This window comes from Quercus suber, unplaced genomic scaffold (genome assembly GCF_002906115.3).
Source record: "Quercus suber isolate HL8 unplaced genomic scaffold, Cork oak 2.0 scaffold_76, whole genome shotgun sequence".
In the NCBI taxonomy this organism is placed as follows: Eukaryota; Viridiplantae; Streptophyta; class Magnoliopsida; order Fagales; family Fagaceae; genus Quercus; species Quercus suber.
This window is the reverse complement of record NW_027069541.1, coordinates 1,267,122-1,339,210: the sequence shown is the minus strand read 5'-3', so window position 1 is coordinate 1,339,210 and position 72,089 is coordinate 1,267,122. Positions and strand designations below refer to the sequence as shown.

Below are 72,089 nucleotides of genomic sequence, written 5' to 3'. Positions count from 1 at the left end.
TACCCAATTCACCCACCATTTTGGGCCTCACCTCTCGAACGGGCCAACAGAAATGGGCCCCACAAGCCCCACACAAAAGAAAGCTTGAGAAAAAGCGGCCATCATAAAATAACATTGAATTCCAATTGAGATAATCTGGACCGTCCATTGTCTTCAACCTTTATTATCTAACGGGGTTGAATGGTCCATCACTATAAGCCACCATGGCCCACAAACATATGGGGTTCCATACTGGTGGTGGGTTGGGCCCTACATTCCCCATTGATGTTGTGAATGGTGATAAGCATCTCAACATCGATGGTCAGCTAAAAAGGAACAGTTCCACGCGCCACAATTGGGTGCAACCAGCACTCTCTCACATTATGGTACTTTCGAAGAACCTTTTTATCCGTACGGTTCACATGGAAAATAACACCTTAAAGAGAAAATGCATTAGATAAATATATATATATATATATACACACTATATGGCCAAATTGAACTTAATTATCAAAGTTGGGGCGTTTAAATTTTACACCTTAAAATATTAGAATTTAAATTTTACTCCCTAAAGTATTATTTTGTTTGCATCTGAAGCTTATCTATCTATATTTTTCGAAAATGTCATGTAAGTTTGCCACGAGTGTTTAGTTCATATACTAAAATGATGTCACGTTACTTTTATTATGTCATGTCATTTTTAATTTTTTTTTAAGCTACAAAAATGATCATGTTGCATTATTTTATTGGATAAACTAAACATGTGTGACAAGTTTATATGTCACTTAATTGAAAATATGGATGAAGAGACTGCTGATGCAAACAAAATCGAACTTTAAGGGGGTAAAATCTAAATTTTAAAATTTCATGGTGTAAAATCTGAACTCTCCCAAACTTTAAGAATATAGTTTGTAATTTATATTTTTATTTTTAACCTACCACTAAAAGATATGCTTTTCAACTTTTTGTTCATTTGGTGGAGGGACATACCTTGGAGGAGGGATGGGAAAGAAATTAATCCACTTTAAAAATGGGTTTATTGGAGCTAGCATGTAGTTTGACTTTTTTCTTTTCTTTTTTGAAAGAGAATTTCAACTTATGGCGTCTACTCCTAATAGTATCTCTTTATCATCAGACCAAGACACCAATCAGTTTTTGGTGTAGTTAGGGATTGAACCTCAGATCTCTTATACAATTATCAAAAACTTTACCAATTAAGCTAATCAGATTGAACATGTAAATTTTAGTTAAACTAATCAGATTGCTAGTATAATGTGAGTGCTTTTATAATGATCATTGACAAGGATGTAATTTGCTTTTACTTATAAGTGCTTTTAGTGTTACTAATGGTATTTGCTTTTACTTATAAGCTCTGAGGGTAATTACTATTTAGTAAGTTTTTTTCAAACATGAGAATATGAGTAATTATAAGAATGGACAAAAATCTTCATTCTTGTATTTATTTATTTTTTTTAATACAAGATAGAATTCTACTATGGCATAATCTAAGTGTATATGTATGTGAAACTCCCTCCTGAAAACTTGAATCTCGACCCTTGTCCCACACAAGCATTTATACTCATGAAGTGACCATCGCACCAAAGGTGTGCGATGGTCATTCTTGTAATTTGAAATCGTTTATATTTATTCTTACAACTAAAAATAATAATTAAAAAAAAGAAAGAAAAAAAGAAAGAGCATTATATTAGATGTGACTAAGTGTGCATTTGCGCAGCGATCAGTGTGTGTTTCCAGCGTTTTCGTTTTTGGCTGGGTTTCACAGCACTGTTCACGACCAAGCCAAAAACACAAAAATGCGCATATCAATGTATTTTTGAGTCCCATGCACTATTTATATTTTTAAAAATTATTTTGCTACAGTGTTTTCAGCAATAAATTTTTAGTTTTTAATAAATAAACGGTATCTAAACACACCCTAAAATTAAAAATCAAGACAGATATATTTTTGTACGTGTAAAAACACTAGGGAATAGTAAGGCACATACATTGTCGAGACTAACTAAAGAACTAAAGGGTACAAAAATATGGACCGATTTATTACCTGTTGTAAAAGAAGTATAGAATGTATTATGGCTTCTGATATAGCCATGATTGAGTAATAAAATATCTATTCTTATTCTTTAAAAAAAAAAAAAAAGATAAATTACATTTACTTAAATTTTAAAAGCTAAGAACAACACTAGCCATTAACTAAATTAATAAGCCTGTCAAAATCAATTACTATAAGTAACTATTGTTTCTAAAAAACATACAACAAGTTATTATTGACTTTAGCAGAAGAGTATTATTTTTTATTATTTTCTAGATTCAAGGAGCAAAAGAATAAAAATATCACAAAGCATGAATATGATATAAGAAGAAAAATGATTTACATTGTTTTACTTTATGTACTCAAACTCCTTCCCTAGGCTTCTTCCTCACAAAGAAAAAACTATTGATAAGTCCTTGTATTAATAAGCCTTGGGTCAGTTGGGTGTCCATTTTTAAAGATCACGATTATCTCCATTTCAAAAGAAAAAACATTCTGTTTAAACGACGTCTTATTATTATTATTTTTTCTTTCCTTTTTTGATTTATAGTTTCTATACTATACCTTTTGGAATCTTATGGTTGCCCTAGTGGTCCTTGTACTGTAAATGCGCATCATATCGCAATTCCTTGGTCTATAAATAGTTTTTTCAATGGCATGAATGCCACCTAATTATTCACCTCAATTCTCTTAAATGTATTACCCCAGAAAAATCAATTCATAAATTCTAAATATTTGTTTTATAATCAATTAAACTTAAAATTTTTCATTTTTTTATACAATTACGTTATTCACGTACCACTCACTATTATCAATTAAGATATGATAAATTATTATTTTGTCAATTGTCATAATATAAGAATTAAAAAACTCATAAACAATGATTTACAGTCCAACCGAAATGTTTAGATTCAAATCCTCTCACTCTCTCTTCTTCTGAAAAAAGAAAATTTCCTCTCTCTTTCTTGGTAGCTATACAATTATAAGTTAAAATGAAAAACAAAAAATTGGCAGTCCAACACGCGCCAATGAGTAAGGTGGGAATAGTACAAATACCTTTTTAGTTGTAGGGTAAAATAAATACAATAACGGCTATTAAATTAAATTAAATAGGCATTGCGTAAGAAAAATTTTGGAGGTGGGGCCGACCAATCCATCGCATTGATAACAAGAACCAAACCTCAACATGAACCGTACACGTGGACCACCTATCCAGGCTGGCTAACTAGCTATAGGTGTTGTGTGTGGACCCATCTTTTTACTGGGGTCGTTTGGCCACCACAACTTGGATGCACACTTTAGGCATCGGATCTGATCTGATCTGATTTCATCGTCCACACTTGTCCCCACATAGCCTCTACCTATGAGGTTTTGAGTTTAGAGTTTCCATCTTTTTACTGGGGTCGTTTGGCCACCACAACTTGGATGCACACTTTAGGCATCGGATCTGATCTGATCTGATTTCATCGTCCACACTTGTCCCCACATAGCCTCTACCTATGAGGTTTTGAGTTTAGAGTTTAGAATTTGGACCCCCCACCTTAAATATTACTATTTTTCACTAGTTTATTTAGATTATATTAAGAGTAAGTCTAGTGTTACAATTTATGTCACAATTCGGTCATGTAACGAGTTGTAATTGATAGAAAGGTGTCTTCATATGAATCTATTATCACTTTTCCACCAACCATAACTCGCTCATGAATGAGTTGCGGTACAAATTATGTCATAAATTGTATCCCTAAACTTATTCTTATCTTAAAGTTAAAACTACAAAAAGGGTTTGGTGTTTGATTCCATTATGGTTATTGCCCAACACGTGTTCCAATGGGTCCGCCATTGTCGGTGGCTATTGCCTATATGACCAATTTTCAGCTCCCAAAGTGGCTGGGCCACTTTAAAACACACACAACCCCTGGCCCTGCATTTACTTTCTCCTACTGTATAAACCGTTTTGTAGAGATTGGCGAAACTGGGGTAGGCCGATCGGGTTAGAGTCACACTCACACCTATACTTTTGTTATAAATATATATAAAATTTTATTTTATTTTTTTTTTAAATTAAAAAATTAATAATTTAAATACATAACTGGATGAATACAAATTCTAACAGGTTTAAAATTTTGATATCTACTTCACTCCAAATTCATTGATAAAAAGTTTATCAAATTTTCTTTATTAGAGGTGAGTGAAAAATGAGGCACCTATGCTTAGCGGAAGCATGAAAAAGAGTACATACAAAGATTTACGTGGTTTAACCAAACAGCCTACGTCTACAATAAAAAAACCTTTGACGACTACATATATTATATTAAACACTTATGTTACAATGAACCCAATATAGAGTTTATATACTAGAAAATACTTAACTAACCCTAAACTAATCATAAACTAACCTGAGGTTAATATGCTTGTTCTACAAGTACATAGGCCTACAATTGAATTGAGCCACTTGGGCAATAATATAATAACACTTACTAAAACCAACTCATTGCAAGCTATGTTGGAATCTTTTTTTATACATGTGTGTGTGATTGTTTGAGACTTGAGAGAATGCGACAACATTTAACAATTATGATTCAATTAGTGAAATGAAAACTTTGTGAATTTTTTTTTTTCTGTTTTTAGGTTCTCCATTATTCTTTTATTAATTATTAATTTTCATGCTACTATTCTAAAATTCTTTGACATTCTAAGCCATTGGCAATAATTAGTAAACAAAGCATAATCAGAAAAGTATTAGAACATTTTGTAATATTCTTATTCACCAAAAAATATATTCCTTTTTATTCCATAAGACCGTTACGTTTTTTTTTTTTTTTTTTTTTTTTTAAGGTGGTAAATCACTATGTTGAATCTTTATCTCAAGTTTTTGTGACTAGTTAGGATTCTTATCCACAAATTACACCAAACTTTTCTTATTAAATTTAGAATGTCGTGCATATTTGACACTAATAAATTCCATATTTGAGTAATAAATTAACGTCCTTTAATAGAGAAAGGTATACTTCATTTTAGCCGTGCAAGTGTAACCTTATACGATTATATCACATTTCTGTAACAAAAATTCATAAGCGAATGAAATAAAGAAGCTCTACGATATACTCCTATAATATATAATAAAAATTTCCATTACGCTATGCATTGCATTGCATTGCTCCCAATGTGTTATTAACTGAAAATGAGAAATTAATTGCAGTGAGTAATTAATTAACAAAAATCACAATTCACAATTCACAATTCAATTTTCGTACGCAACATGCACATCTATATATATATATATATATATGGAAGAACGCATCTGATTCTGAATTTGATACCCACCACCACCATCATCATCACGCTTTGCTTAGCAAACGCAATCAAAAGGCCCATACATTATACTTGGGGTTGGGCCCTCCTCCCCCCACCCCAATTAAATAAAAAAAAAAAAAAGGGACCCCACGTGCTCCAAGAGGCATAGGGTACCCCACCCCCTGTACTACGAAGTGAGTGACACGTGTCCAATTTTCCAATCTTTTTCAATACTTTACCCCACTCGTCTCGATCGGACCAACAAACCCACCCCCAGTAAGAGAGTAGGGACCACCAGCAACCGCGAAGGCCGCAACGCAACATAGATTACAGTGCGAAGACGGTACCGTTTTTTGGCCCCCACCCCTCACTCCCCACCTTTTTTGGGGGCCCACATCTTTTGAGTTTTTGAGTATCAACCCCACCACACACGTGCCTCCCTACTTTTTTTTTTTAAAACACTTCCCTGGCCTCACGTGCGCACGTGCTCCCCCTTTCATGAAATTCCAAAAACATAAACACGGAAAACACAGAAAACACTTTCAGTTTCAGACTTTCTCTCAGTAGCGGCTTCTTTTTGTTTCGATGGGTTTTTTTCAGTGTTTCGAAGACCGAGACATGAACTGAAGCTCCTGTTTATCGTAAATCTCTAACGAAAAGTCTCTCAGCTTCTGAGTGGTTGAACTTGAAATAGTCGCAGTGGGAGCACTAACTGTACCAATTGTTGGTGTACTTGTTGTAATAGCTGTAGCAGAGCTTGAACACGAAGCTGCTGAGCTGGCTTGGATTTGAACTGGCGGGGCTATATTATTAGCCATGGAGGACACAAACGACGATATGGGTCGGCCCGAAATGTTAATCAAAGGCGTTGCTGTGGCCGGGAATGTGAATATGTGGGCCGGGTTCGGAGCTCCGGGAATTGACGTCATCGGAGGGACCATAATGAACGCGCCCGGAACGACGGCGTTTGATGGTATAGCCCACATGGGAACCAAAGCTTGAGGCACCGCTTGTATTTGAGGCATGGGGATTGTTGCTGTTGCTGTTGATATTGGAGCGAGCCCAGAGGAGACCGAAACGCCGTCGTTTATGTCTATGTATTCGCTGTTGGCGGGCCGTTTGCGTTTCTTCTTGACGGGTGGGTCACCGGGTTTCGGGTCGGACGTTGGAGCGGGCGTGGTTGGGATTTTGAGAGTCCCATTAACAGACATGGCGATGGCGGGGACGGTACCGGTTCCGGTGGCGGCGATGATGGCGGGCTCGGCGTGCTCGAGCAGCCACCGGATGGTTTCGCCGTCGGACTTGTGGCCGAGTTCTCGGGTCAGCTGAAAGATCCGAGCGGCGCACGTGGCGGGCATTCGGATCCTCCGGCCGCGACCCTCCACTTTGGTGTGGCGGTCCTTGGTGGAGCCCCTCTTCGCAACCGCTTTGGTCATGGGAATTCCCGAAGGCACGTGCATAGCCACTGGCATGACTTGCATCGCACGTGACGTGTCGTCCTCCTCCTCCTCCTCCTCCGAGTCCGGCTCTTCCTTCGGCTTAGGCGGCATCGTGGGTCGCGCTTCTTGTGCACCGCTGATTTCGTTGATTCTGAGATCAACGGCTCTCGTGGCGCCTCTGTATTCTTCTTCAAGCTCTTGTTTTTGAAACATAGCCATGAGAGTAACAACAACTAACAACTAGTATGACCCAAAAGTCCAAAACCTAGCAAATGAAAGAGAAGTAGAATTCCACGTAAACTCCGAGAAAAATATGGAATGTTTTTCTGGGAAAAAATAGCGAAGTTTCTCGGGAAAGTTAAGGGAAGAATAGTTTTACTTTTATGTGTGTTTTCTCTTCTTAGCTTACGCATTAGAGTGAGAAACCAGAGAGAGAGAGAGAGTAGCTGGGGAATGAAAATGGAGAGAAACGAAGCCTATAACACGTTGAGATGGAGAAAGCACCGTTCGTAATATATAACGTGGAAATGAAGTGTAGTTTGATTGATATGTTTGGCCTAGTATTTTCTTTTTTTTTTCTTTTTTTCCAAGGCCTAATAAATCTACGGTTGTCTATTAGTCACAAAACTCGGTTGACCCACTTGATGACGACACGTGGTGGCTCCCATTTCACTGGATTTATCTGTTGGGTTTTCGGTCAAAGGTGGTGATGACTCCAATGAGCCACACAACAAATTCTCCGATTTTTTTTTTTTTTTTTTTTATAAGAACAAATATTATTTTTGGTGTTTGAGTTTAAAAATTATAAGATGAATATTGTTTTGGTTGAATATTCGTGTGAACAATGTAAGCCTCCCACTATTTCTCCATAGTAACGTTTTTATGTTTTCATGTTTTGGATTGAAATCATGTTCAAAGATAGGCATTTTCATGAGGTCAGTCTATGAGTCTAATATTAGGCTTGAATTTTTGAAACTTAGCCCATACTTTCATGTTTGTCATGAATCGTGTAGTAGCGGGCAACATGAAATGAAAGATTTGCATTTACATATCTCTTTATATATAGACTCTTGTAAATGTGGTACTTTTGAATAGGAATGTTCAGAGTTGTGATTTTAACATTTAATTCAAACTTTTTTTTTAAAAAAAAATAGTGTAATAATGATTGTGTTTAATTCTATGTTAAATCTAATAAGATTCATGAGGATCATATCTCTGTACAAAAATGTAATATTAATACAATTAAACTCTATAATAATGCTAATACAATATTTAATAAGAATATAATATGCTTGACCTTCTCTTGTCCAATATTCATGACTCTTGTTGGGATCGGTTTAAGCCTTAGACCGAAGACCAAACTAAATAATAATAATAAAATAATAAATAATAAAAATACATAATAAAAAAAAAAAAAAAAAAAAAAAAAAAAAGGCCAAACAATAAATAATAAATAATAAAAATACATAATAAAAAAAAAAAAAAAAAAAAAAAAAAGAAGGCCAAACTATATAGTCATCATGATCAACCTATGGCCTTGAGTTGGTCAGGACTAAAGCTGGGTGTTTGTTAGTTGTCACCTTTCAAGGACTCATCACTTTTTGGTCCTTTTGTTGTAGTTCCATCTCTTTTCTAAAATTTTACTCACTCACTCACACTCACTAATCCAATCAAAGCCAATAAGTCTTGGAGCTAAACTTAAGGGTAAAATGTAAAATGGTTTTTTACCTTAGAAGAGTTTCATTACTACTGGTTTTGTAACTCATTTTCGATAATACATCAATATTCTAGCATTCTCAAATTTCAGCTTTTGTTACATAAGAAAAAGGCAAGAGTTGGGTTCAATACTTCAATGTACATAAGAAAAGGGCAATTATTTGAACTTGTCCAAATTTCAACAGATTCAGTGTACAGGATTACTAGACCCAAACCTGGTTCTTAAGAAATTTGTTAAATAGATGCTAATGATATGTGTGTATCAATGAGTTTATTTTATGGATACTTATCTAAGCAAAGTGGAAATTCATTTAATATTATTCTAGCATTGATTATTTGATTCCTAATTTGTAATCTCATGACCTGTTATGGTGAAAAAATTTAGCAATATATTTTGTAATTTCAGTAAAAATATAATAACTATACTATGTGGATATTTATCTAGTAATTATTAATGTAATCTGGAACCAGTAGATATTATACCTCTAATCCTAATCCTAATACACTAATACAAATGTTTTTTTTTTTTTTTTTCTTAAAATACTAAGTATTTTTAAAACACACACACATGGGGAGGGGAGAGAGAAGGTCTTAAAGAAACTTACAGTGGTGTATATCAAAGAATTAGGCCTTTTTGAATATACACCACTGTAAATTTCTTTAAAATATTCTTTCTTCTCCCCGTGTGTGTGTTAAAAATACTTTAGTATTTCAAAAGAAAAATAGTGGGTTGACTTTTTTTTTTAGTTAATAAAAAAGATACAGACGTGGTCATAAATTTTATACAAACAGAAGGAAACTAATGGCCTGTTTGGAAGTTTAGAGAGGGGGGAGAGTAGAGGGAAGTAGAGGGGAGGAGAGTAGAGGGGAATGGTTATTCTCCACCTTGTTTGGATGTTTTTAAAATTAGTAATAGGAAAATGAGTAATTAGCCCTTCCTCTTGTTTGGATGTTTTAAAAACTAGGATGGAAAGAAAAGCAAATTATTTAAATAGACAAATTTACTCTTATTTGAAAATGGACTTGCAACATTAGTCTATGATTAATTTGTTAGATTAAATAATTATGACTATAGCATGCAATATTTTTTTTTTTGATAATTTTTTTTTTCTAATATGAATTAAATAATCAACATTGGTCTATGATTAAATATTTTTTCTACTTTTTTATTATAATAAAAAAAAACATCCTTAATTGATAATAATTAATGTGGGGGGAGAAGGCCCAATCTAACATAATGGGCCTAAAGCCCCATGTGAGGATTACTGCGCGTCCGAAGAGAAGAAGATGGTAAGGACAAGGCCTATCTGGAAAAATGATCCCTAGAAAAAAGATAGTTGCAGTCTGAGAAGACCGTCATCCGTCCGAGGAGATTTTATTCCTCAGACGCGAATAGTACGTATCAATTGAACAGGTAAAATGTCAGAATGATCTTCCGAGCACTCCTCCTGATCAAGATAAGCTCTGAGTATACTTGGAGACGATAAGCATGAAGAAATATCTAAAGGAAAAGCTGCTACCATCGTATTTAAGGCTTTGCAGCAAACTTTCTGACCGCATTTATGTGGAGAAGACCTCTGAACAGTGTAACCTCACCTACCGCCACTCACACAGAGCTAAAAGAGATGCTTGACGTAACATATACTCAAGTAGGCTCACAGATGAAGTACAAGTGGACGATAGAGATAATGGGAAAAGATGATATATAAAGGAAGGAGACTCCTAAGAAAAGGGAGGGAGAACGAGAGAGAAGAGAAAAAAGGCTTTACTGTAACCCTAAGATCTGTATTCACCACATAATCAATAATATGCCTCTTCGGACACCAATTCTTTACGTGTAAATTCATGCTGGTTTATGCTTGGGGGTTGTAATTAATTGTTGTCGATTCCATAATCAACCTAGCTCTTTCACCCATTCTCTACAAATTCATTGTTTTGGGCTTGGGCCACAAATCCTAACCCTATAATTAAAATAAGAAAAAAATATATATTTGGTTTGTTTGTTTACTGAAAAAAATCAACAAAATATTGAATTTTGAATTTTGACTTTTAGTACATGATCCTTATAATTACTTTCCAAGTATTTAACCTTGTTGACAATAAACTATAAGGTGACAAAATTGACAATTATTCAAAACAGGAAATAGGGGTTAACTATATCTTTCTATAACTATTGTCAAATATATGACTTATAAGAAATTACAGATTTCCAGTTTGGTATTCTTATTCTGTGATCAGTGAGAATGAATATTGCAAGCCGCACAGAAAAATAATAGGTTGAAAAGGCTTCAAAATCTTCAGTCCTTTTTTCTTTAACCACTGTACTGAAGGTGCAATATCAGAGGACAAAATCCAAGACATACGAAAAGATAAAAACTGTTAGGTCGCTTTAATTTGCCTGTGATTTTGTTCATTATGTCAGTGATGTGCTAGTCCTACTAATGCGTAAATGCTATCTGGAATTAATCGTGTGTAATTTTGTTCATTTGTAATTTTGTTAATTTAGAAAGGGTAAATTGGAGAATTTATTTTGTCAATAATTTATCTATTCTACTCTCCTTCCAAATCTCTTCAATTTGGGGAATTAAAAATGAGGGGTTGAAGATAGTTAAAACCCCTCTAAACCCCTTCCTCTCCCTACTTAAAAAACTTTCAAATAAGGTAATTAAATTACTCTCCCTCCCTCTAGGGACAAAACCAGGATTTGAACTTGGGAGGGCCAGAGCTTAAAACAAATTTTTTTTTTGTTATTTTTATGAAAATTAAAACTAACACTTATTTCATATTCAACAAAATACTACATATAAAATAAGTGCCGCAAGTTTGTTGAATTTTGGAAGAAAGATGATTTACATAGCCGCATGCCTTCGAGTTGTGAACAATGTGATGCTCGTGAATTCAGCAAGCATCTCTCAGATTACATGTTCTATCTTTTATATTAGCAACAAGGTATGATATTCAAAGTGTCAGGAATTTCAAAACTAAGGTTCAAGGACACCAGCTCGGAAGCGTCACGATAAGGATTTTGTTTCCACCGAGCTAAAACATTTTTTTTTTTTTTTGGGGTGGGCGGCAATGCCCCCCCCCCTACCCCACTGTAGGTCCGTCCCTACCTCCCTCTACTCTACTCCCATCCTTTTTTAAACATTCAAACATGCCATAAAAGAGAGAAAAAGAAATTAGTAGAAAATTAAAAGGATCTTTTTCTTTTTTTGAATCCGAAAATTAAAGGGATCTTAAAGCATAGCTCGCCCTATAAACTAAGAATTCTTTGGAATAACTATTTTAATTTTAAAAAGTGTTGTTCGAGAAAAAAAGTATGGCTTCAATTGTCACTAAAGCAGTTGGTAAACCTGTGGACTGGAGAACAGTTGTTTTTATTAGTCAAGCATTTGGCCGATATTAGTATAGAAGCGTTGCTTCACAAGTAAGTTATGAAAAAAAAAATAATAATTAATTTCCAATAAAATTCTCTCTCTCTCTCTCTTTATAATAAGAATGATAATGTATCCTAAAAAAAAATTATTATTATTACTAACCTCTGAGCACGGGCTCACGTGCGTACTCAGAATCTCTTTTATTTTTTTGGATAAATGTTAATAATTTGCATTTATTATAATTTAGAAATATATATTTTTAAATTTCAAATACATAAAAAAAGATAAATTTTAGAGATAAGCAGTTAATTTCTTTTTTGAACGTGAAGAGAAAAAAAATCCTAAATTTTAAGAATTCCCTTTTTGAATTCAAAATGAAATTTGTTATTTAACATTTATGACTCTATTTTTAAATGAAGTTTCCTTTCATTAATAAGGGTATTTTTGAACCACATAAAAGTTTAGTTGAAAGAGGGGAATTCTTTTGTATATAGTATAGATAGATTATAACTATTCATATTTCCTATTATTATTATTATCAAAATACAAACATTAACTTTATAATCGTTTTAAATTACCTAAGGAAAATTTTCGTATAATTATAATTATCAAATATTAATTAAGTTTCCCTTAAAAAAAAATCAAAGGTTCTAAATTAATATTAACACATCCAAAAAAAACTTTTTAACATCAGGAATTGATGTCATAGATTGAAACTCTCTTAAAAAAAATATTTAACACATCAATTTGATAAAAACAAAGTCAAGATTAAAAGTCGCCAATTGTGTCCCAAAAAAGTTGCAAATTAGATTTTCCAAATTAATCAAGATTTAAACTATTTCAAACCCAAAAATAGGCTACCAGTTTTCAATTCAAGACATCAATTTCGTATTAAAAGCTTGAATTCAAGGAAGGAAAAAGGTTTCTATGCAACTTGGATAGCATGAATTTTTATCCAACTTATGACGTGGTACAGTGTCCATATAAAATTCCCCATATCAAGGTTAAAGTCAATTATAGCCTTTTATAGGTCCAAATTTTTAATTAAGTAAAAATACTGAAAAATGAATGAAATTAATATTAAAAAAAAAAAAAAAAAGCTTGACTAACTTCATTCCAATTTCTAATTGAAAAATGAATGAAATTAATATTAAAAAAAAAAAAAAAAAAAAAGCTTGACTAACTTCATTCCAATTTCTAAGGGACCATGGATTTGAACCTTAATGTCTTAAAAACACTAAAATATGCAAATTAATTAAATTACAAGGCTCTTGTTAATTATGCTTAATTAATAGGGAAAAAAAGTCACATATATATATATATTTTTTTTTTTGAGGAAGAAAAAAGTCACATATATTGTTGTATATATTCCAACATTCCATGCATCTGCACTATACCATAGAGTAAAAACTCAAACAAGACAATGTCATTTTTACCCACAAAATAAGATATAAAATATTCACTCTATGCATGTTGCTATCAATCATTTTCACATTCTATATCTAAAAAGATATATTAGGTAGGCATCTCAAATGTGGCAATAGTCATTTATATGGAGTTAAAATAATTGTAATTTTAAATAATACTTTAATCACAACATAAATACATAATGGAGAAACAATCAAAAGATAGTAGAGTTACGATGTTCTAAATACTTTGCAACAATTATTTAACTTAATGGGGTATAATATTTCATAATAAATGTAACAAAAACATTATGAAAAACATTATGGTTTATTTTCATTGAAATACGACAATACTTGACATGATATTTTTTGTCTCTCTTGTTGTTGTGTTTCAACTTTTAAACAGTCTCCTAAAAAAAGTTAAATTAAATTAAAACACACAAACGATCAAACTAATCAAATTAACAATGAAGAGTAATGGAGATTACCTATAAAACAAATACGAGTATTTTTTTAAGAGAAAAAAACAAATAGGAGTATTAAGTGCAGGTATTTGTATTGCTTAAACTTTGTGGTATATTTTAATTGTTTTTAAAAGTGAGGTCCGTGTGAGATCAATTTTGACAAGTGAGGATTGAAAAAAATTGTTGTGTACAGGAAAAGTGTGAGTTTAATAAGATATGCCTTATAAATCAAATAATTAAGCTTAGTTTTAAACCATGCCAAACGCACACTTATGTTTATAATGTGAATATATAATGTTAAACAGAATAAGAAACTTTTATGAAACTAAATTCAAATATAAACTGAAACCTTACCTGATAAAGATCTAAATAATCTAATCCAAAAATTTTGTCTCAAATATTATACAACAAAATATATAATCATATATATATATATATATATTTAATAAATAGGGCATGCATAATATTTATTGACTTTGCTGTCGTTTTGTGTTTAAAAAACAAACAATCAGGATATTATGTAGTAGGTTTATATAATTGCATGTGAATATATATAGGGCTAAACAGAGTGAGTACGTAATGAAATTAAAGTTGATTAGATTTTGTTTTGAGATACCAAAACATATGAATAAAAAAATTTCGAAAATTCATGAGAAGATCAAACAATATTTTATTGAAGACCAAACCTAATTGTTTAGAGAAAACAAACATAATTTACTAAAAATTTATTTATTATTGGAATTTTTTTGTATAAATTAAATTTCAACAGATCTTGTGAAAAAATGAATTCTAAAATTCTAATTGATTAATGTCCAGAAAATAATTTAGTTATGTTTATTACACTAAGCATGTCATTAAACCCCAATAAGATTTAATCCGATTTTAAGAGTTGGGTTACTGGGTCACTAGTTCAAGCAATGAAACATCAGAGTCACAAGATAAAAATTATATATATATATATATATAAAACAAAAGTTATTGAGAAATCATAAAATCAATATGTAAGTTAAAAAAAACTAAGCATGTCTAAATTCCTAATTAAAATTAAGTCTAAAAAACTAGTCACCTAATATAATTGAAAATCAAGGTTCTACAAGTAACAACACCAAAAAAACATTAAATTAAAAGATTTTTCAGTCATGTCTTTGCTAAATAAAATCCTATTACATGTTTTTAAAAAAATATACTTATTTAATTTCTAGATTGACAAATAACTAGATGAATATCTTCTCAAATAAATAGACATGTAATAGATGAAAATCCTATTACATGTCTTTGCTAAACAAATAAATAGATTGACAAATAAGTTGTTAACTATAGCAAATTACCAAATTGTCTCATTTTGAATGGTAGAGAAGTAGAGAATGGTACTACAATGGACATATAAAGAGTAATTGTATTCGAAATAACAAAACTGGTTGATGAAAACAACTTATTTAAGTTGCAAAGAGCCTGTTGAGTTTTACTGGTTCAATTGTGTAAGTTATCCTATTAAATTTTAGCTCGGTTTTTGTTTGAAATTATTTAATGTGTGTGGGGTGTGAGGATTACGTACACCCAATAAAATAAACATATTATTGAATTGCTCCACGTTAAAGAGAAAAAAGAAGGGTAATTTTTTTTTTTTTTTGGAGAAGAAAGAAAAAGGGTAATGTGAAAGTGAAATCAACAATTATTTGCACAACACTATAAGCATTTTTCAGTTTTGTCCTTTTCTTGTTTTCTTAAGGTGGTTCAGAGTTATTTTTATCTAATTGGCTAGTATGAGATGTGAATGCGTATGTATACGTGTATGTGTGACCCAGCCACTCTAAATAAGCCGTGGCTTTGTTGTTGTATGGGGCCGCAAGACTATGCCCACAATGGCGAGGAACTAAAAACATGCGGTGATGGGCTAGTTAGGTACCTTACGCGTGCATGAATTGTGAGACGCTGTGAGACCCACTTCTTCATCTTCATCTTGGTCTTGGGGATTCCGCTGAAATGTAAAGGCTGCACACGCAGCTTGTTGTGTACGGCAACAAATAGACCGGTGGGGTCCAATCCCCTTCTGCCAATCTAACGGCTCAACTCTTCTATGGTGGTCCCCATTGTGATGGCATCTAGGTTCTACATGGTAGATTCTACTAACTATATAGATACACAGATATGAGTATAGGTATGAATATGGATATTGTATAAAAACACGAACAATTTTTTATATTAATATGATACAAGTACAATATTTTAAATGAAGTGTTTATATTTTTTTAAAAATAAATTGTAAGATCTAATCTCCTTCCGTTAATCTAACGGCTCAACTCTCGCCTGGTGGAGGCCCCATTGTGGTGGCATTTAGGTTCTACTTCTAGATTCTACAACTGTAGGTGCACTTTGTGGTGTGGTGTGGTCCGTATGGACCATACAACTGGGGGTGGGATCCACCATTATTACCGGTCCCTTGTTCACTCAGTCGCAGCCACAGCCACATCCACATTTACATCTATGACTATGGGGGGTGAGGACCCACCATAACCATTTCCAGTAGGCCACTACAGGTACCTACTTGCACAAAAGTGGTCCATATTTAGTTTTCTAGATGGGGACCCTCTTATTGGCTTGGACCCTCCATTTTAGTTTTTTGGTACATGGGATGGGACCCCCACAATTTTTTTGTTTTAATAAATCCTGCACTAACTTGTCCACCACCAACTCTTCGTGGCACGTATGCACTGTTTTGTTTTTCCTTTTTTGTTTGTTGAAAACTTGAAAGTATTAATCTCACCTTTTTTTTTTCTTTCTGGTGGGGGGCACGGCTCATTCATGGGACCAGATTTTTAATTGAAAATTAAATCAGACCATTATTGAACTTTTGAAAAGCTGTAGTTTTTTTTTTGAACCGTAAGCCTTGGTTTGTTTTTGAAAAATTATGTAAAATAATTCAAAGCAACTGGTATCTTAAGCTTTTTTTTTTTTTTTGGAAGTTAATTGAGAGCTTATGTCTAGGTCTAGCTAAAGATTACACTCGATAATTTTATTGTTTTTGCACACCACAGTTTTCATATGGAATTGGCAAGTGTCCCCATGTCATTCCATATTGATTTTGAAAAAAAAAAAAATGGAAGAACCTTATATGCATTTTAATTTACTGCGAATTCCTTGTATAGTTAATAGATGTAATGGTATGTCTTTGGTGGAGTTAGCAGTATCATTTGCACACAGTTTGTTTACAATATTGTTCAAGTTTATTTCTACTACTGCTAACGAATTCCTATTTTGCTGTGCTGTATGTAATCTCTCTCTCTCTCTCATTTGTACTTTTAAAAAAAATGTAAGCTAATCAGCCAAACCTGCACTCACTTTTATAGTGCTGATTTTTTGAATAATAATAATAATAGTAAACAATGACATACTCACCCAACCAACCAATGGATAGGGTTAAGTTAGGATTTAACTATGACTTGAGCAAATAAAAATAAAAAACCAAAACAGAAGAAATGAACATTTAATTTATGAAAAATGTTAACAGGCATAATAAGGTATCTGTTAAGAATTATTTATTGTGAGGTCTTTTTAATAAAAAAAAATTGGTATAAATTAATAAATTAATTAAAAATATAACTGAAGTAATAAATAAAACTCAAAAAATTAACTTTATTAGCTCTGCGCTTCATAAAATTAGTCAAAAATCTAACATAAGGTACAATGAAAGTAATTTCTTAATGTACACTACCTTTCCAGTGAACAGCATTTGTACATCTTTTTGCTTATCAAATAACGATTCAATCTGTTAAGGGCCATATAGTTCAAATAGCATTGTCTTTTCCTTGATAGGAGAACCAAGATTCTTTGAAAGGACCTTCCCAATTATTGTAACTATTGAATTATATATATATATATATATCTATACACTCAACCTGATACTGATAATCTTCAAAAGAATATCCTTTGTTATAGCAGATGCTTTCTTCAATCAAAGGAATATCCAGCTGGATCAAGAGAGGCATGATTTACAACAGTTTACAAATTATACGTCACATGTCAAGAAGACCAACGCTGGCATAACGAGTAGCAATGCTTTTTGTGCAAGACAAAAAAGGTTGCAACTTGACCGTGGAACAAAGAATTTTTCAGAAAAATAGATAATATGATTATAAAGAAAAAAAAGAAAAAAAATCTTATCAAACAGAATATATGCAAGAAAAGATATTCGAAAACCAATTGTACTAAACTATTGAGAAGTAAGAAAAGTAACGAATGATGTCATGTTGAATTACGACATCCAAAACCAAGGTACCTCCTCCATCCAGACTTGTACAATGGATTTTCCAGACTCATAATAAACATACTGTCCAAATTGACAGTGGATCAAGAAAACTTTACCCCCTAAAATAAAAAAACCAACTTATGTTCTGGCCTGAAAATAAAATAACAATAAAAAATAAGGAACTCACAAGAAAACATCTGTGAGGATCTAAGCTATCACCAGTGGCCAAATCAGAGGGGACAAAATTTTGAACCAAAGCAAGAGTGTGAGACACCAAAGCTCACCCTGGTGCTTTTCATATTGTATTTTGGAGGATTTACTTCATCCAAAAATTGTTCTTTTGTTGCTTTTGTTCCTTCTGGGTAATAGGTCCTAAAAATATAGGACTGTAAGAAGGGTAACTAGTTGGTGCTTCCGTCTTATGATCCCGACATGTAAGTGTATCGCGTTTGGGCTCCAGTAATAAGATCAACTATTTTCTCTGCAAATGAAGAAATACATAAAGAAAATGAGAAAGATGCGAGCATGCTATTAATGTAGCACACTTGCTTACATAAAAAAGAATTTGAAAGTGAAAAACTATATGAAAAGCACCTGAAAGAAATCCAATGATAGGTACAGGTTCCAAGACATTCCTGGTGCTTTCAAGTTTTTGCCTGAGATATCAAAACCATATATATGACAATTATGGTCTTGTTTCTTATAATTTCTCCCCTTTAGAAACGTCATACACAAATAAACCGTGTAGATTAAGAATGAAATACTGAAATAGATCAGTACCTAGTATACTTGCTAAAGAAAGGATCTCTCATAAGGTAAAGCGCCAATAACATCTTCCTTCTTTTAACCTATATCAAAAAACACTTCAGCATTGACTCTACTCATGAAGGACTAAACAATAAAACCAAAAAGTCAGTTCCAAAGAATACATATTGCTAGATTCATGCAGAAGACCAATGAGCAGGATGCACCCAAAATGTCTATAAAGTCTACATGGTAAGATTCAGAGAGACTCAAACCTCATTCTTTTCAGAGATTGAAAGATGAAACTGTTGCTCTTTTCTAAGACTGCTCGACTCTGTAACTTTTGAGAGAATGCCCATCCCAACGAAGTCCACAGTCAGAGAAAGCAACCAAGGAATCCATGACCTGATTCCATACTTCCGGATAAATAAAACATAAATTAGTGGTCTTGTGATAAATAGCATTTCCCCTGCTAGAAATAAAGCCCCATGAAGACCCTTTTCAGACAATATGGTGGAAATGGTTGGCCTCTGAACCACTGATCCTGTAACAACAGAATATTATTTTTGCAACATATTCTACGAATGAAACACATCATCTTAACCAATCACTTAATTTAATTTTATATGAATAGTTACTTGGAGGCTCCATTATAGCATGTTGTTGTTGAACCCTGCGCAACCATACTGGCTCTGAAACCATCCTAGCATTTTCTCCGAACCTGTTTAATGCAGACAGTGCTCTTCCTTCTAGATTCTGTGCATGATTGTTCATTAAGTAATCTGACTCACTCTGCCCTCCAGGCTTTGTGAAACCACCATTTTCATGTTGAGAACTGAAGGCATCTGGCTGCTTGTCGACGTTTGGTGTCTCCCCTCCATGCAGAAGCATCTTATATCCACTGTTCCAAAACAAGGCTAACCTAACAAGCACCCTGAGATTCATTGAATACCCAATGATAAGTCAAATAGACAAATGCTCTCATAAAATAAACGCCTAACTGGAGATGATAACTAGTGGCAGACTGAAGACAGCTTTTTTTGGGGGTGGGGGGGGGGGGGGTGCTGGAAGCTGCTTACTTGGAAGCCTCTGTAACAGCAATGAAATTCCATTTCTTATCATCTCCATAGTAATGTTGTGCCACAACTTCAGTTAATGTTTCCAAGTCCTTCAGTGCAGATATACATAATGGATAAGGAAATGAATAAGGCTCCGCAGAGCCTCTGTGCATTGGAGTAGGAGCCGTATCAATGATATGTTGATTGATAGCAGTGATTATGCCCAAAGTAGTGGTTACTGCAGAAGATCACCAAATTGTTTAAAAAAGCACCAATCAGTATATAGCACAAAGAAAACAGGGTTCAATAACAATTAAGTCCCTTTAAGTTTTACATGAGTTGTCAATTTAGCCCTTTATGTGAATTCCTGCCAATTAGGGTCTTCAAGTGATTTAAGCCCTTCCTTTAGTGTCCATGACACCCCTTTTAATATAAATTTTGAATTTAAAGAATCATTTTTTTCCAGGCTTATTAAGAGGAAAAGCATTTGCAGCATAAAACGACGCAGTTTCCCCTTCTTCAAAAAATCAGAAAATCATTCTCTCCTTTTCCCTTTCCTTGGCCTCTCAGGACCAGGCTGACCGGCGATGAAATGGATTTGTGTAAAGTTCGCAACTGTGAAGTGGTTTGGTGAATATTGATAGTGGCTGTCGGTGGCATGTTTGGGTGTGGGTTTGGCTGGAATTAAGAAGAAGATTCAGGTAATGTATGGCGGTTAATGTGATATGTGGTGGCTTGGATGATTTTGAATGGGGCTACGTGTGGTTGAAATTTTAACAAAACTGTCATTGGGACTAGTGCTTCAACCCAGGAAGAGTACAAAGCAAAATACTTTCCAAGCTAATCTCTCTCAGGCCAAGAGGAATAGAAGATGCACATGTGGTCAAGCACAATGAGAGTCTCCGAGTGCTTCTCATCACCTTTGTCAAAAACTTCTTCCTCAAACGCCAACCAATCACTACCCACATACAATCCCCTTCCCCACGTTGCCAACAAAGAAAGGTCTAGTCTCGAATTTGCCAAGTTCATAATCCACATCATCACTCTCATTCTTAGTGCCATCATCTTCTGGTTTTTCCCATCCTGGTAACGATAAAGAAATTGCACCTCCTCATTGACCCATTTGCTTTATCCTCATTACGTCACTTAAAAAATATGTTTTTTATGGACTTGTTGAAATTGAAGAGGATGTAAATCATTAGATGAGAGCAGGTGGATAGAGTGGAAAAACACATCAAGAGTATTATATGATCATAGAATACCTTTTTTTTTTTTTTGGATAAGTAACAAAAAGATTTTATTAAAAAAAAAACAGCCCAGTACATAGGACACAGCCCAGTACATAGGAAATGTACTAAAGGGGCAAAAACATCAAGAAACCAAATTACAATGATCAAGCAAAACAAGAGGGGAAAGACAAGAAAAAGATGATAAAACTAAACACCATTTGAGAAAAGTAAAAAAGACAAAAGACTTAAACTCAAGAATGAACCGTTCACATCCCTCAAAGCTTCTAACATTCCATTCCCGCTAGATACACCACATCAAACAGTGCAGCACAATCCTTCATATATCTATATTGCGATGTTGCCTGCAATTGCATGACCAAGAATCCAACAAATCCACTACCCATTGTGGCATCACCCAACAAATACCAAACAAGCAAAAGACCATACTCTACATCTCATATGCTATAGGACAATGAAGGAGGAGATGATCTACAGATTCCCCACACCTTTTTGCAAAGATAACACCACTCAAGTACAACAATATGCCTCTTCCAAAGATTATCCGTAGTTAGAATCTTGACTTAAGAAGCAGTCCAAGAGAAAAAAGCTACCTGAGGAGTAGGACTGATATCAGGTCGGGTCGGGTCAGTTTTACTGCCACTCGCAACCCGACCCAATGACAATTGTTATCAAGTTTATCAGGGAGAAACCTGACCCAACCTGAAAAGTACGGGTCTCGGGTTGGGTCGGGTATTGGGTTGGGTCTGTCCTTTTTTTTCCCCAAAAAAACGCACCATTTCTACCATCAAATTCTCTCTTTCTCTCTCTCTCTCTCTCTTTCTCTCTCTCTCTCCTATGGTGGCTGAAAGGTAAAACCCTAGACGATGAACAAGGCTGAGTCTCCAACGAAAAAATTCTTTCAACAACAACAACAACAACAATAGCAACAGCAACAGCAACAGCAACAGCTACAGCTACAGCTACAGCTACAGCTACGACCATTCACCACCTGCGCACGTTAGCACGTACCACTCCTTTTAAGATTCTCATTCTCATTCTCTCACTCACGACACCGCCATGTCTAGGTCCATCTCTCTCTCTCTCTCTCTCTCTCTAGCTCGAGATTTTAGGGTTTATTTTCTCAAATTTCGGATTTTTTTGTTCGGAGTTCGCTGTACTTTGCTGACTTGTTCCTCCATTTTTCTTGGAATCTTGCAAAACTCGGTGCAAATATCAGTCTTTGTTTTTGAAACTCGTTGCACAGTTTTCCCATTCCACAATGTTGAGGGATTGACTAAATTTTTTATATGAATGTAATTTTTTTTTTCTGGGTTCTTAGAGTGTTTGATTTATGGTTTATCTTTGCTATTTTAATGCAATATTAGCTGATTTCCTTTGTGTTAATTCAAAATATTTTAGTGTTTTACTTTTCGATTATGGTGAATCTTAATGTATTTTAGTTTATTTGAAATAGTTCATAATGGGGTATTGGATCGGTTTCGCTTATCTGATACATTAGTTGTGTGTGTGTGTGTGTGTGTGTGTGTGTTTTTTTTAAATCAGTCGGGTCGGGTTGGACCCGAAACCGAACCGAACCCAAGGCAGACCCGAATATTGGACCCGAACCCGACCCAAGCATCCATTCAACCCGCCCAAGACCCTTCGGGTCAGTCAGGTGGGCCAGGTTGGCTGGGTCTATGCTCAGCCAGTGAGGAGAAACCTTCAATTGCCACACCATTTTCCATTTTCCACAGGAAATATACGACAATAGAAGGGGAGGAGAATGATAATACCCACTCACCTCGAAACCACAACCGCTTTTGGATAAGTAAAAGAAAACCGATTAAGCTAAAGTGAAATTTTTTATAAGATTGCTACAAGACCATCTATGCTTTTGCTTTTACATGAAATCTTGTTAAGAAGCAACATATTCATAGAATAGGAAGAAAAATGGGTGGAAATACAAGGAAAGATAGTATTCAAAATGAGGAAATTTGCATAGAATGTTAAGATGGATGAGTGGAAATATAAGGAAAGATGGGATTCAAAGTGAGGAAATTTACTTAGAGATAAGGGTGGCCCTTATAGATGAAAATATGTAGGATAGTCCCTTGAGATGGTTTGATCATGTTCAAAGTAGAGCGATTAATGCACTAGTAAGAAAAAGTGAGTTAATTGGTAATTTTAGATGAAGACCAAAAATAACATTGATAGAAGTAGTAAAAAATGAAATTTTATTTAAGTAACAAAAAGTATGACTTTTAGATAGGATACAATAGAATGGGGGGAAAAAAAAAATATATATATATATATATATGTGGCCGACCTTGACTAGTCTATTGATGATCCATAGTTGACCCCAAAATTTGGGGGCTAAAGCTTGGGTTGTTGTTGTTGTTGTAGTAAAAACTTGTTGAAAATCAAGTTTTAGTCCAAAATGGTTCCATCTTATATATTTAACAATAAACGTGTACACCAGCTAGCAAAATGACTTGATTGACCATGCTTGCCAATGTGAGGGGCCAGATTGACAACTTGTATGAAGTGTAAATTTTGGGGGACTAAATTTTCTTTTAGACTTGAAATACACAAAATTATACTGTAAAAGAATATAAAATAAAATGGATAGACAAACCAACTGGTCCAAAAGATAGGAAAAACAAATAACAATTCTATAACTTTCCATTACATGCAGACTGAAGAAATATATATATATATATATACAGGCCAGCTTAAATTATCTTTTTCCAAGAAATTTACTTTTGTTTCTATCCCTTCATTTTCTCAAAAAGACATCAACCAAAATAGGAGAAACACTCTTTTCAATAGTTAAGCTAATAAGAGAAGCTAAAGGTTACCAAAATTTCACAAAACCTGCTTCTGGTCCTATCTCTGAATCAGAAAACCGTTCAGGAAGAAGCCATGTCATTCCCTGCAAAAGATTTTCAACACCTAAATAAGATAACAAAGCTCCAACAGCTAAATAAAGATCGGGATCAGTTATGTTTTCAACATTCATGAGCAAGCACGGATGATATGATAATTACAGAACATGTCAAGAGAATCAAATTAATTCAATTGGGGGAAAGTATAGGTCAATTAGCAATATATCAGATTATGCAATGAGTTTGCATGTAGTTTATATGGCTTATTAACCAGCAACTCACAAAAATGAACATGACTTTATCCTTGTATTTTGAGGTAAATAATGAGTTGAAATATAGTGAAGATCCTTAATCACAGGCCCTCAACCTCATTGAGTATCCATCTTTTTTCTCTTTCTTTTTTTCACCTGAGCTACAATCCTCCATTCCTGAATCAGCTCCCTGCTCCTAAGCACTTCCTCTATTGCTAGAAGCTAGTAGCTACTAAAACTTATTTTTAGCCTCATGCCAACATTTTTCTTTTCTTTATTTTTGACTCTCTTTTCACTGCCCCAAGGACATCCCATCATCCGTTATAGGCTATGAATACCCTGCCATACTTACTAAATCAATTTCCTTAGGACTCTGTTGCTGCTTGGTTTAGGGAGCTTAAGGCTAGTAGTAGCATCACCAAGACCAAATTCCTCAAATATCTTACAAATTGATCCTGTTATCATGAAATCTACATAGGTTGGGCTTCTGGCTACAACACCTATCCATGCCTATTCTTTCTCTTGGGGCAGACAGTGAACAATAATCTTCCCTCCACCTAAGGTTTCTCGCTCAAAACCTGAGCTGGCCACAAAATCAGGCTTAAGGTTGAGTAGACTAATTGGGATGGTGACTGACTTAACTCCCTCTTCTTCTCAGTTTATAATAGGTTACATGGCTTCCAGATGTATGGCTTCAATTGAGAAACCAAGGACCTTTTTTGAAGCCATATGCTTAGCCTCAGCCCTCAGCAGAATCAACCACATCAAAAAATTCCACTAAACAAAGCTTCGGACTCTTCACTATGGTTTTCACTAACCCACGAATTTCAATAGTCAGGTAAGAAACAAAATATGATCATATGAAAACAGTTTATGATAAACCCTTTTCTGCACTTTCTTTTTACCACCTTGGAGCTACAAAAACATATAAGGACAACCCACAAACTGCATAAGATTAGATATTGATCAATTAAATTTATAATCTAACACAACAGATAATATAATTATCATTAACTGATAGGACGCACATTGGCCTAGATGAGATAACATCACCTTGATACCCAAACACAATTACTTCTTTCAATTCCATGTCCAAAAACAGTTTAAAGATTACTTTTTTTTCATTGTCCCATATGAGATAATTCATAATTTCAAAATATTCAAACGCAATAAAATTTTACATTTTTTCTCGAAATTTCTCACATATCAAGCTACCATGGATATCAAAAGCAATAATAACGAAAACCCACAAAGCCAAACACAACAAACAATCCAATACCCAATTAAATATGAAAACTTTGTCCATAAATTTGTAACAACTGACAAAGTACCAAAACAAAAAAACAACGAAATTACAAGGAATTGAGAGGGGCTCACATTGGCTAGAGACTCCAACGAGTGCACATACTCCTTGTTCCGCCTAACCCACCTCTTATAAGCCTCCATATCAGAAACAAAGAAATTCACAGCACTGATTGCAAACTCAACCCCTGGCTCACTAAGCTAACGCCACCACCACCACAACCACCACCTTGGTCTTATTCACCATTTGGGCCCTGACCCAGAAAGCCAAATAAACTAAAGTGAAACCTTGTTTTTGGTCTAGGATTAGATTTTGAGGAGCCCGATAATTGAGAACTTGAAAACTGAGCAATGACCATGAATATAATAAGAGAGACAGAGAGAGTGAAGGTTGTGGTGAGCTGTAAACTTATGTCATTTGCTAATTTAAGGTTGTTAGATCTGTCCGTTCATTGGATACGATCGTCCGATACTGTGATGTGTTTTAATGATGACATGATTTAGCAATTGTAGTGGTTGTTATGTACAATGATTCTACACTTGCTGCTGTAGATCCCGACTGTATGGGATCCACACCACGGCCAGCCGAGTGTCTTTGGTTTTTTCTTGTTTATCTTTGGATAGAAATAATAAGATAAGTGTTCTATCCTTGTATTCACAATATTTTTACAACAAAATTTAGGTCACAAGTTGTTACTAGTTCTAATTTGAGTTTACTACTTAAATTACTATTTTACTCACCAATATCAGCATTTTCTCAACTAATATTTATTAAAAATCATATTGTTGGGAAATTGTTTTGTGAAAATTGTCTTTTTTAAATTTGGTAAAAAAAAAAAACCAAATTTTGTTATTTTAAGTTTTTAACTAACTCATTTGTAGTTTAATATATCTCCCATTTCTTTTTGAAAAATACTATGTCCACAACATTTTTATAATAAATCCTAAGTGACAGATTGTTACTAACTATTATGGTGGATAAAAATGTAATTTAAGTTTTTAATTCATATTATAACCAATAATAACTTACCATATAGGATTTGTTAGAAAAGTATTGTGAAATTATTGTAGACGTAGCATTTCTCTTTCATTTTACAAGTCTTTAAATTTTATTACTCACCAAAAAGAAATTACAATTTGTACCTCTTTGAGATTAAGTGTCAATAATACTCAAGATATCTTATTTCGATCCATAATATCATTTTATTTTTGCTTAATACAAGTTGTAAAGGGTCTGAGGACCGAAGATAATTATAATATGAAAGTGTCTCGCACAATCCCACCCGTATAAGGGTATCCACCCCAAAGACATCACTAACCCAAGGATGTGAGGGAGTGCAAAATGGTGCTACGTAAGAACTTATGGAAAAGAGGAAGTATCATAAGGTGGGCAAAGACGGTGGGAGGAAGCTTCCTAGAAAAGCATACCTTCCCCCTCCGCATTGAATACCCTGCAACAATCTTATCAGCTGCATTAATGAGGAAATGACACCTAAACAGTGACTTCATAGCTAGCTGCTCATTCTACCACCTTCAGTAGAACTTTGATAGGATAAGTATCTTGAAAAAAGCCTTGAAGTATACAGGTGGAGGGTTGGCATGCAAGGAGGAAAGATATATAAGGAAGGGGAACCTCTAGATTAAGAGGTTAAACATTTTCTCATGGGATAAGAGAAAAAGAAAAGGTGATAATGGATAAGATAGGGCAAAACTTGGAATGTTTGTGCATAAGTAACCAATCCTCTGACAAACCTAAGGAGAGTATCATTTGTAATAGCTACTTAAGAGAAAATTCTATAACACTTTGAATTCTTCGGCCACAAGCTAAAACTTGATCCTGAACCACTATTGAACTGTCTTCCCACTCTCTTTAGAGATTCTATTGTTTGGGTTTGATTTGAAGGCCAAGGCATCACTGTTCTAAGTGGGATTGGACTATTACTTTCTGAGTACTTGCATAAGTAATGTAAATTTAAATTTTGAAAAAGTAATATATTTATTATTATTATTTACAAACGAGAGTATACAAAGCTATTCAAATGGGTGCGTGTTGTTTACTCATCCCACACACACACTATTTTATAGCAGGGAGGAAACTGTTGAAGTGACGCTAAAACGATTATTAGTAGTTTCAAACCTAAGAACTCAAGAACTACTACGTCAACCTCTTAGATTTTAAATAATATAAATTGATTACATGCACAATATAATTTTGTTTCCTTAACGTATGTGTCCATAGTCTTTTTAACGCCTTTTGTTGAGAGACATATTTGGGGTGTGGAGAGTAAGGGTTTGAATAATAGGTATTGGATTTAGCCAAAAAAAAACATATAGATATCGGGAAACGCAAATAGTGTCACTACCATTGAAATATCAATTGAACCCTAAGCACTTTTAATTACAAAAGAGTATTTCTTTAGTAAGGACTTCAAGATACTAGATCTGACTTTTTCTAATTTTGTATGTCATTATTTTAATCTTGATGATAGGATTAAAGCTATGCATTCACTTTAGTTAGCTCAATTGATAAGTCTTTTTTCTTTTTTCTTTTTTTTTCTTTTTACTTAATAAGTTTTTTGTCATTAAATAAGATATATATATATATATATATAATGTGAAACTTTTTTTTATAGGATATATTATGTGGAACTTTAAATAATGTTACACAACTCAATAATTTTGATTGAATTAATATTATTAAAACCACTGTAAGACAAGAAAAAGGTAGATTGACAATGTATTAATGTGTTTTTTGGAAATCACATCACATGGAGAGAGATAGAGAATATGATATATTATATGAAACTCTAAGTGATGTTACACGATTCAATAATTTTGATTGAATTAATATTATTAAAACCATTGTAAGACAAGAAAAGGTAGATTGACAATGTATTTAAAAAAAAATCACATCACATGGAGAGAGAGAGATAGAGAGAGAGAGATATTATGTGAAACTTTAAATAATGTTACGCGATTCAATAATTTTGATTGAATTAATATTATTAAAACCATTGTAAGACAAGAAAAGGTAGATTGACAATGTTTCTTTTTTTTTTTTTTTTTTTTAAATCACATCACATGGAGAGAGAGAGGGAGAGAATGATATATTATGTGAAACTTTAAATAATGCTACACGGTTCAATAATTTTGATTGAATTAATATTATTAAAACCATTGTAAGACAAGAAAATGTAGATTGACAATGTATTTAAAAAAAAAAAATCACATGAGAGAGAGAGAGAGAGAGAGAGAGAGAGAGAGAGAAGGATATATTATGTGAAACTAGCATGTAATCTGATGACACACAAGAATCAGTAGGCTAAAATATTTCAGACTATGACAATGGCTGTAAATCCTATAAAGGAAGAAGGAAGCGTCAAAAGTGATCGGTGTGACCCGGCCAAGGACTCTTTGACGATTAAGTCAGTTTTGTCCCTAGGATACAAGAACAGAAAAATAATGGATGATTAGAACTTACCTTTGGTAGACGGGACCTACTCCTTTTATAGAGAGTTTGACATGGGTCTACTTGTTTGGGACCTATCATCATTGTGGGTGATATTGGTGATTAATGAAGCAAATGGAGTATGTGGAATGAAGTGTATGGAATTCCTTCCACATATTAAGCAACGTGTTGTGTTTTGCTTATGTAGAACTCTTGGAGAATTTGTTGTAAATTTACTAAGTACAATTCGGTCGTCCATGGGTATGGTCGTCTATGACATGGTCGTCCATGGACAAGTTCTTTTTGGCAGATCTCATTATTATTAATGAAGGGTCTTGTTCATGCATTTTGTCATTCCATTGTGATTTTTCCTTAGATGTGATCAAGTCCATGGATGACAACCAAGGACGGGTTATACTTGATTGATCCCCATCATAATCCATGCAAACGCATGGATGTATTTAAAATTATACACAATTTTTATTATAAAAATATATAATTTAGTCAATTTTTTTTAATAGCATGTAACACGTGTATATGTATGAATACATTTAAAATTAAACACAATTTATATCATAAGAATATAAATAATTAGTCATTTTTTTAAAAAGTAAACTAATTAGTCATATATTAAAATTATTACCCAAAATTAATACTACTTATGATCATTTTTTTTTCCTTCTAATTTTTAATAAGATTGAATGCGTGGTGATCTTTGATGTATGATGATTTGTATTGAGTATATGCGATTATTTATTTTAAATTTATGGTTCATTAATATTAGATTCTTAGTATTTTGCATTCATTAACTCACTTGGAATAAAGATTAAAAAACTTAAGCAGATAATTATGGTGTGACTCTTATAACATAAATTTAGACACATAGCGTAAAGTTGGATTTTAATTTCAAATTCTAATTGAACTTTCTCTGAGTTTTACCTATTAATATATATGTATATATAGACTAAGTAATATTACATGACTCAATAATTTTTATTGAATTAATATTATTATAAAACCATTTGTAAGAAAAAAAGAAGAAGATAGATTGACAATGTATTTTTTTTTAAGGCTGTGTTTGTTTTGACTTCAAACTACTTCCGGAAAACCATTTCCGTAAAATTTGGGTGTTTGGTTGATTAGGAAAATTCGGTCAACTGAAAATAATTTCACCTTTGACCATAAAATACCCCTCCCCAGGCGGAAACCAATTTACAATCTTATTTTACCTTCAAAGCATTTCCAGAAAAATACACCCGAAGAGAGAGAGTGAGAGAGAGCCCAAGCACACTCCACCTGAAGCACGTCCTCGCTGGTCAGATCGCCATCCTCGTCGCCGTCGCCTCCTTCGTCCTTGATCTCGTCGCCTCCTTTGTCTCCGATCTCGTCGCCTCCTTCGTCACCGATTGCGCCAAGATCGCGCCGCCCTCTCGATCGCACCAAGATCGCGATCACGGCGCCAAGTTCGTGCCTGCGAGATCGCGCCGTCCTTCTCTAGGTCAGATCATCATCTTCGATCTCATCGTCGTCTCGATCGCGCCGCCCTCTCGATCTCGTCGTCCTCCTCTGATTTTTTTTTTTCGTTGCGGTGGTGTGGACGGTGGATTTTTTGTGGGTTTTGTGTTGCTGTTTTTTTTTTTTTTTTGATGAACTGATTGTTGTTGTTGTTGTTGTTGTGGTGTTGTTGTTGCTGGAATTTGCTGCTATTGTTGTTGCCGGAAATTGTGAAAAAATGGTAGGAAAATAGCATTTTCCTAATAGAACCAAACACATGAAAATATTTTCCACAACAATTTTCATAATACAACCAAACACTTCAAATATTTTCCTTTTCCGAAATATAGCATTTCCGAAAATTACTTATTTTCTGAAAATATTTTACGAGAACTAAACGGACCCTAAATCACATAACGTGAAGAGAGAGAGAGAGAGAGAGGGAGGTACGTCGGGTCGTATTAGGTTGGCATTAAACCCAAATAGAGCAAGTGAACTTAGTTTGGAACAGGGTCGAGAAACGACGCCGTCTTATCTGACTAGATCCTACACTACAACAAGGGCGCGCGTCCATACAAAAAAAATCATTCTCTCTAGGGTTTCCAATTTTTGCAACACAGGAGAAAATTCAAAAAAATGCAACTCACTCTCGAATTCGGGTAATTGCTCCTTTTGTTTTGTAATCTTACATCAAAACCTGGGCATATGACTTTAATAACAACTGCTTCTCTCTCTCTCTCTCTCTCTCTCTCTCTCTCTCTCTCTTTTTGGTTTCAATCTGCTTATAAGTTTGAGAGTTTTAAGGTTAACATGAATTTGTCAAGATGAATCCTTTTTTGTTTAGTGTTCAATAAAAATTTGGTCTTTAATCTGTTTTTCACTCTCTCAGTCAAGTGTTTATTGATTACTGATAAAAGATTGCATAATAAACGAAATCCACTTGTTTATTCTCCAAATTTTCAATATATGTAATCTCAAAAAAAAAAAAAAAATTGATGGGTATTTTGTTTTGTAAGATTTGGGATTTTGCAAGTACTGTAGCAGTGCAGTGTGTTCAGTTAAAAGGTTCATATGGGCATGTCTTAGGTTCTTTTATGACATCAATTTACTTATCATGTTCCAATTTTTAACTTTGTACATGATTGCTTTTAATCTTTGTCTACACTTTATGTCTCATTGGAATGGATGCAATGTTAATTTTATTGGCAGTGGGGGATTAGAGCTTCTCTGTGACTCTGTAAAGGTCCATAATGTCAATGTTGATATGGCAAAGGGTGCAGAAAAGGTAAATTTGTAGTTTTGACAGATGCTTTCCTACAAGCTTAAAGTGTGAGATAATTGAGCAAACACAATGTGTTTATCTTTGCACTTGGCAGTTAATAATGAAAGATTTGCTCGGTTGGGTTCATACCAATTTGATCAAGGAGAGGCCTGAAATGTTCATGAAAGGAGATACTGTGTAAGTTTAAATTTGCTTCTAAATTTCAATCTTGAAGGTGGGCGTGTGCACATACACTCCAAAACTATGAAATTGTAGTTATGAATGAAATGGGAGAGTCACTTGAGAGGCGGAAAAGAATACATGTTGCTGATCTTGAGTAGTCTGTTGAGGATCCGTAGTTTACCCCAGAATTTTGCTATGAAATAGATATGGGTAATAACACTTTTAGGGTGATGAATATTAGTGATGTGAAAAAGGGGAGTACCTGGAGAAAGGAGAGGATTATAAGATAATTAATGCAATCTATCATCATAAACATCCTTATTAAACACGTAGAGGTTTTGTTTGTCTTGCAGGAGACCTGGTGTTCTTGTCCTTGTGAATGATTGTGATTGGGAGCTAAGTGGGCAGCTCGATACAACCCTAGAAGAGAAGGATGTGGTGGTTTTCATCTCAACCTTGCATGGTGGATAGTATCTAGATGAGATGATTGTGTTGTGTACTAGATGATAATGTAATTGTTATTATGAGATTATTAAGAGCTTTGGCATCCTAGCCTTGTTTGTGTACTTTGCTGATATTCATTACTGAAGCATTCAGGAAAGTGACCCCCCCAAGTCCCCCCACAAGTTATTAGAGGTTTTGTTTGTTTTGTTGGTTTTACTGCCCATTTTCTTTTCCATTTTCTCTTGTTGACAAGTAGATTTGTTGAAATGATCTGTTTTTCATTTCCATTTTATCTCTGTAAACTTAAGAATTCGAAAGAGATCAAATGCCTATAATTTAAGAATATTATAGACTTTCTGTTTGGAGTTTCGGAGTTAGATTTTTTAAGGCGGCAGTGAATCTAGATTCTAGTGCAAATTGGGTCCACTTTTAATGTAAAGCATTCACATCAAATCTATTAAAAAATTTAGCTTTTAGCAACTTAAAAATATACTTTATTTATTTTAACATTTCACGTTACAACTTACAATATACCTAATATACTTAATATTCTTTCTTTTACCACTCTAGTCTCTCTCTCTCTCTCTCTCTCTCTCTCTCTCTCACATTTAAATAATGTTTTTTGTGTTTACCATCTAGCAACAATAGTGAGTTTTTTAGTACTTTTGGCGCGAATAGCATTTTAGCTATTTTGGCACTTGATGTGAATGTTCTTTAAGTTAAGAGGTTAAGGGGGGATAAAGCAGAATCTAAATATGGGTTCTACTCTATTTTGTTGAGATGCAAGGTTTGGCTTGCTAATGGAAAAACAAGGACCAAATAATAGAGAGGGTAATGTATCAGTGTTGTGTTGTGACTTCTAAATCGTCAAAGAGTTTAAAAAAGATTTCTTCTGTTCTTGATTGCAGTATTTTCACTATTTTGCAATCCAACCTGATTAACCATGCAGAATACTAAACTCTTTAGAAAGAGGATTATCAAGATAACAAATTACTACCAAGTCATTTTAGAAGTTTTTAAAATGTAAAATTGTTCCTCCAGGAATAATAATAGATGGGATTCGAATTACAAAAAAAAGAAAAGGAATTGTTGAGAGTGGGATTTGAACCCACGCCCTTTCGGACCAGAACCTTAATCTGGCGCCTTAGACCAACTCGGCCATCTCAACAATGCTTGACTTATGTCTCCAAATTTGGATATTATTCTTTATTTTAGCATTCTTATAGCGACCAATCGTTTCCACATCTTTCTTCTAATAAATCGTCATCCAGTTCGACGTGGAGTTGGAGTCGGGAATTATTAGGATATGCTGTTGCAAAATTTTTTTTTTTTTTTTTCAGAGGAAGCAAAATGGAGCACAAATTTTATTAAAAGGAACATAAACTCGTTGGTTTCTCTCATTCATACCTATATTTTATTTTGTTCCATAAAATATGACAAGTTGTCCTAGTTCTTTTCCTAAACAATTGATTCTTAATCAAAGATAGAAAGGCAGATGCATGAGTAAGCTTTGGAGTTGTAACTTATGCTACAAGGATTATGCTAATGGATATCCATCTTGGTTGCTTTTGCTCTTTCAAGCCGCAAAATTTCCAAGCCTCTCTTTCTCGATGAAATTTTTAACATTTTTTTTCAACTCACAACTCACAAGCGATCCTCTTTCTATTTACCTAGAAGGGTTAAGAGAGAAATATAAGAGCATTCCTGATGCTTTCTTTTTTTTAAGTATAGCATAACCCTCACCATTAATTTGCTTTTATTTATTTTTATTTTATTTTTTAAGGCTATACTACATTACTTACGTAACAGAAAACAATTGCCTTCAAAGATTCCTTCCTACCACTTTGACAAAACAGAACAAGCGTGGGAGGAGCACATTTTTTTATGTAGCTTCAAAACTTGAAATTATTGTTTTTTTAAAGTGTCTTGGTCTCAGCTCCGTAAATGATGAAAGAAATGGGATGAGTTCTCTTATTAAAATCCTAAAAAAGATACAAATAGGAGAGAAACAAAATGCCACAGAAAAATGTGTTTCCAATGAAGACGTTGAATGTTCAAATACCACCACTCCCGACCATGGAATTATCACCACAAAAAAAGAAAAAAAAGAAAAGGAATTTACCATTGTAGAGATAGTTCTTGATAAGATAAGAAAATCATAAACGAACCATACTTCCAAAATCATTGATCACATCGATCACATGATTGATACGTCACATTGTCACTGGGTGTAACACACAAAGAAAGTAAAATATACCATTTATTATATCTGAAAGGTTCATGTAAAAAATTATAAATCAGTTAAGCTACAGAAAACATTAACCAAAACTAAAGCAGAAGACGAACTTCTCTTGGCAGCATAAAGCGGGGTATGGTGCCACCTGATTGTCGCTTGAAAAGAATGAAGAAAGGAAAATGCAACAGAGGCCATACTTTGACCAGAGCATCATCAGACCTTTTGTTTTCCCTTTCTCAGTTTTTCTAGTTCTGCTTCTGCATTTTGCAGCTGCTGCCTTAGTGTGGATACCCTTCTCTCCAACGCTTCCACTGTGCTGGTGGAAGGTTGATATGGTGACAGAAAATGACATGAAAATGCTTTCAGAGCTTCAACGCCAGTAACCTACAAATCAAAAAATGTCAAAAGGGCCAATAATAATAAGTAAAAATAATTATTTTACACCCCATCTAGAATTACTAAATTTCAGATTTAGGTTCTCAGTTTGGTATGATGATCGACTAAGAATTCACAAGCCAGGAGGATACCTCCTGAAGAAACAAGCAAGAAATTTAAGGAAAATATAATAAATTCAGCAATTAGCATTGGTAATAATTTGGAGAAAAGATGTGTAAGAATGACATGAGTTCAACTTAGAGCAATGAATGTTGGAAAAAATAGAAACATCATGTCTTTCCACAAGTTCGATCTAAAATCATTTGGAATTGATCATCAATAGTCTTGAAAATTAACGACCTGTTAGACCATACGTCTACACCTGATAAGATTGTTTAATGTATGACAAGTGAAAAGATGATTTCAAAATAATATATTTTCTTTTTAAAGATTTATAATTTTTTGGCATTGTAAATTACCTCTTCTGGCAGCAATGGGAGCTTGGTGATGTTAAAGTCATCATACAACACATAGAACTGGTCAAGGTACTTTTGTTGCATCCGCATTCTAGCTTTGAGTAACTTGGATTCTACGTCTACAATTAGGAAAGAGCCCAATAGATCTATAACTCTTGTTATAATAAAAAAATTATTCCAAAGGTAAAATGAAGTATGAGAACATGTAAACTCACCATCTTCATCATAAAGTACTTGGTTAATGATAATATTGTGTGTATCTATCTCAAACTTGGCGAGTTCCTGGACCAGTCTCTCTGTTTCATAAAGAGAGAGGAACTCTGGAATGCAAACACAGACAAAGGTTGTCAAGTCCTGCCAACAGGGAAATACAAGTGCATTAAGAAATAACTACAAAACAATCAGTCATTCAATATAATTTTGAGTCATAATTAACAAGGAACGTCAGATCAAGTGCTTCAGAAATAACTATAAAACAGTCAGAAACTAAATGCAAATTTGATTGATTAAGTTTTGGCAAGTCAAATAAAATTACAATAAACCTCACAGGTCCTGGTGCTTTTAACTCCTCTAGATTTAAGAAGGAAAACATAAGGGAGAACCATGTCTAGCATACATTAGATAAAGTAGAAACAACATATATATATTTTTGATAAGTAAGGTAGCAACAACATATTTTTATACTTTTTCCTTTAATAAAGCTCTTCACTTGCTGATCCCAAAAAAAAAAAATCATTTATCCAGAAATCATATCAATAAAGAACCAAAAACTTGAAAAAAAGTTAAAAAAAAGAAAAAGAAAAAAAAAGCATCTTTTACATTTATATAGTGTATTAGCTTGTAATGACTAATGACTATTTGAACCTTAAATCTTGATGCTTTGAGCAATTCGCAAGCTAGTGATCATTAGGTTCAAATGTCTCATTGAATTTAAGGGCTTGTTTGGATCACCATGATTTTGAGTGATATCACTCAGTTTTCATCACTGAGTTTCCAAAACACGTGGGTCCCACTGAAAAAATATTGTTTGGCTTGGTTTTTGGACGATGTTTGAGTGATGGATGATGGAAACTAAAAATAGAATTTTGGTGTTTTCAGTTTCTGAAATATGAGTTATGGTGGCAAAAAGTGAGTTATGTGACCAAACAATAATTTTGGAGTTTCTGAGATAAGGAGAGGTTTGGGTTATGAGTTATGGGTTTTGAGTTTGAGTTATGAGTATTGACTTATGAAAACTAAGTTATGACCAAACTAAACGAGCCCTAAGTCTCCTCAAAATGACTGAGTAAAAGGTCAATTTTGATGTCATTAAAACACCTTAACTTCCTAAACATAGCAATTACTACAAAGGAGAAAGTAGCCACAGGATAAAATATCAGCAAAAATGCCAAAGTAATTCACACCCATAGTTAATGCAACTGCTTGCAGGCACCAGAGGGGTGCAAATCATGCTTCAATAGAATTGCAAATCATGCTTCGTTGTTACTGCAAGAAGCCTTGAGTCAAAAAACACCCTTTTTTTTATAAGTAATAAATAGCTGTATTGATTATATAAAAAGGGCACACCAAATCATGGAAACAGTTTTTGTATAGTGGATATCTACAACAGCGTTGTGCTTCCAATAGTTTATTTCTCCAAGAGTTTCAATTTCCCTCTTGTAAAGATTATCAGATTATTATTGATGAAAGAATGTAATGATGGTTAAATTAGTTAATAAATTCCCATTAATATCAACAATGAGTAATACATCACTTGACCTATAGTAATGCTCATAAAAACAATAATGATAATTGATTCTGAGATCACGTAGATCTTTAAAGAGAAAAAGAAAAAAATCTGAGATGGGGAAGGAGGTAATTTATCTATGCAGCTGATGTAACTATCCAAAGTTTATTTATTTATCCATTTTAAGTTTATATTTGGCCTAGGAACTTTGTAGTTCATGAACAACAATTTTTTTTATGGGTAGATAGTTGGGGAGGGGGAGGTGGGGTTTGAATGACATACATGGGACACCACAAAGGATGCCATTACCACTAGACTCTCACTTGAACCCTGAAGCTCATGAACAATAATAACAAAAGCTTCCTAAGCACTTTATACAAATTTCTCATTAGACTTCCTATTCCGCCTAATAATCTTCCAGCCCTCCATACCCATTCTCAAAACTATAGCTCACACATCCCTCTTGATGAATTTAGAACCCTAGCTTTAAAAACCTTAAGCATTTAGAGTCTGGCTTCAACTTTTATAAAATTTCACAACATACATGATTCAACAGAAATAATTGGAAATCTGCAAAAAAGAATAATGAAATGATCATCATTTAGCATAGAGAAGAGTAAATGAAATATGAATAAGGTGATCTTACTGGGTCTTTGAATTGCTTATTAACTTGTTCAATCACATCTTTCATGCCTTCAAGCCTTCCCAGAATTGCATCCTCGCCAAATTCTTCTTCAACACCAAAAAGGCGGGACATCTGCCATGAATAATTTTAAAGCTTACTATTTACATCATTAACATCACCAACAAAGATATATCAATACTATAAACTGAACCATTTCTAGCTTACAAGCAAAATAAATATTTAAAGTAATGAATCCAAATTCACATCTACTAGAAGTTTACACATAATGGATGGTGCAAGTAAGGAGTTTGCTTAAATGAAATATGAATAAGGTGATCTTACTGGGTCTTTGAATTGCTTATTAACTTGTTCAATCACATCTTTCATGCCTTCAAGCCTTCCCAGAATTGCATCCTCGCCAAATTCTTCTTCAACACCAAAAAGGCGGGACATCTGCCATGAATAATTTTAAAGCTTACTATTTACATCATTAACATCACCAACAAAGATATATCAATACTATAAACTGAACCATTTCTAGCTTACAAGCAAAATAAATATTTAAAGTAATGAATCCAAATTCACATCTACTAGAAGTTTACACATAAGGGATGGTGCAAGTAAGGAGTTTGCGTCGTTCCAACCCTAACAATTAACAATAGAAACTGCAAAAGCGACCTGACCTACTTCTACTCTTCCATTATTGCAGCAGAAATGGTTAAAGATGCCCAGCAAAGGGGTCTGGTTTTAGAGATGATTTCAGAACAATTGTATCTAACACAACAAGGAGAATACATAAAATTCAGGTTGCCAAATCCAATGATTTCTGTGCCATACACACCACAAATAGTTCCAAATTCATTGAGAGAGTAGGATTATGCTCTATCATACAAAGAACATACCTGACTGATTACGCCACCAAATTTATTTTTCAAGGACATCATTTTCGTGAGACCCTTTTCTAAGGTTGATGGAAATTGCAACAGCCGCAGTGTATGGCCAGTTGGGGCAGTGTCAAATACTATAACAGAATAATCCATTGTTTGCACCAATCTGCAAGAAGTTAGTCCACGCAGGTAAATCAGAAAAATATATGTAAATAAATTAAGTAGGTTAACAGCATTTAAAAGAAGTCCACAAAGAAAGAGCACAAATTTCTGGGTGATTGTTTCAAAAAAGAAGAGATGCATAAGCATCAATAGGCCACTCAAAATTGATGCAGGCTGTTACCTGCTGGGTACTCTAGCAAATAATGTATCACATAAATATGCTTAATGTCTTCATTTTCATTTTAGTTTATATGCTACAAAATGTTATATACACTTGGATATGGTTAACAGAAGTTACCCTCAAGGTCTCTTGCAAACAACCTGAATAAAATATTAAATTAAATTTCTCCTTTACAACCTAAAAATTGTCTAAGACTCCAATTCTATGAAGATAGCTTTAATTCATAAAGTGAGAAAAGGATCAATATCATGGTAATGTAACCCAAGTTTTAAAGCAAACTTTTAAAATTTGTATCATTGCATTCACCCCCTCAATAGATCAACCAACCAATAAAATGTTGACTAAATGGCAGAAGAGCCACTTCCTCAGGAGACCTTATCTTTGAAATGGTTAGCCTATTCAACTCTAACAAATGCACAAAAATATTTGCACTAGCAGCGAACTGCTGATGAATGCCTATAATTGGTACAAATGAAAAGCCTATTTGCAGACATTAGTCCTCCAAGACCCCCAATCACCTACTTATCTCAATCAAAATTGGAGTCCACCAAGACCTCGACATTACTCAAGTACAAGCTATAGTGAACATAAAAATTCTCAGTTACACTTGAAACTGAAGTGAGGCACAATGACCTGATGAATTTGGAAGGTCCAATATAATCAAATAAAAGGAAACAAGACTCTTACTTTAGCATCTCTGCAAAGCTCATAGCTTCATCAATTCCAGGAATTGCATTTGCTAGTTCAGAAAACAAGCTATCCATTCCATCAGAACTGCCCACATCCTCACTTTCAACATTAGGATCCACCTCCTACAAAGGACCATACCTAAAGAATGAGATCACATAATCTATACACGCAACATCCAAACATTAACTCACTAAAAAGACAACATGAACAATAGATAAAAATGCAAGTACATTGCTATTTTGTAAAGATATATAAACCCAAATATGGTGGTTCAGGTATATCCTTATTTTTTTTTAGAATAAGGATAAAACTTAGATACAGTTACTTAAGTGTTGTATCTTAGGTTCCCTAATTAAATTCAACCATTTGGTTGCATTGACCAATGAGCCACGTGATTGAAAAGTTAATTGTCATTAGGAAAAAAAAAAAAAAAAAAAAATCTATTTTCACGCACTAGTCAATACAATCAATTGGGGAACTGAAGGACCTAAGGGGCTGTACTTAAGTTTTACCCTTAGAGTAAAGCCCAAATAACTCAGATGGCAATTATCAAACCAGCAGTCTTCATCATTGCATAGAAACACTCTATAAGAGAATTTATCCTACATAATCAAAAGAGGAAAAAAATCTAAATTTTCTACAAGTAGTTCATAAAGCTATAGAAAAGCAGAACAGGATATTACCAAATCCATCAAATAGAACCACATTCTAGTCAAATCAAGATGAAATTCAACCAAATAAAGTTAATTTGAAATCTGGGTATCTCTCAAATTCATCAAAAACTCGACATTTAAAGACCCACCCAAAAAAAAAAAAAACCCAGAAACCCCAATAAATAAAACTGAAGTAGAAGTGGAAAAAGAGTACCATAGCGTAGAGATTGGAGAAGCCATTGACCAAAGTGGGGGTCTTAGTGAAACGTTGCTGAAAGGCATCGCTGAGATTGTGAGCAGGGTCGGTGGAGATAATCAAAACAGAGGAGCGAACCCTAGAGAGAAGGATAGAGAGGATGGAGCTACAGGTGGTCTTGCCACACCACCTTTGCCTCCCACGAATACCCATTTCAGAGACTCTTGCTCCATTATGTTCTGTAACGTTCCTTCTGGTATTTCTGTACCCATTGTTTTTTTTTTTTGCTTGTTCTCTCCAAAAAAAAAAAAACCCAGAAATTGATAGAGAGAGAGAGAGATATATATATATATATATATAAAGTATTGGATTAGGGGGTTTCAAGTTTTGGATATAAATAAAAAAGGAAAAGAAGAAGTTTAAGAATTTGTTAATATAGAAAGAAAGAAAGAAGGGAGAGGAACAACAGAGTACTAATCGAAGTCGAGGAAGTTGGAACGCAGAAGTTCCCTTTGATTCTAGTTAGACTTTGTTTTAGTTTAGATTTTAGATTTTAGATTTTAGAATAGCATGGACTTGTGAATGCGGCGCACTATAAGGGGCGTGTGCTAATGTGCACTGGGAATGGACAGACTACAATTGTATTTATACACTTTAGAACATTCATATCAGTACGTGTATTTTACACATCTATTTTTATACTAAAAACCTACTTTTTATATTTTACACATTCACTTTTACAAAATACCCACATCAGTTCATCTATTTTACAAGATATTTCAATAAAATATTCATTATACTCTATTTTTTTATTATTTATCTCTAACTACCTCTCTTAAATACGCGCTCTCTCTCTCTCTTTTTACCCATTTTTTGATTTCTTGCTCTCTCTCTCTCTCTCTACACCCATCTCTCTGGCCTTCCTCTTCCAAATCACAAAACCCATCCGCATCCGATCCACTACCAAATCTCAGCCGATCTCCGAGCTCCGATCCACCACGCTGAAACCGATCTCCGAGTACTGCTCCGATCCAATCTCCCAGCTGATCTACGCCACCAAACGCCATAGCTCCGAACCATTGCTGCGATCCACCACCAAATCTCAGCCAATCTCCGAGCTCCAATCCACCACGTTGAAACTGATCTCCGAGCATCGCTCCGATCTAATCTTCAAGCTGATCTACGCTACCAAATGCCACAGCTCCGAACCACCACTCCGATCCACCACCAAATCTCAGCCGATCTCCGAGCTTCGATCCACCACGCTGAAATCGATCTCCGAGCGCCGCTCCGATCCACGCTCCGATCTAATCTCCCAGCTGATCTACGCCACCAAATGCCACAACTCCGAACCACCACTCCGATCCACCACCAAATCTTAGCCGATCTCCGAGCTCCAATCCACCACGCTGAAACCGATCTCCGTGTTTGTGTATCTTTGTGTGTGTGTGTGTGTGTGTGTGTGTTTTTTTTTTTTTAAGCAAGTGTATCTCTGCGTTGATTTGTCTATGTGGATGTGTTTGTGTGTGGATGTGATTGTGTGCATCTTAGGAAAAATAAGAAAATGAGAAGTTAGTTAACTGAGTTTGTTGAGTCGGAAAAGAGAGAGAAAAGAACGAGTAAACGGGAATTAGTAAAATAATCTTTACACAAGTTACAGTAACCGTGTATATTCACATGGTTACTGTAACTCGTGTAAAGAAATACACATTTTTATACAATTTTAGAAGAACTGATGGAGAGCATTTTTGAGAAAAAATGTGTAAAAACTGTGTTTTACATGATTTTAGAGGGACTGATGTGAATGCTCTTACATTTAACCATCCTAGAAATATGTGGCTTCCATTTAGCTTATAAAGTCAATATCAAAAAATAAATAATAAAAAAGGGCTCAAATATGACCCTACGGTGAAGTCATTAATATAGATTTATGACGTAAAACCAAAATCCACCATATTATCGATCTATGGAGTTTCTGCAATGTCTTATAAACAAAAAGTGAAATAATATGATTTTTTTTAGATAGTTAGTTTTTCAACTTATTAGTAGTGTGCAATTTACATAAGAATAGTGTTATACATCCCCAATCGAGGCCTAACAATACAATCCAACTAAAAGCCACCTGAACCAAAATTGTCTGAGCCGAGCAGAGAGGCAGTCAGTGGCAGATCTTAAACTTCAACAACCAATGTTGGCGGTCGCCTTCTCCAAAACCTGAGCCACCCAATTCGACCGACCAAACCATTGAAAAAAGGTCAAATCTACCCAGATCCAATGAAAAAATGGTTGTTTTCAGTTAGATTCAGCAAAGAACTGATGGTTTTTGTTCATTTTAGTAAAGATCTATTCGTTTTTGCTCAAATCCAGTTATGAGATGATGGTTTTTGCTTAAATTCAAGGAAAATGTGGTGATTTTTGCTTAAATTTGGCAAAGATCCAGTGGTTTTCACTCAAACTATAGGCCGCCACTAAGCAAAACCTTCACCAACATCTTCATCGGCTTTGATTAACCCAACCGTCGTCCACTGAGTATGATCCTACTCAACCCATGGGTTTTTGCAATTGGCAGTGGGTTTTTCTGCAGGAAACCTGATGTCATTGAGTTGTTGCGGTTTAGGCTCAATCTTACCCTAATCGACCCATGGACACCCCTAAGTAAGAATGACATATATAGTAAAGAAAGCTTTTTTATAGAGTTAAAAATAATAATAAAAAATTATATCTTTTAATAAAAATTTCAATTATAAAAGCACTTATCTAAAGTCAGAACGTTGAGAGAAGATAGTTGGGATAATTATTTGCTCAAGAATGTTAGTTTTTTCTCCAAATAATATGAAATTGATATTCCACATTTAAGGGAATGTTATATTGAAAGTTCAGATCGTCACCATGATTATATTACAGTAGAGTATTATTATCATTTTGTCATATTCAATGCTACCATAGACTTTCAATCGCAAGACCTCAATGGTAAGTTTGGTGAAGGACTAAACAGGTAATTGAATTTTAACACTTCGGTTACCATCTTGTAGAGAAGCACCAACCTTTTGATTTTTCGAAGCAGGAGAAAATCTCAACCCCTATCCCCACAACTAAGTAGAGATATAATGGGGGAGAGTAGAGGAGAGGTTTGAACTGCAAACATTAGGTATCATAAAGGATGCTGTCATTTGAAATCTAGGAGAAAATCAATTTGAGACTTCAGTTTAATTATAAAAAAAAAAAAAAAAAAATCAAACAATAATTGACTTTATTTTTTGATAAGTAAGACAATGATCAATATTTCATATTTTCAACCATCAATTCAAAATTTGATATTTGAGATTGTTCAAACTCTAATGTTTAGAGTACTAATTTGTTAATGGTAAAGTCCCTATCAAATTAAAAGTTTCAGTATTCCTTTTTTCTTCTATCCCTTTTAATTTTTAGTTAAAGCAAAGAAGCCATCTAATTTAGGTAAGATTCTTGAAAAAACTAGAAATTATAGTATAGTTGTTACATAATGTTTGAGTCGATTTTTGGAAGGGCTAATAAATAAAGGCCCAATCAACCCAAGTTCAAAATAAAAGGGGGTCAAGTCCACAACTCACTATAGTATCACATCTAGGCTAGTGGTGCATAGCAAATAAATATCATGCAAGAGGTTTGTTGAGGGAGAAATTGATGCCTCTGAATAAAATGTTGGGAAGTCAAGTCGAAACTCAACTATGAGCTCTTGAGATGGTACCCAAAGGCTTTCGGTGTGATGACAAGCCCATCCAAGCAAGAAACAAATGCTTTACTTGACAAAACAGCAACAAAAGCCCAATAAAAATACTTTACAATACTTAATTAATACGTTAGTAGTCCTATTCTGATAGTACAAGAGAAATAAATTCTCTAGCGGTAAGGATGAAATTACACTTAAGTCCAAAAAGATAAATTCTCCAGCGATAAGGTGAATTTATTGTACTTTCAGCCATCATTACATCAATGTGAGGGAAGAATTCTATTGTTACAAATACATTATATCTTTCAATAGTAAAACAAAAAGTAAAAATTAAAGGTTCCATAGGAAGAAGAAAGGGATTAATTGGCATGGTGTGAAGGGAGAGAGAGATCCCAACTTAGTGCAGCAAGTATTAAACTAGATTTTGGGGAGTATGAGTACATAAGGCATGAATAGGGTAATGTGGGTTGTTTTGAGTGAGTGGGATGGAATTAATGCTGAGGTTAAGGCTAGTAGTGAGCTATTTATGACTAATTGGGAGGCATTTATGGGCTGTGATTATGCAAAAGAGGAAAGGAATGTTTGAGGCTAGGTGAGTGTGGGTTAAGGGGAATGGGTTGTAAGCTTGAGGCGAGCTGAATTACAAGCAAAATGACCAACCAATTAAAAAGTTTCAGAGGGAGTAGTTGTGTGTTTGTGGGCTAAGGTGTTTATGTTTTTATAATGGAGTTTTAGTGAAACATTAATTAACAAGAATCCAAAAAACATAGGACTGATCAGAGGCAAGGAATCAGGGTTAATCATCCTAGGATTTAGCTAGAAGTAGGAGATTTGCTTTTGGGGCTGCCTTGCTTCTTTGGGCAATATATGACACATGATGGGATTTTGGAGTATTTTGCATTAAATGTTAGGATTTCTGGAGCTAAGTTTAACCAGTGGGATTAAGGTAGGTATAAAAAACGAATCCTAATGCTGCAACTAAGATTTGGACCTCAAGAAGTAGGATTCAACACCCTAAGCCAGGTGTCAAACTCTAAGTCCACTTCAAGGGTTCTGCTGGAGATACAGTCTTGAGGAAGATGATGGAGTTCCATCACCCTTTAGACTTTAGCTGATATCACAACCCTCGGGTACTGTTCACGTCAAGTAAAGAGTGACAGAAAGCTGATGGGACAAACCCTAGTTCATCCTCAAAGACTTGGTTCTCTTGTAAGGGCCTCCAGTTGTACCTTGGTCAGTGATGAACAAGGGCTGGTTGTCCACTTTCTATCATCTACCTCTTACTGGGTCTTTTGGATTGGACTTGCTCACATGGGCTGGTTCCTTTGGGCCGGGTTGTGTGCATCCTACAAAATGGACATCAACAACACATGTTGCCATGGGTTTTCATTTCTCGTGGACTTTTATTAGTAAATATTTTTTGGGTATTTATAGGTACTTGCAATGGGCCTTTGGGTAATTAGTTGTAATGTTTGAAACAATAGGACAAGTTTCAAAATACCTTTGTATATAACATTTACTACGATGAATTCCATATTATAAATAATGTTCATGGTTTCTAATAATCGCATCGTAATTTAAATGATAAGCTTGTGGGATTGAATATTTACCATGAGTGTTGAAGGTATATATTATGGATGTTGTGATGCAAATGATGACCATGTGTTTCATGGGTTTATAATATGAGAACATAATCTTTAAGATAAACTCCCTATGAGCTTTTATAAGACGATTGCCATGGTTTTTGCCGTAGTAATATTTAAGCAATAATTATACCATGATATTTTTTCTTTGCCAATCGTTAATAATCTTGGGCTTTTTGATAAAATAGTGCTAACGTAAATTGGGTTTTCGATATTGCCAGCGAAAACTGAACTTTTGATATTGCCAATGAAAATTGAGCTTTTGATATTGCCAATGAAGATTGGACTTTTGATATTGCCAGTGGGAACTGGGCTTTTTGACGAATAATTTGCCACGAGTTTGAATCATGAGCTTTGATCATGGGGTTGAATCCCATTGGAAAAATAGTATTGTCATGAATTTGAATCATGGGTTTTTTCGAATATTTGCTAAGTATAAAATTCTTGGGCTTTAGAAAGGATTAGATTTTATCTTGCTCAATAAATAATTTGGGCTTTACAAAAAAAATATTAGGTCCTATAGTGTTTTGCATTCGTAACCCAATTTTGTGATAGAAAAGAGAACGGTTGTGGGCTAGCATAATGATAGTAAAAAAATATTTAGGCATGCCCAATAATTTGTTTGTGACATTTGAAAAGAAATAAATATGTGTTATTTAAATAATATTAGGTGTAAAAAAATGTACCCCAACAAGGTTAAGCTCATAATAAGGACAAAGGGAATTTCTATTAAGTATTGAATAAATTATACAAATAATTCCCTCAAAATGCTACATAACAAAGTGGGGAGATTGAGGGATGTGATTAAGGAGAGAGAAATGACTCTGTGTGCCACCACACTCACAAACACTATTTATTTAAGATGTTGTATATACTCCAAATCAGAGTAGTGAATATGAGTGAGAATTAGATAGAATCGATGGAGAGAAGTTGATCCATTCTTGCCTCACTCATTAGGATTTATAATGGATTAAGAAAACTTTTATTATCCATCTCTCCATAAGAAGTTAAGAACTAAGGCTTTTGATTGTTGGATTTTTAGAAAACATATATAGAAACCTTGAGTTTTATTCTTAGTTGGATAATAGGATCAGCGGCTTTAATGATTATTTTGGGCAAACCTTTGACCAATCCCACATTTTGAACTTTGTTGAAGGGAGACAACCCCCTTAGAAACTTGCTAAGTTTGTGAGATGCGGTCAAAACTCAGTCAAAACTCAAAACACCTTAGATGCAGCCAACCTATTCGTTGTAGCTTAGGCTAACGATTTTGATTTTATGGCAAATACATTAGCTCTAATCGGTTTTTATTTTTGTGCTTGTGGCCAACTCATGGGCCTTTAGCTTATTCAAGTGCTCCAAGCTCACTCTGTGAAGCCCAAGTTCATGAATAAGCCCAAATAAGTCCATTATTTGCCCTCTAAACCACAATCCTTCAATTCTCCATTGAGAATGTATGAGCTTGGACATGTATTAAAATGATATGAGTAGAGATAATGGCCCATTGGGCTTTGCCTTGTGCGAGCTTGTAGAATATTCCCAAAAATGGCCATCAACATATAAGGAGCATTAGTGAGCATCATTGAGCTGAGCCTTTGTTCATTCTCATTTTTTAGCAAAACCAGACATCAAATTATTGCTTAAATATAGCTTGGTGGTGGATGAACAAAGCTCATGTTGTTTAAAAACCAAGCCACTTTCACCCTGTTAGGCAGAAGGATAATCGTGCTATTTTCACCCTCCCACCATGCCCAGTTCCCTTTTTGATTGAAAATACGATTATATACTAGCAAAAGAGAGGTTACAATTATCAGCTACAAGAGCCATAGCAAGGGCTGCAGCAACCCTGTACCAGCTGCTCAAGATGATAAATTTTCTGGTAAATGCTGAAATGCTTGTGCACTTTTATGATCAGCTAGGTCCATAATAGAAGAAATATAATAGTTCTGGCATAGACAAGTAGCTGCATAAAGAAAGGGAAAAAGCAAACAAGAAGAAGAAGAGAAGGGATAGATGATCAGCCTATTCTTTCATCCTTTAATGGGTCCTAAACAAATGGAAACACATCCATGGGAAACATAACATGATAGATTCAAAGCTTCCATTATCAGCTGCATATAGATATTTGCTGAACACCGACAATATAGAGCATTGTACACCATTGATCAGTGAGCAAGTTCAACTCTACTATACAATATGCGTACATGTTAGAGGGAAAGGGTATTAGTAAAGAGAGTTATAGTTGCAGCAGGTGGCAATGATGGATGAGACACAGATCAGGAGTGCAGGAAGTAAGGTGGAATTCAATAGTTTACTCTCACCCAAATAACCAGACAGTGTTATCGTACCATCTGCAACTACACGAGCCAGTGTCCCTGCTTCCGTGGAAAGCAATCCACCATTGTACGTCCCTCGGGAAAGCCTTGATGACATACAACGAGATAGGAGCGATAAGTTCACACCTGGATTGGTCAATCAAATGAGATTCCAAATCATGTGCAAACTGCAAAAGCATCCTCTAACGAAAGATGCAATTTATGTCACAATTACCAAGCTATAGTCCAGGAAAGAATGCCCCCAGTAAATGGGATCTAACATTATTAGCAAAACAAGGAAACATCCACCCCAAAATTTGATCAATACAAATAACTGCTGCTTATGATATCATATCAAGGGCAAGGGATCAGCTTTGATTTAAATCTCATTTGGGCAGTGTGACTCAGACCTAATCCAACCCACTTAATTCTTTTCCCTCACAGAACTACAAGTGATTAATTTAGTCAATGAGTAACTTCAGCCTTCAGGCCAAAATTTTATGTCCATAAATAGATTTTCCAGATAAGCAGGGTTCTGGCTACACAATAAGGGTGATTTGTATCTTATAATGCAAAGTGTAAACAAAACATACAAGCAAATAGTCCTTGCACAACTAACTTATGTTTTCTAAATATGTAAAGAGCAATAGTTACCTTCAAGGACTTCAGCTGACACAAATGTGATTAGGGCGGAGCCGACATATTGAGGGACAGAGTAAGGGTTGAACATGTGGAAGCTTAGGAGGATTCCAATACACACCATAATTTCAGATGCCAGTAGAACTTGCCTACAATCAGGTCAACCAGAAAAGAGATAGGGGAAGGGAAAAAAGAAGAATGAAGAAATATGTATCAGCTGTTAAAAAAGATAAACTAATCTAGACCATAAATATGGAGCTGATATTATTTGGATACAATATATTTAAATCATAAGCAGAAGACTAGAATTTCTCATCATATGAAATGAGAAAACCGTAAGAATTATGCTCTAAAGAGCATTGAAGACATACTTGGGGTTGGCTGAAAATTCATAAAATCATCAAATTTTCTTACTAGTTGGTCCTGAAAAATTAGGATTGATGACAACCCTTAGTTATATTTCATATATTTCAGCACCCTAAATTACTCAATTTAGGACCATTCAATCACAAAGAAATCCTTGAAGGCAAGATGTGTACTTGGGTAGTGACAACAGGATACAGAATTTCTGTTCTTTTTTCACTTTCTTTTATTTTCCAAGAGAAGATGAAATCAAATCCAATTCCTTAAGTAAATAAATTTATAATCTTAGAATTTCATTGCTCATTAGATTACAAACCTTGACGCTGTAAGTGTCTTACCTTTTTTCTGTAGATAAATAAGTGTCTCACTGACATTTGCCAATAAAAAATTTCTAGTAGCAAAAGGTAATGCTACGGTCTAATGTTACCTTACAATATCAAAGCAACAAGGTTTTGAAGTCCTTGCCGTGATCTTCATTTTTTTTTTTTTGGGGGGGGGGGGGGGGGGGGGGGGGGTGTGTGATCTTCCATTTTTTTTTTTTGGGGGGGTGGTGGGGGTTGTGTTTGTGTGTTTATTTATGATTTTAAGCAATAGGATTTTCTGTAATACAGAAATGGTTGCTTTCATTGGAATCCACTATTCATTTAAGCGGCACATGATTGTGAATTACAATCTAAGGCACAATTATTGGATGACAAATACAGTACAAAGATGTGACGTGGGGAGGTAGATAAATTGGAATGGAATCAAAAAATCAAGGCTTCCAAGTGAGGAACTACTGCAAGGCTTAAAGGTATACCTTTCTTCAAAGATGTTGGTCATATATTTTCCAACAATGACGTTTACTGGAAGCACTGTTAGACCAAGACATGCGAGAAAGATTGCCACTTTGCTGATTGGCCAAATAAAATAATATCCAGTGATGACACTTGATTCAGCAAGTACAATCTCCATGGCATATTTGAGCATGAAATACACAAACAGTTGAACCTGGCAAGGAAGAGATCATATTAAAGTTTAGTGCTAATATACCTCAGATGAGAGAAATAAACCAAAATGACATGACACAGATTTGCTACCAATAAGCATGAAAATTTGAGGAAAGGTACAGAAGAAAGATGCAAAAAAACTTTAGTGAAAAAAGATTGGAGGCTCCACTTTTCACTTATCTGTCCAAAAATCAGCAAAGCTAAAACTTAGAATGACAAAAACAAGTTTGTCCTTTAAACTTCGATAAACCTGGATGAATTAATTTCCCCACGAAGTGAAAATGACTGAAGTGTAACACTAAAGACAAACTTTACGATCTCTTATTACCAATGTTTTATACTTATTTCCATTATTTTCTAGGGATTTCCAAATCTTTTGGTGCCCCAACAAAGTTGAGGCATCGAGAAAATGCTTAATGTGATATAACTCTCCTCCCCTTGATGGAATGATCAGAACTTCAATTATGGGTAGTACTTATATTGTTTCCAAAATATTAGTGCATGAATTTTGATGCAATCATAACAAGTAGCTTTTTAAAGTAATAAAAGGTGAAAGATTATCTATTAATAGACCAGGAAAACATATCATATTATTTTCTTTATATAAGAAATTAACAATTCTTTGATTTTACCTCTCACATGTAAAAATTAAATAGGTATGACTTCTACCACAACATAGAAATTGAGTTCTCACTGCTCATAAATCTTTTTGGATGGCATATACTTTGCACAGATATGGAATTCTACAGGGTGAAAATATATATAGAAATCAGGGTTTGAAAGATGTAAAGGAAATTTCGCATCAGGGTTTAGATGCATAAAATCAACTTTCTTAATTGCTGTTGGCAGAAATGGCATCAACTAAAAACATATATTATTTAATATGTAAATGAAATTTGGTATGAACTCTAAACCTTGACTGATGGTGTAAGTAATCTACATGCCACCACAATTGAAGTGACAGGTTTGTGAATTTCCTGAGAATCTTCTTCAGCATCATCGCGTTCCTGGTCTTCATCTTCATCTTGTTGCTTAGCTTCTATTTTCATTAGCAATGGTTGTGTATAACCATTCTCTACAGTAACATTTGCTAATTGTCCTAGACAAGACAAAAAAATTCATAGAAAAAAATCATGCCTGTAAACATATAATTTTTTTTACTTATTACTAACAAAATTTAAGTACTTAGTGATATGAAGCAAATCGACTCTTATAGATGTTATTTTCAAGCAGCTGGGCCCAACCCTACTATTATGGGATAGCTTTCCCCCCACCTCCCCTGATGCAGGGAGAGCATTAAAACCAAATTCATTTAAGATTTTGTTACACAGTTGATGTTAAGTTGTTAACTGAGCCAGATGATATGATGCTTTGCCTTGAAAAGGTTCATTGTAGGACTATAGAGATCGAAAGTAAACAAAGTGGATCAGAACACAATAGGCAGTTAGTTGATCCCTTCCAGAATCAACTTGTACTAAACATGAGGGACTGCCATCTAAAGGACATGAGTGCACTTGATGAATAGAACTCATGCACCAAGCCTTTTTTTTTTGGATTGATAAGAATAATTTTATTGAAAAGAGACTCCTTGGTGGAAAAAAAAAGTAGCCTAAATAATTACAATTCAGAAAATATCTACATGTGAATTGACTTTATGAAGGATTGAATAGAGTTACTATCTGTGAGACCCAATACAAAGGACCACTCATAGAAAGTGCTAATGAATGATGCTTGCAATTGAGTTGACATGCATTCCACATCCTCAAAAGTATGTTGATTTCTTTCCCTCCATATAGTCCATATCAAGCATGAAGGAATGAGATTCCAGATATTAGGTCCCCTACTCCGCCACCCTTATAATAAATCAAAAACTTAATCTAGTAAAACCTACTAAATCCCAAACAACTTGAATATGAAACTCCACAACCCAAAAACTACACTACAATGTAACAAAAGGTGCTCCACAGTCTCTCCACTACAACAATGCATTAAACACAGACTCACTAATGAGTAATCCTTTTTGACTAGGTTCTCACAAGTGAGAATATTCCCCCAAGCCGCTGTCCATACAAAAAAAGAAACTCTTCAAGGAGCCTTGACCCTCCACATGGCTTTCCAAGGTAAATACATAGAAGATGAATCCTGTAATGTCTCATAAAAAGATCGCATAGTGAAATCCCCATAACTCTTTAACTTCCATCTCATTCTCCCCCTTAATGGGAATATGGGATTCTAATAGAAGGAAAAATGAAGCCACCCGATCAATCTCCCAATCATTAAAGTTTCTCATGAATTCCACACGCCAACTCCTCCTCCCATCCCTCCAATAATGATGCCACTCAAGCGTTCTTATGCACGGAAGTTTCAAACAATGTAGGAAACATCAACTTCAAAAGTTGATCCCCATGCCAACAATCATGCCAGAATCGAATTCGACTACCCAAGCCCATGTCAAACTTTGTGTACTGTTAGGTAGATGGAACAAAAAAGCGTAGAAATTTTACACTCCTTTCTTTCCAATCAAAATGTCTTACTTTATTTTCAAGGAATTCCTAAAATATGTGTCTACTTTCTAGTGAAAATTCATAATTCTTCAATTTCCTATATTCCCCTTACCTTTTGATAAAAAGCAAACAAGATTTCTTATTAAAAATCATGCCACCTCTAAGATAAAGTAATGCACATTTTAGAAAAACTCTATATCTAACCTTTTATTTATTAATAATCATGTTAATTTCATACCAAATAATATCAAGTGGGATGGAGGGAATGTATAATTATAATTGGCTGTTGTTCAAATGATACTAAAGTGACAGAGTGTATGATAAAGGCAGAAAGGTTCATCACTAGTAATTCAAGAGATAAGGGAGACTGTAGGTTAAGAAAAGTACTAGGTATATACTGAGTTGTTATGATCAAGAAAGAAATAGAAAACCATTATAATTAGCCAAAATGAACAATCTTGTTGACGTACCCGCATTAGCTTCATTCGGCACAAGATTTTCTTTAGTTTCAAAATGGGGCTCTCTAAATGAAATCCATAACCACAATAAGTAGACAAGCCATGCAAGAGCCATAAGCCAACCAGGTAAAGTTTCTTCATTGAAGGTGAGTTTGTAAATCTTAAATTTTGTCTGAAGTAAACAAGCAAGAGCAGGACCACACGCCATTCCAAGCGCACTTGCGCTAACAAAAGCTGCAGAAGCCTGCATTCGCAATTTCAATGGTACACAATCGCTGATATAGCGCCGGTTAATAGCTCTTGCAGAACCTAACCTGAAATGTATAGCATGACCCCATTGGTTAATAAAATGAAACCAAAGTGCATGCTTTTGAAAAGGACAAGAAAGAAGAAGTATCCATGATAATAAGCACCAAGATGCATGTATAAACTATTCAAGCTACTTTAATTAAAACTTCGGAGTGACACAAAAATTTGGGACAGCGATTTTGTGTTATAACCCCAGAAGCAGCAGTAATAAATAGCAAGAAAGCAGCATTGTTATAGAAGTTCCAATATCAACAATATGGTATTTCTAGGCAACTTGTCATCCCACTATCACTTGAAAGTCTGCTCAAGATCTAAATACCTTCAAAGTGTACCACATTAATTTGCTAAGGAGTATGATATCTGTTACTTTCTTTTCATATGATAAAAATGTGAAAATAAGGAACAAGAGGTAGAACAAGAACCACAACCTGATTTTAACTAGTTGTATTTGCAATTAAGGAATCATATTCTCTACAGTTTGTGATACTAAAGGATGAAATAAATTTAAGGGTTTCAATTTTGTAATGTATAGGGGCTCCAACATTTAAAACTTAACAACATATGTTCATCTCCTGTGGAGCCCAAAAGCGCCCTTATTCATCTTCATTGTTACCCCTAGAAAAATCTACCTTATTTTGATCCAATAAAATGTATTCTTTTCAAACTTGATTACTTATATATATTAGTTTGAATGAGGTTTTGGTCACGTACACACTCAAGTCCAGAAAATATAAATCCTGTTGAAATTCAAGTTTTCTTTTTCAATTATACACATGAAAGAATAAAGAATACGCCTAAACCACTTGTACTAACATTGAGTATGACATTCAACAACAATTAGCTTACTTATTAATCAAATGTAAGTTTCACTACTCAAGTAATGAGAGTAATAAAAAAATTGCTTACCCACAGAACAGGCGACCGATCAAAAGAACAGATATTGAATTAAGATCATAAGCCAGTGCATATAATGTATTTCCCACTAAAAGGACGATGCTACTAAACACAAGTGGTCTCAAGTATGATCTATTAGACCATGCACTAAAGTAAACGGAAGAAAACACCTGAGCAACAGCCATAGACCCAATCACAACACCACAGACAGTTGCTGCAGCTCCAAGGCTCAAGGAGTAGTCATCTGCTGTTGGGACTATAATGTATGTGTTGACCATGTACAGAAATGTGTTTGCTAAGTTCAAGAGAAGTGACATAAAATGATATCTTTGTTCAAAACACTCATCTTCAGATGGAGTTGGTAATTCCTCCTCCATAATAAATGCGTGTCTTCCCAAGAAGTGAAGGAAATTTGTTGAGTTTGATAACCTGTCTACAGCTGATTTAATAGAATCAATGACAGGATCCTGCAAAACCAGTAAAAAGGCAACAAGCATCGTATGCTGTAGTCATTTTTCAGAATATGTTAAAATAGTATGACTGCATCCACAAACAATGTTTTGTGGTGAAAAATCAAGTTGAATACCTAACAAAGTTTGAAACATACAACAATACCTCTAAAGTTTCAATACTAAATACTTCATATTTTTACTTCACCTTTTTATATAGAAAAACTTCTAATGTTGGCTGTTTCAATTAAAAATGTGTTGCATAATCTAAATTTTTATTGAGTTATGTAGACATGTGATCACATCATCAACTTGAGTCGGGTTTTTTTTCTTTCCATATTAACTTCTCCTTCTAGATTTATTAAGATATTTGGGTATATAAGGATTTGGGATAAAATGATTGGACTTTAGCTCCTATCACAAAAATATCAAATGAAGTCTAACCTCCCAAGAAGGTTTCAAGTTATGGAAAGTGGATTTGGAATCACTCCTTTTCACCTACCCACTTCTTTGCAAGACTAAAACATGCATGGAAAACACAAAAAATGATTATGCTTTTTAAACCCCAGTTAGAGTAATGGTTAAGTGATTAAATTCACTATATCCTGTTAGTTTAAACTTTTGGAATAAATGGACCTAGAGCAGGCAGTCCTGAGTAACTCTATATGTTGATTAGTGTCTTGCTTAAATAATTAACTCTTAGAAAAGATTTCTCTTTTATCAATTCAGTCAAACGCTTAGATTTGCAGTTGCAGCCATCTTGAAATTATTTTAAAATTAATACTTTTTAAAGATGTAAGACATCCCAGCAATGAAAAGGAATTATAACCAGGAAGCACATGCCTTTTGAATTTCAACAGAAACTTCATAAACACTTCAGAAAATAAACCATGACATTGCAAAAGACAAACGTAGTAACACTGCATATAATCTTGAATGGAGATGAGAGAAAACCGGGTGGGAAAAAGCAGGTTGATCGTATATTGAAATATAGTTCCCTTGATTGTTTTGAAGGTCTTGAAGGTCTGCAAGATTGTGAGATATGGCTCCAACAACAGCGCCGAAACCCTGCAATTCATTTACTAGCTGATAATGCTTCCATTCACACATAGAGACAGTAGAAGTTAATCTATGCCTTAAAAGAGCTATTAACAAACATGAAAAGAACTAAAAGCCAAAACTATGAAGGAGACCAAGAAAAAATTTCCAGGGCATTATTCAAAATTAAGATACTGTACTAAAAATAACAACATTTATTTTAAATTGGTCAACTTACCACATGCTTAAAAACTTGTCGCAACTGGGAGTAAGGATGATTTGCACGAGTTTTGACATAGTAGTCAGTGAACTTACAGCCAAACCTCTTATCAAACTTTTTCAATATCTTACGTATACCAATAGCATTCATCTCAACAAAAAAGAGAAGCCTCAAAAGTTCTGGTCCAACTGCTCTATATGCTTCTTGCAATTCAGATATTCTTGATCCATCTGACTGTTGTATAAGAGCATGGTGCTGCTCTCCAAGATTGGATAACCTGGTAGCAAGCAGTCCTTGTTTTTCCAGCAGGAACAGGACAATTTTTTCGATCTGAAATCCAAAAACAATCAAAGATGACATAAATTTGGTAATCAGTTTTAACAAATGAGTATAGGACCTGCATTATCCATGAATCTTTATGGATTGTCTTTGTTAAAAAGAGAAGCTCCCTCTCTCTCTCTCTCACACGAGCGCATGTACACACAAATTATGCAAAGCATCTACAAGCCCATTCATCATCATAATTCACAACTACACAATATATTAGCATGAAGTTTCTTAGGAAAACTATGCAAATATTCTTTATATTCAAAATCAGAGAATCGAGATAAAATTTTGAGTCAAGTATGCTAACCCAAAGAACATGTTGCTGATGGGATACACTGAAATCTCAGCCTCTAATAGTAGTAAAATTAAGTCAGTTTAAAACAAATGCATGAATTTTACTTTTAGAAGACCACAAATTGAGATCAACTGTATGGCACAAAGTGAAAAACATAACATAAATTATTCCCTATCTAACTGTGACCCTGCATCTGCTCATGGATTTTTGAACCTCACTTTGCAGCATTCATGTAAATGGGGTGCTATTCATAATTCATGCAAGGTAAAAGTTACCTGATAATCTAGCAGTCTTGAGAAGTCCTTCAGAACAAAATGGTGATTTTGTGTTCCAACCTCAATTTGTTCTGTGTATCGCTTGACTTTTTTCTTCATTAATTTATAATTAATGTAGTATCTGAATAGAATTGAATCAAATTATAAGAAAACCTGATAAGATTCAAATAATAGCATGGAGATAAGGGAAAAAGGATTCATTTGTGGAATAATTATTTACATGTAACAAGTGACATAACAATTTGCTAATGGTCATAGAAATTGATGCACATGAATGTCTTCATTATACTGGATTTTAAAGCAGTTCTGAAGCATTGGGTTCATTCAAATAACCATTTCATTTCCAACTTCTTTTTGTATTATATATCAAGAATCACGTGAAGTATGACACTCAATTCAACAATTTAGAATACCAGAAACTAAGAATTACCTAGTCAAGTCAAGTCAACAAAGGGAATTGTTCCTCTACTTTTCGTGGAGCAAAATAATATTTTCTTTAAAAGCAGGCAACAAACATTAGTGGCTTCAAATACTGTGTTCCACATATTAACACTAAATATAAGTAGTGGAAACAACTTCCTCTTTCGAAAAAAATCTCAAGATTAACATAGAATATGACATATCTTGGAAATGTGTCCAATTAGCAGGATAGGACTGCCATTAGAGGTTCATAATCATCTTGTTTCAAGGCCCTTGATAGAATGAGATTTTTAATTTAAAAAAAAAAAAAAAAAAAACTCCCAGACAATCACCACATCAAATGAATTTCTAGTCTTGCAACTTAACAAAGCCCAATTGACAATCTATATCTTAGAAATCCAAGCTTGTCTGTATGGATTTTATCTTTACCTTTGTTTGTTGGTTTATAATATTATTTGCCAAGCTAAGCAGGCATTATCAATGGCATGCGGGAGGGGTACTGAGCACTCATGGGACTTCTGGCTTTATCAATTGCTCCCTAGTGCTGAGATTTTTATCATCCCCCCACCCTTGATTTTACACACCCCCTTATCTTTTCATGCTAAACCATTTTTGTTTGTCCTCATAATTCAAAGATGGTCCTCTTAGACACTATAACCACTTTTTACCTGATTTTTTTTTCTTCTCAAACTCATTCAAAAATAATAAGATCTTTTAAGATTATATACTTCATTATAACCAATATTATGCCATTAATGTGACTTATCATTCTCTAAAATTAAATCCACTATATGTACATATGTAATGCTTATCAATGTCACACTAGTGCACTACATTACATACATATGCATAACGAATCAAACTTGTGACCTGCCTCTTCTAGCCAAATGATGTTTAGACAGGTTATTAGCCATAACAATTCTCATATAAAACTTGGGCCCCTTTGGGGAAACTTTCTGGCTCCACCAACGTATTTATTATCTGATTTACATTGCATTTACTCAGTCTAGTGAAAGAAAAGCTGGTTATCACAGAATATATAATATCCTATAAAATAAGATATAGTCCAAAATTTATAAGAAATATATCAACTGCGACATAATATGACTGGGAAACGAAAAAGAATTAGGCAATAAAAAATTTACAAAGAAACTTGAACAAATGTAAAACAAACTTGTCAATAAATCAAAATCATGAATAGAGCAAGTATGAAAACTAAGGTAGCAGTTCTGTTAAAAAGAAAACATATTCAGCAAGGCAATGGACTACAGCCAAACAAAATGTATTGCCTACTGGAATTCACTCATTTGTCCAACACAAGGCACGACCAAAACCTAATTCTTAGCAAATAGCATTTAGACCTTAAACATTGGCTGAAAGTAATAAAACATACCCCTGCCATTCTTGAATTTGTGACTCTCTCAGCTTCTTTCCAAAGGCAACCATCTCCCAGGAAAAGGATTAATAAGCTGTAATAGAGCATAATCAACACAAAAGACACTGATGACTTAAAAATTATGCAACACAATTTTTGGACACGTTTCTCAAGGGTGAAGCCGAATATATTTATGTCAAAGTAGTAAATGGAAACCTGCAATGTGTATTTCCTTTCCACTTAAATGCTAATGATTTGCTTGCCTTACTCACTGATACACATCAATTGGGATTGCTACCAATAAGCATATTCTTTCTGCGTACTCTTTATCACTAATATTTCTAATATAATGGACTGGATTTCTGTTCAAAACCATATATAGAAAGTGAATACATACAGATTAATTGATAATTAGTGTGTACATATAGAAAGTGAATACAATAAGGGAACCAAAAAAAAAAAAAACCACAACAACAACAACAAAGGAAAAACTTTAAAATATAAATAATCCAAATGAAGCTACTAATCAAATCAAATCTTTTGAATCTATATCTTTTTCCTATATATAAAAATAAAAAATAAAAAATAAAAAAAACTTTTTCTTTCTTGTATTTTATTGTATCTCTTTTCTCTTCACTATAATTCTCAAAATTCCTTTGACTTTCTCTCACATTTCTTTATTTTGGTATTCACTAAGTTAAGAATGCACATGATATAAAAATGCTCCTTCGACTGCTCATTTTATGAGTGTGTGAGATTCAGAGACATAAAAATAAAATAAAAAACTCTGTATTAGTTATTAACTTTATTTTATCTTCTCATCAAAAAAAAAAAAAAAAAACTTTATTTTATCTTATTTTCTAATTTTTATTTAAGGAAATGAAAAAAAATGATAAGTGAAATATGAAGCTTACATAAAGCACACACCCAGATATCAACAACACAACCAAATTGAAAACGAAACCTTAACCTTAACAATGCTGAAAAAAGAACCACAACAAGCTCTAAGGATGCTTAAAAGACAAAAACCCAGAAATAATTTGCTTATAAGAGAGAGTAGAATCACTAACAAAATCCAGAGGTGGAAAACCCACTTCTCCTTCTACATGTTGATCATTTTTTAAGTAGTGACTAAGACCAATATGTGTTTTAAAGACTGAACTTTTGGATTTGGTACGCTAACTTTGCTAAGCACTCAGAGAGACAGAGAGAGAGAGAGTGTGTGTGTGTGTGTGTGAGTGAGAGAGTGAGAGAAAGAAAACAGTAACTCGCGCGAAACTAGTTGAAATGGTTGGGAAAACCAAATCACGAGAACGGGTATATAGGTATGGAATCATTGACACGTCCAGCGTTTGCATTGGATAATATGTTACACGCGACAAATCCTACCGTCAAGAGAATCTTTGTTTTTTCATCAAGTCTGTTTCCCATGCGAAATGGAATTGAATAATAGTAAATCTAAACACACGACCAATATCATGTCCAAATTTCACAGCTTAAATTGTGAAATTGAGTGTAAGAATAGTTGTGTCAGTTTTGGCTATTTCTAGAGTTCGGTGTTCGTGTTTGCACACTTTATATTAAAGAAACATGTTAGCAATTAGAATGTACAATACACTGTGTATATGTATTGGAAGATACATAAGAATTTGGAAAATTATTGTGTACTCTCAGAATACTATAAATGTGTACTTCATCTCATATGAATGGTGAGTCCCTTTAATTAAATTTATGGTGAGACACATTATTAATGTGAGAGTTAAAAGTATGTATTTATGATACTACGACGTATCTAATAATTTTTTTATTGGAAAGTATGACATCTATAAAATATAAATATACAAAATGTAAATTACACCAATTTCCTTTAGATTTTACACACGTCATTCTTCTAATTTATACCTCCGAAAAACATGTATAGGAAATGCCATTCCCCTTTAATTTTGTATAAATAGTAAATACAACAAATAAGCTCATACTATTGACTTTTTTAATGGTCTATTCTATTTTCTAAAAGATATACCTAAACAATAAATGAAAAGACACCTTTACCTTTTGTATAAATGAAAAAAAAAAAAAAATCAAACAAAGAGTAGTAGGAATCTTTTTTAAAAACAGAATATTTTATGAGCAGTAATTATGATGTGAGATAGCATGAATTTAGAGTGTCATTTTGTGAAACCTAAGGAGCAAAGTTGTCAAAATTGGGATCTTATATAGGATCGCAGGAGGTAGGTAAGCTCGTGGATCGTAGGATCTGATCGTGGATCGTAAGATCCTATCTATTTTCAAATTTGAATAAAAAAACACATTGATAGTGACTTTGTATATTGAATAATGACATAAATTATGAATCTTCCATAAAAAAATAAAGATTTTGATCATATGATGTAATTTGCATGTCCTACATCGTTACATCTATACTAATGAAACAAATATATTTAAGTTTTAACGTAGTGTATTTAAAAAGTTCAGTGAATGTTTAATTAGAAACCAACCAAGTACCAAAATACTAGCACACTTTTTCCTTCAGCAGCAGCTCTTGAACTCTCATATCATCACCTAACATTGATAACCAAATGATACAATAGTGATCACACATTCACACTATACAGATGTAACTTTTATTTATTTATTTTTAAATCTATAAAGGAGGGCGCATTAGAATTGTTACTTCATTATCTTTATCAAAATTTGTACCATCATCTTCTGGTTGACACCCTTTGCTAACCACTCATCATCCGAAGACAAGTTTTTCAAACCAATTTCTTCTTTTGCACTTGATGGTTTAGGTATTTTCTCTTTTATCTTCAAGTTTTACATAACAAATACCAACTCATTCATTTTTTTTTTTTTTTGGTTTAAACAATTTTCTCCTTTTGAGTGTATTTAAAGTTCTACCAATTTTAATAAAGAATTCTCAAATGAGGGATAATATACCAAAGTCATTTAGTTTTACTATTCCAAATGTACTCCAATTACTTTCACAACCTGAAGAGCTATATGTTAAGCTCAATATTCTTATAGCAAAAATTTTCAATTCAAGAAAGTCGTCTCCATATGAGTCCCACCACTTAGTTGATACATTTATGAAGTACAATGTCTTAGTCTTGAGATTACAAATTACAACTTATAAAGATGAAAAAAAAAAAAAAAAACTGATTTTTACGTTTTGGTAGGATTGGTAGGATCCTATACAATCCTACGATCCTATACAATCCTACACGATCCTACATGCGATTTTACAATTTTTACGATCCTTCTGCGATTCTAAATATTTTGGTGAGTTGGGATCGTAAAATCGTATGATCCTACGATTTAGATCGCAATTTTGACAATAATACTAAGGAGTATTGGTGTTATTTATCCTATATGCAAAGAATACTCAATTTGAAAGAGAAATGCTAGAGACAACTTTTAAAAAAAACTTTCTAAGATAAAAGGTTGTGATTAGAGTACCATTACTTTTATTATGCACCATTTACAATATGTCGTGCTAATAGTAGTAAAATATCTAGCGTCCATGAAGTCTACACTTATTGAATGTGAAAGAAATTTTTTATTTTTGAGAAGCCAATCAGAAAGAAAGTTTAAAGACAGAGAGCATTAATTTTTTAAAACAATAAGTTTAGAGACATAAATTTTACTACAACTCTTTTCACAACTTGATGAAGTGATTAATTGTGAATAGTAGACAATTACTTTCACATGGACCAACTACTTTTTTTTTTTTTTATTATTATTATTATTTTTTTTTATGGGACCAACCACATTTTTTTTTTCACCATTCACAATCGGCTACTTCAATAAATTGTGGCAAAAATTATGTTTCTAAACTTATCTTAAAAAAAGAAGAACTATTTTTTTCTCACAAAATATATGGTATTAATGATAAACCAAGGGGTTATAAGGTCATTTCAATAAACTTTAATTTTGGTGTAATTTACCATTTATTTATTTATTTTTGAATCCAAATATGTGTTTAGTATTATGTCATTTAAAATTTTATAGTATAACATAAGGAATATAACTAATTTTAAATGGCACAGATCAAAATAATACATCGGCAAGTAAAAGTTCCTAAATTCGTAGAGTTATAAATTGAAACATAAGTTTTGATGCTTGCATAGCCATCATTTTCTAATTATAAAAGAAGGTATGAAATAAATCATATTCATTTCTCAAAAAAATAAAATAAATATTTCATATCAAAAATTTATCACAAGTAATATATGTCTTTTAAAAAAAAAAAAAAATCCCTCCTTTTCTATCCATATATTAATCATGGATGTCAAGTTTGAATCAAAAGAGAATCTTTGTTGTGTTACTCACTTAGAAATTAATCCAGTTTCCGTGAAGTATAGTATTACAAAGTTCTGGCCCTACTCTACCTTATCCAAATTTACATATATTGGCAGAATTTCTGGTTAAATTTAAGAAAGGAGAAATCTCCCTTTAGAGTATAGTATTACAAAGTTCTGGCCCTACCTTATCCAAATTTATATAAAGTTTGAATTGTATGCATTGATGGATTTCCAGCCATTCCCACTTACTAGAGGAGTGGTAAATCAAAATTGATGAAAAACTAGTTCAAGATGAAAGGAAATTAAGCTGCTATTGTACCTGGAACAAACTAACACAATGGAGCCAAAAGTTTCTTCAACTTACGTAGCTTAACCTCTTAAAAAGTCTACTTGAGAACTGTTTAAGAGATTAATTGAAACTAATTAAGGTTCTAATTTTCATAAAGTTGAGGTAATCTTAGCCCAAAAAAAGGCCTGAGGTGATTCAGGTCACTTTTAAAACTTGAGAAAATTGAGTGAAAATTTCAATTGCTACGAAAAAATAAAAAATAAGTACCATATATATAGTGCTGACTCAAAGGCATTAATCTCATATCGAGATTATAATAGTTACATAAGAAACCTAAGCTTGTGAGAATGGCATGCTTCAGATATCTTAATTTCAACGCTACTAATTAAATAAAGTTGAAGTATATATTTACCGTACGTACTTCAAGAGGCAAAACTTTCATGCGCATGCAAAGGCAGTGGATAGCAGTACCACTCTGAAGTCTGAACTCTCTGGTTATGAACGCAAAGTTCACTAAATTTTTAACGGTTCAATAAATACCCAATTTGCTGTGAATATTCAAGCAGAGAGAGAGAGAGAGAGAGAGAGTTTCAATGACTGTAGGTTCACATAGATATTGTAGGCTCATAAATAAAACAAGGATTGTCCACCCAATACATAAATAGCTAATTAATTAATGAATAAAATGGTTACTTGCCAACCCCAAGAAATAAAAAATACTACAATTTATTCAAGTATTCCAACTCAACTATATATGGTACAAACAACCATGATTTTGTAATCTCAATCTCAATCTTCACATGCACTGGTAAAGGTGTCGGGGACTCGGAGTACTTGTTTGTTTGTGCAGTCTTTTCCTTCTTCTTCGCTCCATCATAAATAATCAAGCATTTTTATATCTACAAAGAAAGAACTTCAATAATTAAAAAAAAGCAAGAACTCATATATATATATATATATATAAGGCAAGACTTAGGTACAGTATTTAAGTGTTGTTTCTTAAAATTTCATTTTAAGATTCAGCCATGTGGATTTTTTCTCATAGGATGAAAGTGTATTTTTTTAATTAAGTAACTACATGGCTGAATCTTAAGAAAAAAATTTAAAGAACAACATCTAAAGTATTGTATCTAAGTTTTGTCCATATATATAATAGAAAATTCAACAAAAGGAAATGTCTGCTCATTTATATATACACTCAAATTTTTGGTGAATGTGTATTTTTTATTATAAATAATTGCAATATACTGTTAACTTATCAGTTTGAATCACTTTACACATGGAGAGATATTAATTTCAACTACATGACTTATTCTATTTCAAATATGTGTAAGTGTGGTGTGAAATAGGCTTTGCTCTGCAACAAATATACGAAGTCCACATGCGAAGCTAAAAGCAAAGTATTTTTATTTATTTATGGAAATGAACTAAAAGCAAATTATTATAACAACAACTAATATGTTCAGCAAAAAAATAATAACAACAAATAATATATATGGTTGCATGGGAACGAATATTTGTATTGCAACGTATTTTGGACGTCAATGTCACATTAGAGAGTGCCTTAATTAACTACGGACAAGAATCATTCAGAGGTCAATGTCACATAAGAGAGTGCCTCACATTAGAGAGTGCCTTAGTGGCATATTCGCATATGCTTATTGTCCGGTCTTCTGTATACATTCACAAGTTCATTTTTTTATGTGGCCCCATTTAGAAAATTTTCACATGAAATATATTCCATTCTCAGTGGTCTGTGCACTGTTTACAGGGAGACTGTATTTCATGTTTCGTTCATACCAACTCAATATTTATTTTGCTATTTTCTACCTAATAAATGAGTGACACTTGTTTCAAAAAATACATCAGGCTACTCTAATACATCAGGCTATCAGTGTCATTATCATTTATTAGAGTAGTATGATGTGGTTTTTTAAAATATGTGTCACTTATTTATTGAGTAGGAAATACCAAAATAGGTGTTAAGTTAGTATTATCTAAACATGGTATGCTTTCTCGTTCGTAAGACTTACAAGTCTCTTTTTTCAACAAAACTTTTATTAACAATGGATCTCACGGTACTATTTACATATTTAAAAATTATTTTATTACAGTATTTTTAATTTTCAGTAAAATAAGCATTGATAGCGCTAAAAAACTATATTACTATTTTTAGCATTATTAAATGCAAAAATGAGGCTCCAGTGGTGAAGTTATAGTCAAAATTTTTGGTTTTTTTACTACCATGCTCAGCTAAAGATAGCTATACCCGATAGCTCGAGAAAAAAAAAAAAAAAAAACATTTTTTATTTTTATTTTGTGTTCACACAACTTTAATTATTTTATTGATTTATTTTCTTTCTTCTTTACTTTATTTTTTCTCTTCGTTTTTTTTCATCTCTGTTCATCCGTCTCTCTCATTTTCTCTACTCTTATGTGGCGTTTGGTACGGGGTAATGTTTTAGGATTCCCGGGAATATTTAAAGATTCCCATGTTTGGTTGCAAATTACGTAAGGGAATCAGATGCCAGGGGAATCTGGATTCCCCCTTAAACCCCTCTCAGTGGGAATGTGGATTCCCTTTGAAACAGGTGGGAATCCAGATTCCCAAGCTTAAAGGAAATTCTATTTTTTATAAATTGACAATTTTAACCTTTTTTTTTTCTTATCATTTAAGCAATTAAGATAAAATATAAAACAAATCATAAATATCTTTTCTCTTGTCTTTATCTTTTCCCGCCAAAACTTCTCTTGACTTTGATCACATTTGTTTCATTGTTGATGAACTACTTTTACTTTTATTGCTACTTTTGTGGTCTTATAGACCTAAACATTGTCAGTTGTTTTGTTATGGATTAAGCTATTTTAAAAATTATTATTAAGAATAAAGCATTTGAGAATTTAAATAGTTATTTTTGTTGAAATGTTAGACTATAGTTTTAATGAATGTGTTGCTAATTAATAGTTTATATTTTGTTTTTCATTATTTATTTAGAGGAATAAATTTTTTTTAAAGACTTGGTATTTCACATTTAAATCTAAGGATAGAATGGGAAAAATAAATAATTCATTGAAGATTCCTGGGAATAAACCAAACACTATCATCTCACATTCCTAGGAATCTTAAAGAAATTCCCAATGAAACCAAACATAGGAATAACTACATTACTAGGAATGTGATTCCTAGGAATCACATTCCTAGGAATCTGGATGCCAAGAGTAATGTGGATTCCCCCGTACCAAACGCCACCTTAGATTTTCTTGCTCTTTTCTTTTCTCACAACTTTCTCTCTTTCTTCTCAAATTCTTTTCTTTTTCTTCTCAATTTTTTCTTTGCTGTGTGAGAGTCTCTTCTTTTGCCGTGTGTGTGTGTGAGTGTGTGGTGGGTCATCGGCGTCGTGGTCATGCCGTGGGTATGGTGAGTCGTCAGTTTCGCGTCATGCCATGGGTGTGGGTTTGTACCGTGGTGTTTGTGGGTCTTGCCGTGGGGTTTGTATTGTGGGTTTCTTATCCATGATGTCGACATGATTAGGAAATGGAAATTTATAAGCTGAAAGGTTATCATGTGAGAGAGACTCCAGATTTTGCAAGTGTGGTCATAAAGCAAGTATTATAATAAGCCATATAAATTGATGATAATTTCCATGCGAGAGTAGTGTCAAATGCTAAAACATTATTATTATTATTTTTTAAATGCTAAAAGGCACATGAATGAAACTAGCTATGAAATATTTTTATTTCCTACTGGTGCTAAAAGGACCTAATCTTGACTATTTATAAAAGCAAATTGCAGATTAAATTAGTGGAGAAATCTAATTATCGATTCTGTTAAAAACAAAAAAAATCCTATCAGCTGTAAGATAAGTGATTTCAATATATAGGCATGCCGCAGGTGCAGCTTTCTGGTACTCATTAGAGAAAAGAATTCATTTTTAGTAAAAAGGCATACTTATTAGTGGTAGAATTGATTCGTAGTAAAAAAGCATACTTATTAGTGGTAGGACTTGTTTCTCAGAAAAAAAAAATAGTGGTAGGACTTAAATCATCAAATCAAGTATGAGATTTGTGGTTTTCTTATCCATGATTCAGCATATAAAAAAACAACAACAATTGACTTAATTCTAAATAATTTTTCTGTGTATAATAAAATTGATATTAACGATCTTTTTTTTTTAAAATACAATAGAGTTTCAACTTATAATATATACTTTATTATGATTGTTTTTATCTTTAGGCCAAAGCTTAACATGGCATACATGATTCTCCAAAAAAAAAAAAAAAACAAACAAACAAACGTGGCAATGCATACATCCAGTGGATTATTTAGTATTTACCTAACAGCACTTCTCGGTTGAGCAGCTTTCCCGTGAATTTTCTGAGTGGCCAAGCATAGCCTAACACAGTTGATTTTTTATGTGATTGAGCCAAGCCAAACCCATGGCTCATATATGGATCCTGCCAATTTCGGGCCTGTCTTTTTAAGGGCTCATGTCAATTCCTAAAGTTTGGTAGGGCCCATTTCGAAAATGGACCAGTCAGTCGTTTTTCATTTGATTTACTGTACTGCCACCTTTGGACCCATCATCATAATTGTTATCATGAAATTTTTTTCGTCTACCACCTTTGATTTACTGTACTGATGTTATATTTTTAGTTTTTATTGACTTTATGATTTAATTGATGTGGAAGTGGAAAAGGGAATAATGTGAAATATATATATATATATATATGTATATATATGTGTGTGTGAGAGTTTTATTAATGTATATCTTTAAGGCAAATATTAGTAAACAATTTTATAAAATTTTTTTATTGGAAATTGAATAAGCTGTCAAATTTTATGATAGTTTTTTCAATTTTCAATAATTTTTTTAAAAAAAAAATAGATTGTTAATGTATACTCTAAGGACGTATATTAATTGGACTCTATAAAAAATACTGGGAGTGAGGGAATCTGAGATAGATTTTGCAATCAACATCTCAAGGTTTTCAATCTTGACCTCATAAGGGTCATTGTCCCAAACCAAAAAAAAAAAAAAAAAATTGATTGAATTCTTCGTATGAGTTAATTTTAGCTTAAGCCTCATTTACTTTGTGGCCCAAAAACCATCATCTGTAAGTATCATTGCTGGTGGGTGTCGTTTCGTTTGCCAAGAATTTTTTCTTTTCTTTTTCTTTTAAAAATAAATATTTAGGAGTTAGGCCTAATGGTTAGTACTGGATAAACCCAAGCAATTATTCAACTCCGGAATAATGATGTTCTTTGAAGAATATTTTTCTCATGAAACCGAAGCTTGGTTGGCTAGTTTAAAAGTTTAAACTACCCTTCATCCACTTGGCCCCCAATTTTTTTTTTGAAAATTTATTCCTTTGTAATACTAATATAATTTTATTTATTAGAAGTTTTTAGGAAAAATACCACTTGGCCTATTATATTCTTGTTCAAAATATTCAACATATAAATGATAGTGAAATAAATTTTTTTTTTCTTCGTAAACTTATAGTTTTGAAATGCTTATATTTTTAGATATAAAATAATTAGATTCAATTTGATTTATAATGAATGGCAAGCCAAAAGTAAGGACATCAGTTCAATCCTAAAAAATTTGAGGAGGATTTTATAGATTATACAACCTGAACTGAAGGCAATACCACAGAGAAGCTGTCATTTTGGTGGAGTTTGGAAATTGAAACAAAGCACTATGGACATTACAGTTATCATTGAAGACTGAGTATTGCAAAGTTCAATTACATTTCAAGAGCTGAGATTGCAAATTAAAAAAAAATAAAAATAAAAATAAAACACTTTTAGTGTTAGTTTGGATTGCGCTCGTTTGCGTTTTAAACAGTGGATTCTGTGCACTGTTCACGAGACTCACAAGTATGAAATTCAGCAAAATTTTTATTAAAATTGTGTCCCACGATACTATTCACAAGTTTAAAAATTATTTTATTATAGTATTTTTAATTTTTAATTTTTTAATAATAAGCAGTATTTAAATAGACCTTTAATATTAGGCCTTAGATCAGACATTTATTTTAAGCTTCTAGAAAGCTATGCTTGCCATGTAACCTCCTCCAGCAAGGCAAGCCCAAGGACTAGCAACAGAGACGGGGCCCAAGCACTAGCCCTATATCTTTTTGCTGAGTATTCACAAAAATTGAAAAAACAAAAGGCCCAACGGGCTAAATAATGTGGAGCTTAATTGAGCTTCCTGACTGCAAAAACATATACACTACAGCTAGAAACTTTGTGATATCCATGATATTCAATGGATTTTTTCACGTAATAACATGATATATGTGGAACGAGAGAATTATATATACTCGGAAAAATAATCAAATATTTGAAGAAGTTTGAATACGTGTATCAAAAATAAAAATAATAAACTAGAAGCAATTGAAATGAAGTGTGAATAAAAGGGTGTGCCATACTATAAAAAAATTGCAGAATTACGTGACTTGAATTCAATACCAACCAGTACCGGCCACTAAATTTTTGTCAAACCTCGCATAATGGCAACGACAACCTAGTCTGGAATATATATTAGTTAGGTCTCAATGTTTGTATAGTCAAATATATACCCAAATTATGTTAAAAGAAAAAAAGAAACTTTATTACGGCAGTTGATGCCTGATAGTTTGGTAGTTGATACCATAAATTCGGTATTTATTGTAATTTTGTGCTTTGCAATGTTTCAATTTCAGAATTTTGGGCCGGTTAAAGACTTATTAAAGCCTCTCAGCCTCAGGGTACCCTAGTTTGGTAATTGGCATATGCCGGATGTCCTTTTTAATTTTCTTTTATAATAGGAAAAAATTAATGCCCGTAGAATCGCAGATGCCTCGTTATTGTACACTTCGTACACACTTCGTTTAAAATTTACGATTTCAAAGAGAGTATACAAAAACGAGCATGTGATAAGTAATCATTACTCTGTGGTGCTTATGTCAAATTAAGAAATTATGTCATTTTTTGTGTGGAAAATTTTGTAATTAAAAACTCAGAATCCAGGCTCAATAGAATAAATTTAACTCTTGCCACTTACTTTCTTACCTCACCCATGATAGTGTGTCATGATTAAGGATCCACATCTTCTGTTATTGCTTAATTCACTAAACTTTGCTTATATCACCTTCTCTTGATTATCCACACAAAACTTTGCGTATATCACCTTATCTTGATTGCTTGCCCCTACTGATCCTGGAGAGTGGAATATGGGACAGATGGCAATTTTGAGTGATTTTGTTTGCATTCCCAAATCAGGATACATGTATTATATCATGTCAAGTGTCTAATCATTCGGTTTTCTCATTAGTGGAAAATCTCAAAATCACCTTCCACCATTTGTTGTAAACCAAGAAATGGACTACATTTCATATTTTCCTGTATTTTAATTATGACAAGGATTAGACACAATGTCAGTGATAATAACAATATCCTTAATGCTAGTATACTGCACGTAAAACGAATATTGTAAGTTCATGTAATAGCGGGACTAATTATAATTTGTTATATAAAATAGTTGTGATAAAAAATATGTATTTGTGTGTGATAATAGCATTATTGTAACAATATTAATTAGTAGATTTGGAAAATGTAGGACACGTGGCTATTTTCTATATGACTAAAAAATTACAAATTGGAAGCAAATAAAGGAATTAAATGAGAAGGGATCTCTTAAACAAATTAATTTTTTTACTTAAAATATTAAGTATTTTTAACACACGGAAAAAAATGAAGAGGCCTTAAACAAACTGTAAAGGTGTATATCAATTTTTTTGATATTATTGTATAAGGCATTGTTATTTTTCGTGCGGCTGGCAGTCCATAGGTTCAAATTTAATTCCATCACGTATCTTTGTTCTAACACCTTTTTTTTTTTGGGTGTTTTTTTGTTTTTGGTTTTTTTAAGTGCTATCACTGTTATCTTCCTCAACGAGAAACAGATACAGCATAGTGACTATTATAAAGAAGGGAAAAACAAATTGTTCTAACACAAGTATCTAGAAATATTTTGAGACAATTAAAATTAAGAAATCATGATAACTTGAATGAAACAATCGAAGCACTAAAAGATTTTCTTTCTCTTAGAACTCACTAAAATTTAAATTCACACAAATGCTAGAATTGATATCTACTCGAATCAAACAGGATTTCACCAGAATAGAAGGGGGTGGGGAGGAAATAAAGTAATAAACCTTCATACATATATACATGAAAATAAAACCCCAAAAAATAAATAAAAAGCTAAACCCATGATAATTTGCACATCAGACTTGTGATTTCAAACTCTAGTATCTATTTGATTGATAAGATATCAAAAGCAAAAAACACAGAACCAGAAAAAGAAGAACTTTCAATCTTTTAAAGAGAAATATACAGAATCCCACTATGGGAACGAACATATATATATATATATATGTACAAGTACAACAACAGAACAACAAAACTACCTTAACATCTTCCTAGGATTCGAAGGAGTAATTTTAATAACGAGTCCAGGGAAAACATCATCTGGGTCATGAATATGAGGGTTGCGCTCAACTATATAAGGGTCACCACACTTATCACTGATTGTGTGCAAAGTTTCACCTTCTGTAACCACATAAATTTCATCACATGGTCGGTCCAAAACCAAGAGCTGCTGGTCACTATCGCTGGCTTCAAAAGTAGTGTTGGGGTTGGTCTCCCTAAAAGAGCTTAGCAATATAAGAGCTACCAAAACAAGTGCACAACACCATGAGGCTGCATCAGCTATAGATATTAGCACAAGTGTAAGCCTCTTTGATTGCT

At 33.6% G+C, this 72,089-nt stretch overlaps 5 protein-coding genes and 1 non-coding gene across 8 annotated transcripts; 1 reads left to right on the top strand and 5 right to left on the bottom strand.

Moving 5' to 3' along the window:
- Positions 1-5,131: 5,131 nt before the first annotated feature.
- Positions 5,132-7,334, bottom strand: LOC112020649 (transcription factor TCP9). The gene has a single exon (XM_024053201.2). It carries the CDS (start codon positions 6,979-6,981, stop codon positions 5,920-5,922), a length of 1,062 nt encoding a protein of 353 aa, XP_023908969.2. The 5' UTR covers positions 6,982-7,334; the 3' UTR covers positions 5,132-5,919.
- Positions 7,335-17,911: 10,577 nt separating this feature from the next.
- Positions 17,912-25,887, bottom strand: LOC112020654 (peroxisome biogenesis protein 16). Of its 2 annotated transcripts, none has more exons than XM_065773534.1 (8): positions 25,516-25,887; positions 23,877-23,934; positions 19,795-20,011; positions 19,354-19,649; positions 18,991-19,259; positions 18,752-18,819; positions 18,566-18,627; positions 17,912-18,452 (listed from the first exon to the last, which is right to left on the bottom strand). In XM_065773534.1, exons 1-8 carry the CDS (start codon positions 25,582-25,584, stop codon positions 18,391-18,393), a joined length of 1,101 nt encoding a protein of 366 aa, XP_065629606.1. In that variant the 5' UTR covers positions 25,585-25,887; the 3' UTR covers positions 17,912-18,390. The 2 variants fall into 2 exon arrangements, with proteins under 2 accessions (XP_065629606.1, XP_065629608.1); XM_065773536.1 differs by having other exon boundaries at positions 23,861-23,934; positions 25,516-25,536.
- A 5,021-nt stretch (positions 25,888-30,908) lies between these two features.
- Positions 30,909-32,486, top strand: LOC136067526 (ubiquitin-related modifier 1 homolog 2). Its single transcript, XM_065773533.1, has 4 exons — positions 30,909-31,041; positions 31,592-31,667; positions 31,759-31,841; positions 32,180-32,486. Exons 1-4 carry the CDS (start codon positions 31,019-31,021, stop codon positions 32,295-32,297), a joined length of 300 nt encoding a protein of 99 aa, XP_065629605.1. The 5' UTR covers positions 30,909-31,018; the 3' UTR covers positions 32,298-32,486.
- Positions 32,487-33,357: 871 nt separating this feature from the next.
- On the bottom strand, positions 33,358-33,438 carry TRNAL-AAG (transfer RNA leucine (anticodon AAG)). Its single transcript has one exon. It is a non-coding gene; the product is annotated as a tRNA-Leu (tRNA).
- Positions 33,439-34,373: 935 nt separating this feature from the next.
- On the bottom strand, positions 34,374-41,017 carry LOC136067525 (ATPase GET3A-like). The gene is given in 8 exon segments (XM_065773532.1): positions 34,374-34,890; positions 35,361-35,476; positions 35,573-35,711; positions 38,051-38,161; positions 38,611-38,761; positions 39,626-39,750; positions 40,496-40,662; positions 40,665-41,017. Coding segments are annotated over 8 exon segments (1,065 nt in total). The 5' UTR covers positions 40,750-41,017; the 3' UTR covers positions 34,374-34,719.
- Positions 41,018-47,826: 6,809 nt separating this feature from the next.
- LOC112036948 (SPX domain-containing membrane protein At4g22990-like) lies at positions 47,827-59,976 on the bottom strand. 2 transcript variants are annotated; one of them, XM_065773531.1, is made up of 12 exons: positions 59,770-59,976; positions 58,916-59,061; positions 58,718-58,793; positions 56,905-57,025; positions 56,026-56,337; positions 55,704-55,817; positions 54,313-54,767; positions 53,110-53,411; positions 51,050-51,234; positions 49,946-50,136; positions 48,799-48,932; positions 47,827-48,291 (listed from the first exon to the last, which is right to left on the bottom strand). In XM_065773531.1, the coding sequence occupies exons 3-12, from the start codon at positions 58,768-58,770 to the stop codon at positions 48,053-48,055; spliced, it is 2,106 nt and encodes a 701-aa protein (XP_065629603.1). In that variant the 5' UTR covers positions 58,771-58,793; positions 58,916-59,061; positions 59,770-59,976; the 3' UTR covers positions 47,827-48,052. The 2 variants fall into 2 exon arrangements, with proteins under 2 accessions (XP_065629603.1, XP_065629602.1); XM_065773530.1 differs by lacking the exon at positions 58,916-59,061 and having other exon boundaries at positions 59,770-59,975.
- Between the last annotated feature and the right edge of the window lie 12,113 nt (positions 59,977-72,089).

Bases quoted from the DNA above. Each gene is read 5' to 3' on its own strand.
- LOC136067526 (XM_065773533.1), top strand. From the start codon at position 31,019: ATGCAACTCACTCTCGAATTCGG. The intron at 31,042-31,591 runs GTAATTGCTCCT...TTTTATTGGCAG, and splicing joins CAACTCACTCTCGAATTCGG to TGGGGGATTAGAGCTTCTCT. The intron at 31,668-31,758 runs GTAAATTTGTAG...TGCACTTGGCAG, and splicing joins TGGCAAAGGGTGCAGAAAAG to TTAATAATGAAAGATTTGCT.
- LOC112036948 (XM_065773531.1), bottom strand. From the start codon at position 58,770: ATGGTTGCCTTTGGAAAGAAGCTGAGAGAGTCACAAATTCAAGAATGG. The intron at 56,338-56,904 runs GTAACTTTTACC...TTTGGATTTCAG, and splicing joins CAAGACTGCTAGATTATCAG to ATCGAAAAAATTGTCCTGTT. The intron at 53,412-54,312 runs GTAAGCAATTTT...TATACATTTCAG, and splicing joins ATCGGTCGCCTGTTCTGTGG to GTTAGGTTCTGCAAGAGCTA.
- LOC112020649 (XM_024053201.2), bottom strand. From the start codon at position 6,981: ATGGCTATGTTTCAAAAACAAGAGCTTGAAGAAGAATACAGAGGCGCC.
- LOC112020654 (XM_065773534.1), bottom strand. From the start codon at position 25,584: ATGGAGGCTTATAAGAGGTGGGTTAGGCGGAACAAGGAGTATGTGCAC. The intron at 20,012-23,876 runs GTTTTGTGAAAT...GATCTTCTGCAG, and splicing joins AGAGATAGGACCAGAAGCAG to TAACCACTACTTTGGGCATA. The intron at 19,260-19,353 runs GTAACTATTCAT...CTGTTGTTACAG, and splicing joins TGCTATAATGGAGCCTCCAA to GATCAGTGGTTCAGAGGCCA.